A 72,089-nucleotide genomic window follows, 5' to 3' on the forward strand; every position below is an offset into this window, starting at 1 on the left:
TCTCTGAAGTGAATCAGGCACGGAGAAGCTGCCACAGGTGAGGCGCAGGTGGAGGGGAGGACACTGGCCAAGTCTGAGAGGATGCACTCCATTTCATTTCTACCACTCCGCTGTGTTAAGGGCTCCGAGTGAGCTTTTAGTTCGCGCTATACGATTGTTGGCCTTGGTTGATTTCTAAATTCTAATATAGAAAACTTAACGTTAACCTCTGACTGTTACAAAGCGCCGACACTGGAGACTCCTTCCACACACAATAAATAAATGTCTCTGTACAGAAAACGTCACCATAACAATTATTTACATACATACATATGCACACATATATTTACACACATACAGTGCATCCGGAAAGTATTCACAGCGTTATTCCAAAATGGATTAAATTCATTATTTTCCTCAAAATTCTACAAACAATACCCCATGATGACAACGTGAAAGAAGTTTGTTTTAAATTTTTGCAAATTTATTAAAAATAAAAAACAAAAAAAGCACATGTACATAAGTATTCACAGCCTTTGCTCAGTTCTTTGTTGAAGCACCTTTGGCAGGAATTACAGCCTCAAGTCTTTTTGAGAATGATGCTGCAAGCTTGGCACACCTATTTTTGGGCAGTTTCCCCCATTCTTCTTTGCAGGACCTCTCAGGCTCCATCAGGTTGGATGGGGAGCGTCGGTGCACAGCCATTTTCAGATCTCTCCAGAGATGTTCAATCGGGTTCAAGTCTGGGCTCTGGCTGGGCCACTCAAGGACATTCACAGAGTTGTCCTGTAGCCACTCCTTCGTTATCTTGGCTGTGTGCTTAGGGTCGTTGTCCTGTTGGAAGATGAACCTTCGCCCCAGTCTGAGGTCCAGAGCGCTCTGGAGCAGGTTTTCATCAAGGATGTCTCTGTACATTGCTGCATTCATCTTTCCCTCGATCCTGACTAGTCTCCCAGTTCCTGCCGCTGAAAAACATCCCCACAGCATGATGCTGCCACCACCATGCTTCACGGTAGGGATGGTATTGGCCAGGTGATGACTGGTGCCTGGTTTCCTCCAGACAAGTTTTTGGTGATTGTTGTGGCCAAAAATGCTTGGTTTGATTTTCAAGTTTTTCCTGTTTTTTGTTGTTGTTGTTGAGGAAACTACGTGAATTCGCGAAATTGCCTGAAATCGTTTTGCACGTTCTTGCGCAATTGTGTTTGTTGGTAAATGAGACCTTTTAACTGTACTCATGTTTTACGCACATAAATCGAAGAGGCTGAATGCGCATTGTGATGAGGTCACATGACACGTCTTGGCCCAGATCTGCGGAAAAGCTCCTCCGAATGTCGAGGAGTTTGCTTGATTTTGCCTTAATTTCAACGATGGAAATTCTGGAGGGAATGACTTTTTTCCTTCATTCTGATGTTTGATGTGCACTATTGTCAGAGCTGCTGTTTTAGAAAACTAATCAACACCTCTTTTGATTCTGCCCAATCACAGTTGAGTATAACTGCTATTAACCATTAACTGTTTGAAGTCAAAGTCAGATTCAGGCTGTGCAAAAATAAATAAATAAATAAACCAGCACATTAAATTACATCTTTTGTGTTTAAACTTGAATCTTTCTAGAAAGATCTCACTACACTCAATGTGGAAAAATAAGTCTTGGGTTAATAAGAATTTTTTTTTGTTGTTTTATTCCATTGCCTGTGAATGAGTGCTTTAAAAAAAACAAAAACAAAAAAATCTATTTGTATGAGTATTTGTGTGGGAGCAGTTTACTCTGCATGGCCCAATGTGAAAAATTACTTTGTGGCTGAGGAGAGATGCTGTGTGAGAGGAAAAAAAAATAGGGTGAGAGAGAGAAGGAGAGTAAAAGAGAGGGAGGGAGAGAGAGAGAAGAAGAGAGAGGGAGGAGAGAAGAGGAGAGAGAGCGAGAGGGAGAGAGAGAGAGGGAGGGAGAGAAGGAGAGGGAGGGGAGAGAGAGAGAGAGAAGGTGAGAGAGAGGGGGAGAGAGAGGGGGAGAGAGGGGGGGGGAGGGAGAGAGAGAAGAAGAGAGAGGGAGGAGAGAGAGAGAGAGAGAGAGAGAGAGAGAGAGAAGGAGATGGGGAGAGAGAGGGAGAGAGAAGAAGAGAGAGAAGGTGAGAGAGAGAGAGAGAGAGAGAGAGGGAGAGAGAGGGGGAGAGAGAGAAGAAGAGAGAGAAGGTGAGAGAGGGAGAGAGACGGGGAGAGAGAGAGAAGGAGAGAGCACTGTTCTTGGTGCTCACTGTCAGCATCGATCACGTTCTAATTTAGTTTAGCTGCTGCCAAAACTCTCAAGTCGCTACTGACAGAAGCCAATTACTCTTCCCTTCTCTCTACCTGCTACAAACGCAATTAAGCATGGAAGCGATAAAACACACACACACACACACACACACACACACACACCCCTTAGCCTTGGACAAGTAAGTAACCTGTGAGCATTAGAATATTTCAATATACTTCCTTTAACACAGCGCTCAAAAACTGTGGTCTATTCACTCTTCACTTCCTGTGTGTTATACAGGATGTCTCAAATTGACCGCTCTTTCCTAGCAACATATTACAGGTATTTTTGAGTGTTGGTTGCTAGCGATGAACACCTCATGCTGAGTTGAATGTTATGGCGTATAAACAGTACGTATAATGGAGCATGCAGGGAAGTATCAGGGAACGTGGTCATTAAATATGAGCACAAGGTGCCGTGTATTTTAGCGTGACTAGCGAGGCGGAAGGAAGTGCGCATGTCTCAGTGCAGTTATAGCTAGTCTTGCCCGGGTCCCTGCTTGCACTCCGCATGCTAAGTACATTGTCCTCAAACATTAATAAGCATACCTGATAATCTCTCCGTCTCTTTCCCTCTGTCGAGCTGCACATGCTACAATTGATGCCAGTGATCCTGACCTCTTCTGCTCTCCGGACCTGTCCGATCCATCCTGAGGCCCTGCTTCTGCTTGGAGTTCTCATCAACTGCTCATCACTCACTGCGGCCGAGGTCGACCCTACACGGTGCAGCCTAAAGCTCACGGAGATTACTGAGGATGGTACCACTTAAAAGTGATGAAGGTAGCTTTGGACCACAATTCATACGAACAGTTATTCTATGATCTCTTTAGGACAGCGGATCCATTCAACAAAATAGACTTCATGTGAAAACTGTAAAGCATTTCCTGGTTGTAGAATCGCACGTTTTGACAACGTATTACTTAGATATAGAAGATATTTATTTATAATCGCACTATCCGGTGTCACCCGGACGAGGACGGGTTCCCTCTGGAGTCCGGTTCCTCTCGAGGTTTCTTCCTCATGACGTCTCGGGGAGTTTTTCCTCGCCACCGCCGCCTCCGGCTCGCTCATTAGGGATAAAGTCATACATTTAAAATGTCCAATGTTAAAAGCGCTATAGAAGTAAAATCGAATAGTTCCTCCTCTTGATATTTTCACAGAACACACAGTTTGCAGTCTGCTTTGCTTTGCAGACCAGATATCCAGATCGATGCCTTTTTGTGCCGTCTGTTCATATGAGACACAATTTACACTACACTTAGGTCACGTAGCGGATGTTGGCATCAAAGCATTTACAAAAAAAAAAAACGAGAATCTGGGCATCTTTGTTAACCTTTGTAACTGTTTGTAAAGTTAAGTTGTACAGGTTGTTACAAATATGTTCGATCATCCATCCATCCATCCATCCATCCATCTTCTATACCGCTTATCCTCTTCAGGATCACGGGGAACCTGGAGCCTATCACAGGGAGCATCGAGCACAAGGCGGAAACCGGAGCACACGGGGAGTATGTTCGATCACTGATAGATAAATTTGCCTGTATTGATGCTATTTATTTATCTAATATTTCTCATGATGAGTCTACAATAAAACAAATACTAAGCATGGTGGCATAGTGGTTAGCACGTCTACCACGTTTACCTCACACCTCCAGAGTTAGGGGTTTGATTCCTGTCTCCGCCCTGTGTGTGCGGAGTTTCCTCCGGTCTGTCCCCCTACTTGTTTTTTTTGTTTGTTTTTTAAAAAACATACTTCATTTATTGAGTATTTTTAAAACCAGTCACTTTCAGATAAAGGGCTGATAAGTAATCAAATGAGTTTACAATCTCTTAATGCATCATCGATGAGCTTGGATTGGATCTATCTATTGGATTGGATCTATCTATAAAAATGTCCTGAGATGTCGCCTGTACAGACTGAGTTTCTACATTTTTAGAAATCTTTATTTACCATGTCAACGGAAATATTTTGGAGGTGGATACAAAGAAACCCCAATGTAACTTCAAGCCAGGGATTGATGAAATGTTCATGAACATTTTCGAGAGATACAGTGTGAATTAATCTTCCTCCAGCCTTCATTACTATTAATTTCTTACCAGAACTCGATTGTTGGCTGGATTATTATTTATTGATCATGTAACGGTTGGCTGGGAGACTACTTCTCAACCCGAAAGTGACTCGCTACACCAGAGCCATATCAACCTGCAGTTCTTGCCTGGTGTCCCACGGAAGCTAAGCAGCGTTGAGTCTGGTTGGGAGACCTCATGGGGAAAGCTGGAACTGATATTAGTGAGGCCAGCAGGAGGTGCTCACCCTGTGGTCCGTGTGGGGCCTGAAGCCCCTGTATAGTGACGGGGACACTATACTGTAAAAACAGCAGATGAGACGATAAACAGAAGTCCTGACTCTCTCTGGTCATTAAAAATCCAAGGACACTTATTGTAAAAGAGTAGGGGTATAACCCTGGTGTCGTGGCTAAATTCCCCCATTGGCCCTAATCTCATCCTGAGGTCATCATGGAGAGACCACACCCACCATGAGAAAGGGTGATCAATCAGAAAGTGGTGCAGTATTAATCTAATGCATTACTGTAAGGGTGGCCAGTGGAGCAAAACCAAACCAACAGAGTCCCCTTTAATTTGGTCACCTATGTATATAAGGGAGACGGACCTGATAAAGCACACGGTAAGTAGGACATAATAAAACTGAAGGCGTGCTCTTATAGGAAAATAACCTTTTTGATTAAGGAGCAACATCGGGAACATCATACAGCTTTACCCCTGAAAGACTGATCACCTAAGACAAGCCTGTACTGTATTAGCAATGATGGCTCCGGGCACAATACATAATGCATTAATGCTATAATAATGTACTTAGTTTTGGGGCAGCGGCTAATATCCTAGCTTGGTATTGGACAATCTGCCAGGTGAAATTACAAATCAAGTCAATAAGATGTTTGGGGGGTTTTTTTGGTCTCAGAAATGAATCTCTGTCTCATCTCTCCGCCTCCCCTCCTCCTCCTCAATGGCACACACCATATGAACCATTCCCAAAGTGCTGAGATGAACAACGGAGATAAATAAGTAAAAAAACAAAAAAAACAAAAAAAAAACAGTGATCTCATATAGCATTACCCTTGACAGAACGCTCTAGGCCTGTGGAGCTACAGCAAGGGCTGTTACATTTTACATCATATTTTATTAGAATGCTTAGTCCGGGCTGTCAGACAAACACATGGGCAGATAATCCTCGCCACCAAGTGAATAGAATCACAACCGCTCACTTTCACTAACCGCGTTATCCTGGTCAGGGTGGAGGTGGATCCAGGGAACAAGGGGTGTTAGGAGGGATCACACCCTGGATGGATATATATATATAAACTCCACATAGACAGTCACCCAATATAATAGGCCTAATAATATTTTGTATAAACTACAGAAAGAAAATGTTAATACTGTCAAAATAGGGTAGTCTAGAAGTGTGTGTAGAATTGTTTTAGTTCAATTTATGGGTTCAATTGTTCCAATGATCTCAAGATTTTAACTGTATCATATGTACATTTTACTAGCTCAGAGATGTGTTTGCATTTTCAATAAATAGTTTGAAACACTGCAGTTGTAACACTTTATTTCAACAATTCATAGCTAATGCTAACTAGCCAAATACCATACATGTAAATGTAATTACAGATAAACTACACAAAGTGCAATATATATAACAAGAACTATAATAACAAAGATGTAATAGAATATATTACATAAAAGCCACAATTGATGTGTGTGTGTGGGGTGGGGTGGGGGGGCGGGGTTGCTATGATGGACATACCCTTTTGTGACCATTCTGAGACGCTTTCGATCCGCAGCAGTAGTGTAATCAGTGTCTGTGAAGTGACGGCTACAAACAAACGAGCTACCTCTAAGGACCGTACGTGTCGAATAGCATGCACGCGTGCACTACTTTCTCTCATGGTCGTCGCCGTGAAATGCACGAAAACTCAAATATGGTTGTCGCTGCGTATTATTTGAGCAGTGACGGATGCTACACCTCGATGTTGCTTCAGCCATTGTTGTTTTGTGCATCCTGGTGCCATCTCTTCCCCAGGTAAGCGACACACACACACACGCACCCGGCTGTCCGCATGATGTAAAAGAAAACGTCATTCATCAGACAAGGCCACCTTCTTCCAGGTTGACCCTGAAGTGTGAGCGCTACAACAAAGCTAGTGCCAGGTTAACTCTCGTCACCTTATTGTGAAAAATAAGAGAAAAATTGTGTCGTCCCCCCCCCCCCAACTTCACATATGTGCAGACATCATTTTCTAAATTGCCTAAATATCTGTTAGCGCAGTACTACCTACATCATGACAATATCTATTTAGAAAAATCCTAATCTTGAACATGATGTTGCCTTTTATGACTCACAGCTTGGAAAAGTGTTTTGTTGTTTTCCCTAGCTGTATTTGTAATTTCAACACTTAAAATAACAACATGGAGGGCTCCCTAAATGTACTGTACGCTGGATATTTGTCTGCTAAACGACTTGGTATTATAACTGTACAGTAGATAACACTGTCCTTTAGCATGCTTTGAGTGATGATCGTAATAGTGCTAACGTTTGCTAGTAGTGAAACTGTGGTTAATACTTGTTTAGCTAACTTAGCGAACACAAAGCTACAGTATTTACACCAGAATTTTCCTGGTGCTCACGATGGCCTGTCCGGACCTGGTTGTTGGTGCCAGATGGGCTGGTTTGAATATTTTAGAAACCTTTTACACCCATGGTGAGCAGAAAAGTATCCCAGACTGCACAGTGTTGAGGTGGATGATCGACAGCAGCAGGAGGTTTCCACTCCTGTCAGCCAAGACAAGTGCAGATACACACGGTACGCACTGCCACTTCTACTGATTTTTCTTTTTCTGTCCTTTTCTCTTATTCACGCCACACAGTACTGTATGTCCCTGTTCATTTTATTATCGTTTCCACAGTTTTACTGCACTGCCACTTTAATTCCACTCAAGGCTGCTGTTTATATCCTGTGTTTACACCCCACTGCGCTACCACGTCGCGCTCTTATACCGTATTACACCCCACCGCGCTACCACATCACACTCTTAAACTGTATTTCATACACACACACAAATTGTTTTCTTGTGATCTCGACATAAAAGTTCTCACGATGTAATTTTATTGTGAGAAAATCTGCCGCTTTGTGAATGGGACCGGTGTTTCATGCACGTTGGCATCTTCTCCATCATAAATGTAATAATTCCCCGCTGTAGAGACAGACTTTATCTCGGCATTAAGAGAGAGGGGTGTGTGTCCCCCTTCTCGAGTGTCGGACACTTATGTAGAAGTCGTCAATCCTGCAGGGATGAGGTATTTTTGTACGCTACACCAGAAGTTAGCATCACCCTGGTTCCCTCAACAAAAATCCAACAGGATTTTCTCATTGGCTTTTGGATTACTGCAGAAAATAAACTCTGTGACCAACAAAAGTTTAAGATTCGTACATGTTTCGCTCATTAAGATAAGACTTTGAAGCCTATACACTCGCCAGAAGTAAAAAGCTAATGTTAGGCTTTAAACGAACTACACCCCGGTCGCATGACTTCAACGTCACCACCGCTACGCTTCCAACAAATATTTATTTAAAATACAATACAATTTGGGAAATACTATAAATCGATCAATCTACAAGTTGGAAAGCTCGAGTGGCAAGAGTGTAAGAGTATAAACACAACGATGATGTAGTAGAGGAGATTTCCTGTTCGGCGTGATGACGTTTAATTCCCCCGACAACCTCTGTAGTCCCATTTAGCCACTTGATAGCAACCGTCATTTTCAAGACACGTAAAAGCTTTTTCCAATTTCGTGAGTGTGGTATTACTGATGTATTTTATGGCGTAGTATAAAACGTGAACATATATTGAGCTCGTGTTAACCACAGACCTTATTTCAGGCATTTTACCAAAACAAGACTCATCGACCTCGGGACGATGGGTGTCCAGTACACAGGGAAATTAAGTCGAGATCACGAGAAAACAACAGAAAAAAAAAGTAAACACGCATGGCCGTTTAGGGCTTCCGTACCTTTTAGATAAATTCTGCTAAATGAACACATTTGAAAGGAGCTGTAGATGTTATTGGTCACTAAACCCATTCTTTTGGTCCAGCCGATGTGACATTGGAAATGTAATGTGGCCCATTATCCGAAATGAGTTTGACACCTCTGGCTTAGACATATTCAGGGCTTGAGAACCTCAAAGGCTCAATCGTAGAAAACGTAAGTGTAAAATGTAGCTGAATTGACTGGGGAAATCACCAAAAAAAAAAAAGGAATGGTATCATGAGGTAATTAGAGGGAGGTTAACGAGCCTGACTTGTCTATTGAGATGTAAATCAGACTAACACCACAGACATCTAAATTCTGTACTGGTTCAGAATATTACATTTTGGCAGAGGGTTTTTTTTTCCTCCTGCCTTTCATTCCATCAGCAGAATTTTTTTTAAAGCGAATGGTTTCTCTAGGTGTGAATGTGTGTGTATGATTCATATCTATATTTATGTCCAGTCACCCCAGAGACAGTCATGAAACTCCTCCACTAGATTGCCATTTTATGCTATTTCTAGTCCTTTGCATTTCACACCACATAACACGAGACATCGCAGCGCTGACATTACAACAGCTAATGGACTTCAAGCAGTAAGACAAACACATCTCTCTGATTCCTCCCTTTCACTGCGAGCGCCACTGACTCTGAAGCGACTCATCGTTAATTATAAGGTCTGGGGAGGCCGATCTTGGTGAGCGTGAACAAATCTTCAGCGCTAGTGAGCATGATCAGGGTTACAACACCACAGCTCGGTCTGCATCTCAACAACTGGCTGTTTTTAGCCCTTCCTCGACAGTCGCTGTCTCTCTCTCTCGTATGGAAACTCCTGTTCAGAGCGTGATGGCTCTATTCTGGGAAGAGTGGGGGTGTGTTTCTGGTTTCCAGGAAGGGAACCGGAGCCGGGTCAGCGTGTGGGAGAGATGAATACAGCCCTGGAGAGAAGAGAAGACAGGAAGACAAACCTGCTGGTATTCATGACACTTGCCGCTGTGTAGAGAGGGTTAGCGGTTTGGTATTGAACTCGAAGCAGAGGCTTTTTGTCTTCCTGATCGGTTTTTTCCTAACTGTATCCTCTCGCTGTGGATTTTAAAATCGAGACATATTAATAATGAAACATCTGTTTACCGGCAACTGCGCCGAGATGACACATGGGGATACTACACATTCTTTTAAGCTGATTTCCTACATTAATGGACCTGGTGAACAATTTGAACCGCCCCTTTAACTCATAAAGTGTGTATCCTGTGTGCTGACACCTGCAGTTTTTATTTGTGATGATATAAATATTCCAGGAGCTTAATCAGTGCGTCACCTGTCCATGACATGGTGGAACGGAGCTTTATACACGGTCTTCAGTCAGGTTATGATTAAAAACCGTAAAAGCTTATTTTTACACACCTCAAGAAAAAAAAAAAAAAAAGAGCTTCCCGCAGGTTACGATGATGATTACGGATGCCTTCACACTCACTGTCATTTTTTCCTTCCATCGACCAGCACGTTTTACACGCATGTAGAATCCTACAGCGGGTGGAACATGTCCGAAAAAAAGCAGAACTTTCAAAGAGAGTCCAGAGTGACATCGAGTGCCTTTTTCCCTTTCGACCAATCAGATTGCAAGTTGAAGGGGGCCGGGAAAGAAAACTAACATGGAGGACAAAGTATCAGTAAAAAAAATAATCAAAATAACTTAAAAAAAAAAAAAAAGTCTTGTTAATAAGTAAATATAAGGAGATTTACAACATCTAATGGAAATTTCCAATTCCATCTCCAGAGTAACGAAGTACTCCGCAGTGCTGCTGAATTCTGACTTCCGAATGGTCAAAAGCAGCTAATTAGACGGTTCTAATAAGGATAACAATACATGATAATGAGTCTTTATTTACTGCATATACATATGCACAGTGAAATTCTTTTCTTCGCATACCCCAGCATGTCCGGGTCAGTCATGATACAGCGCCCCCTGGAGCAGAGAGGGTTAAGGGCCCAAAAGTGGCAGCTTGGCAGTGCTGGGGCTTGAAACCCCGACCTTCCGATCAGTAACCCAGAGCCTTAACCATCAAACCACGACTGCCATGACATACCATTCATTAAAAATTACAGAAAATAAAACTTCAGAAAATGCTTCGGAGTAGTAACACTAACTCCGCGTTGTCATACGCCTACGTCACTCATTTTATTAGAGCACCATGTACCGAACTGGAGACTCCTTCCATAACTGCTGAATAACACAGAAAACCTCACCATATCGACACCCAATTCTTAAAACCTGTTTATTTGGAGCGTTTACGTACCATGTTTGTTACTATAGAAACGATAACGTATTAGAACAAGCGTGTTAAACCTGTAAACCTGTGATTTGCAGCTGTGCTACTGTCAGAGCTGCTGGTATAGAAAATTTATCAACACTTTCTGACCAATCAGAATGGAGACTTCAACAGCATGCGTTTTAATGCCAGACCTCCAGCTTCCTTTAAAAAAAACACACACACACACACACAATGTTTCTTCATGGTGCTGACCCACCAGCCAGTCAAATCACTCCTACATCCCAGGTGGTAGGCAAGACGTAAAAGGTTCGATGGGGCACCTTGGAGGAAGGAGGACAGAAATAAACGCGACACAGGCAGCGCCTCAACCACAGACTGACTAGACTAATGAGGCGAGGCTGAAGTCGGGGGAAAATGTTCCCAGGGGTGTGTACACGCTCGCGCACACAGCTCTCTTCATCCGTGCCCCAGTTCCTGTGCTGAGTGTCATTAAAATCCCTGAGCTGGCCGACCTCAATTAGGTCACGGCAAAATACAGAATTTGGAGCGGAGTCTGTGCAAAGTCTGAGATCCAGAAAAAACCCCCAACCCCATCTCAACCTGAGAACCATCACGTGTGCTACTGAACCCCAGGTAATAAGCACAAGAGCTGTTTATTCTTAATTGTTTATATGTTTGGTTTCTCTTCTATACACACTGTTTTATACATCAAATAAAAGAAACCAGTTGGCAGCGTTGATTCAACATGACATCAAGTAAACGGATTAATGCGACATGAGAACAGCAAGGCCTCGCTTTTATCGCAGCTCATCAAACATAGACTTTACAGAGTACAGAGCGACCTTTCCACAACCCCGGCAGCTCTGGTGTCTGGTTCACCGCCCCCACACCAAAACCAACCCGACCCCCGCTTCCTCCAAATGCCACAGGTACCCGTCACTTCCTGTCTTGGAGAAGGTCAAGGCATTAACAGCATATTTAATCTCAGACGCGTCTCTCCCCTTTTACTTACACAGCCTGACACGCCTCTTCATACTTCTGCATTGAAGTGCATTTGCAAGGCAAAACAGAGAGGGGGGTTTATGGGTAAATGTAGCATGCAGAGCTGCACTGACGTGCCAACAGCGCGTCATGTTTATCATCGGTGCTTTGAGTTAACCAACCTTCAGGCGAACACTGATTGGTCCTAGTAAAATTTACTCACTGGAGCACAAGGATAATGGGTTTATAACACCACATTGGGTTTAAAATGAGTGACGCTGGTTATAATGATCTCCAATCAGCTCTTAAACTCTTTGTTTTTCTCTTCAGGGCTCAGTCGTGTCATGTTGAAACACATGGAAGATGTTAGAGATCAAAACGGAAGACCTTCTGCCATTACATTTGGTCACGAGGACAAACGCAATACCGTTTCGTCAATGACGTCAGAGTGTCCACACGGTACAAAACAATGCCACTAGAGTTGCTCTTAATCTGCATAAATATCTGACACTATATTAATAGCATCTGAAGTAGGTAGGCGCACACACACTTGCACGAACATCACGTTCGTTTTCCTACAAGCAGTCCCTCAAGGATTTCGTGAGCACAGAAACGAACGCAAAATCCGAGGAGGTTTTCCGCAGGTTTGGGTCGAGACGCGTCACGTGACGTCATCACGACGCGCGTTCAGCCAAAGCAGTCTTCGATTCACATGCGTAGCTAAGAGGTCTCGTTTACCAACAAACATTACCGCGAAAGACCGTGCGAGTGCAATTTCGCCAATGCGAGTTGTTTTCCCACCCACAAAGAATAAAAAAAAATTGCTAATTGCTAATTTAGAAGAGCAAAATCAATAATTATCAAGAAATGAGAAATACAAGAAGGTAGAAAGCGTTCGAGCGTAAATATACTAATCTATTAAGTAGAGAATGAAACGCGATGGGCGTTGCTTTTATAGGAGATTAATCAATGATGTATCGTACTTTTAATCCATTCATAGTTACTGTTGTGGAACGTCCATAAAACAAGTTTCTGTTATACTAGCTATAAACAGCTGCTCCATCACCAACGTCATTCTATTTTTCCTCTCTCTTAAAAACCAAAAAAAAAAAAATGACCGTTGTCATGATACTAAAGAGAGACAAAGTTCCAACATTGTGAAGACTTTCCTATGTTGGAAAACCACCTCTGATGTTAATGTGCTGACACTGGAGACTCCTTCCATAAACGTTACGTAAACATCTCTAAACAGAAAGCGTCACCGTATCATTGGCTACGATTTTTTTTTTTTTGTTAAATCATTCTATCAGTCTGAGAAATATGGGAGGTATATGCTATTTAAGTCACTCTGTAAGTTGTTACCATGGAAACAATAGCACATATTTGAGAACTTAGCAGCATGTGCAGTGATGTACAATTATTCAAAACAATGCACAAATCTCATGCTATGAGATTCCGGATGTGACATCTGAGGGAAAATGAAGTCCCCTGAAGGCCATTCTGCTAACTGCTTTAATGTGGCTCACTACCTGTCTGACCTGCTGGGAAAAACAGGATTGATGAATAGTGCGAGGGCACAGCTCCTCCTGAATCCAGCCTGGTGACTAATCAATAGAGTGGCAGTGATGCCTGGCCCAGAGGCTCACGCATCAATCAGCATCAAGCGCCTCGTATTCGGCCTTCGTCTCGCTGACAGCATCCTCGATGCCGGTCTGCGTATGAGCCATAGCTGTCTATTACTCTTGGCAGATGGACCACGCGTACCAAGCGCACTGCCTGGCACGAATAACAGGCACTAAGGGAGCTTTAATGTGGGTAGTGGAGAGAGTAGAAAGAAAAAAGCATGTTATCTCTGCTTCACTGCATAGATGGGAGGAAGTGACAGGCCAATTCAGGCTGATCAAAGTCACAGAGACCAAGTTAGCAAAACAGAGGAAGTGCATGTCCTCGCTGTCGGTGTAATCGGAGCGGTTTGTCCTGGGTTGTCGACGCTCCCTCCCCTCGCTTCACTTTAAAACCCACATGCCCCTCTTAGACAGATGCCGCACTCTATAATCTAAAAGTGGCACTGGATTAATCAACACCTTGCTCTCGTGAGCCCTCAGACACCACGAAACGAAAGAACATCCTGCTGTCCACAAAGACCGCAGCTCAACAGCACCTCACGGTGGCCAAAGCATTTTAGGAGTGTGCACCTGTTACGGGAACACATGCAGAGCTTAAAGAATGGTCCTCAGGGTGAGGACAGGAACACAGTGTCCCTGAAGGGAAATTAGTCATGTACGGAAAAGATCAGCGCGGACTCGGATCAGTGATGCCTAATGAATGTGTCTCCTGGGATGGTTAATGGCTGTTTATAGACTGGACGCTATTCCTAATAACCCATGTCCCCTAAACCCTCCAGAACCTCCGAGATAGAGAACAATATAGCTGGAGAAGCAAAATTGGTATGGCAAACTTGGAGGGAGGGGGGGGGGGAACAAAAAAAAAAAAAAAACAACTCAGACTGTGGTGTTAGTAAAGTGTGTAAACCATGACGAGCCTCCAGCGTAGCTTCAAAGCTTCTTTCTATAGATTCTACCCATCTTAGGAACCGTATTGTAGTGATGAACATTGTTCCTCCAAATGATACTCCATCAGTTGGTGCTTTAATAACAGCAGTAAAGAACGCCAACATATTGCTCCAACCGGTGTTCGACTGGGTTGAGATTTGATAAGCGTGAAAGCCATAGCATATTAACATCGGACCATTCTGAGAGTCCTTGTGGCCTGTGGATGACGACGTCTGAACCCAGACACATTAAAAGACACCGGCCGTGCTGGGATGGCCACAGTGATCGGGAAGCCATTTTGAAACTAGCTTTTCAAGCTACTCATACTGTGAAGAGGTCAAGCTATGTTTATAAAATAATAATAATAATAATAATAATAATAATAATCAAAAAGTAGTTAGCTACACTGAAGCAACTTAATTGGGTGACATTTTTGGTACGTCATGATTGTGAACCAGCTTATGAATAACTGTGTATAATTCTGCATAAACAGATTAAACAATTTAACAGAACAATCACGCTCATTTTCTAAACGTGTCTTTCGCATTAGAAGAATTTTAATCTTTGGTTTGCAAAGATTACATATAACAAGGTGTAAGATTTATTTGATTCCTTAAGGCAGCGTTTTCGTGTTTGCACGCCTTTTTTTTTTTTTTTTTTTTTTTTTTTTAAACTTACCGCATGGAATTGAATGACTTCGAGGCGAATCCTGCCGAAAGGTACGATTGTAGGCTACAGGTATCTATGATCCATCCATGCGGGACCATAGAGACAGCCAGATGGCACAAAATTCATGGATAGGGTTTTTTTTTTTTTAAATAGTGATTTGGATTTGCTTTGTACATTCTGTTGAAAAAATAAAGCCAAAGCTGAAAGTGTTTTTGGGGAGTGCACCATGTTTTCATTCATCATTATCTTCACAAAAACAGTGATTGAACCTCATACTTTTCTCTTTATACACAGAGACGTTTACATGGACGGGTGGCCATACAGAGAGAACATCCTGTAATAACTTCCTTTTGTCTCTATACATATGATGGATGAACATAATCACCTGATTTTGTACATGTGAGAAATGACATTTGCAGGAAGCTCCCACTTTTTGCTTATGTATACAGTAATGAAAAATGTTTACAAAATGAGCCTACCATACATAAGTCTATTTAATGAAAGCAAAAGATCCATGTTTAATAATCTTAATTAAAAGTAAAAAAAATATGGAGATTCAATTTAGATTTATAGCCTACATATTCTCATTCATAGCTTGGTTCCTACAATCCCTACTCGTTTGGAAAAAGTACCTCGTTACTTGGAAAGCTAGACTATTTTTTAAAGTAACAAAGCTGTCACACTACTGAAAGTGTAGTTAAGTTAGTAATGTAGCTACTTGTAATTAGCTACGCACAAACACTGGATGTCTGCTGTATTTACATGCAAAACAATCATTCAAAGAATGTTAGAAGTGACCATGTCTCTTATGTTCTCACACACTGAATGTGCTGCGCACGCTCTCTCTCTGCACAGGAAACAATGATTAAAATTCACTTCCCAAGCCTCTCCTACACCTAGTCATTTCTGTTTCCTGTACATAGCCTACCCGACTAACATGTGACTGAAGACTGCACGACTCGGACCAGAAGACCCAGTTGAACATTGAATTAATACTATCTCAATTTGTCCTTGTGTGGAAGTGGTAGCTTGGTGGTCAAGATGCTGATAGGAAGGTCGTGAGTTTAAACCCAAGATGCAACTGCCGGGCCCTTGACCCTCAAATGCTCAGTTGTGTATACAAGAAAGAGACAGATAATTCTAAGTCACTCTGGATAAGTGTGTCTGCCAAACGCCATAAACACCCATGTAAGCGTGCTGAGGGGGAATTTGGCTACTAAAGCTAACATTTACATTTCAACACAATTCTGCTCAAATGAACAAAATGACGAAGCTCGGTTCATTTGGCAGCACGAGATTCAAATTCAAAGACCCAAGTAAAATGATCTGATCTTCTCATCACTAACAGACACCCACCCATTAATGATTATGCAACGTTGGGGGGGGGGGGTCAGGGTGTTGAGTCAGGCAGAACCCTCGTAGGTGTTCAAGATGTCAGAACATCCGAGCTTTTACAAAGGAAAAGGCCATAAAAAGAATTGTACTTTGAATCACTGAAGATATTTCCGTGTTCCCAAAGCTTTGATCTTTGCTTCACAACTTTTTTTGTTTAGGAAAAACCTATAGTGGGCACCTTGCATACCGTTTTACACCAATAACTTACCTGGGGGATTTTTGGTACTGTTTTCTTATTCCAGATGTACTGTTGCAATTGCGCATGGTTTGTGAAATGGTATCAATGGGTCACTGTTTGTAAAGTAATTTTCTCTACAGTTAAAAAAATATATTTCCCCCCACATTAATAATTTATAGAAATACCCTGAATAACAGCATTTCTCCTGGACCTTACGCAAAGTCAGAAAACATGCCAAAAGTGTAAGCAAAATAACTTTAATACATTTTCTTTAAACACAAATTAATATACAAAGTGCACAAGCCTGGTTTCTCATACCTTTCAAACATCTCCACAGTGAACTCACAGTGTATCAGAGTACAGCAAGAGTGATCAGAATAAAAGAGTTACCCAGGCATGAAGACTGGGAGCCTTTCGGCCTCGTGTCCTTCTGACCGCCGCTGCTCAGAAAGTTCAGCTGAAAGCCATCAGCGATGGAGCAGCAGACCTGCAAAAGTCTCTCGAACACAGATGCACAGCAGAACACAAACACAATATAGAGCATACACACACACCTTTGTGGAGCAGGTTTACCTGTGTGCTCGTGTGTCTGAGCAGGCGTGGGCGGGGCTTACACTCTGGGGACAGCGGCACATGACGCAGAGCCACGAGCCTCCTGCTGCGCATGCGTGTCGCTGTGAGACAAGGAGAGCCAAGAGATGAACCCTTGTTTGGATATAATGCGTCAGCAAAAACAGACTTTTTGATTTTAAAAACCTTCAACATGGTTCTCAAAATGTTAGCAAAACACAGTAGTGGGTAACACGAACTTGAGTTACAATATCAACCCTCACTTTAATTTTAATCAGGTTCAGCCGGTAAGTTTCCGGACTTCTTGGTTTTTTTCCCCCGACCCAAGATGGCGGCCGTCAAAATGGCGTCGACTCAGATCTCATTCTGAAAGAACACGCTCTCGAAGTCCCGGTGCTGAAAGTCCAGAGTGTCCTCATTAGTATACCGAGAGTTGTAGAAATACGTTTGTTCGTGTTGAGGAGGTAAACAGTTACTCTGTTTAGGAGACAGCGCGGTAATGTTCAGGTCGCTGTAGACTTGCTCCATGAGGTACTGCGTGGTGTTTCTCGGCGCCATCGCTCCCGACGGGAGCACGTCTGAATGTTTCTGCTTCTCCTTCACCGACGCCAGGCTGTGAGAACGACGTCCAGGCTTCCTCGACGACTTCCGTACAGCGGCTTCCACAACACCCGTCTTCCTTCTAAACCCGTTGGAGCGGCTCTCGCACTGCTTTCTCCCTTCTGTTCCCATGATGTCAATACACATACCGACGCGCGTACTAAAACAAGTACGTTATTTATAATAAGGAAATAACTTAAACAAAAGATAGTTTAGTTTTGCGGAATCAAAAACTAAACCGCTGACGAAAGCGAGAGATGTTCGCTTGTGCGTTTTCTCGACGTTTCTGTTGCGCTACACTTGCTGCATCACGCATATAACGTTGAAATCAGGAGGAAGTGACGACAGATCATCATCCAATCAGACGCCGCTTCTTCTTCTGTGGATTTATTGGCGGCGTTTGACGTGCATGTACTGCCACCTATGGTCCGGCCGTGTCGTAGTCTCCGAGTTAAAAACAACAGTATTGGCCTATAAAAATCTCATACAAATATACAATGTGGAGTGTATTATTCACAAAATATATATTTTTTAATTATTAACAAAGCAAATAAACATTTAATTTAGGTTGGAAAACTCCAACCTAATTACTCCAATTACTTAATTGGGCAACAATTTTGGTACGTCATGATTGTGAACCAACTTATGAACAACTGTGTATAATTCTGCATAAAGAAATGAAACAATTTAACAGAACAATCACGCTCATTTTCTATACACGTCTTTCAACTTGTGCTTGAACGTCATATTAGAGGTATTTTAATCTTTGGTTTGCAAAGATTACATATAACAAGGTGTAAGATTTATTAGTTGATTCCTTAAGGCAGCATTTTCGTGTTTGCACGCCTTTTTTTTTGTAACTTACCACGTGGCGTTGGAATTGAATGACTTCGAGGCGAATCTTGCCGAAAGGTACGATTGTAGGCTACAGGTATCTCTATGATCCATCCATGCAGGACCATAGAGACAGCCAGATGGCACAAAATTCATGGATAGGTTTTTTTTTAAATAGTGATTTGGATTAGCTTTGTACATTCTGTTGAAAAAATAAAGCCAAAGCTGAAAGTGTTCTTGGGGAGTGCACCATGTTTTCATTCATCAGTATCTTCACAAAAACGCAGGGATTGAACCTCATACTTTTCTCTTTATACACAGAGACGTTTACATGGACAGGTGGCCATACAGAGCGAACATCCTGTAATAACTTCCTTTTGTCTCTATACATATGATGGATGAACATAATCACCTGATTTTGTAAATGTGAGAAATGACATTTGCAGGAAGCTCCCACTTTTTGCTTATGTATACAGTAATGAAAAATGTTTACAAAATGAGCCTACAATAAATAATAAGTCTATTTAATGAAAGCAAAAGGTCCATGTTTAATAATCTTAATAAAAAAAGGTCATACATATAGCTATCCTATATTTTGTTGTAATGTGACCAGTGACAATCTCAAGATTTACTGGGTTTTATATGATTTATTTTTAATAATTACATATACACACTTATTATTGTTGCATGTGAGTATCTTATTATTTCACCTACAATATTTTACTCACATTTTAGAAATGTTTAAAGGATTTTTATACAGAGTACCCCTGTTGGGAAAACACTGCCTTAAGGCACATGAACTTCAACAAAAAAAGGCCACAGGTAATTGGTTTCCTCGTTATCAGAATCAGTCACCATCTCCCACTCCATCGTGGATAATGAGGAATAATCAATACTTCCGATAATACATGCAATGATAACTTATTTATTGTTTCCAAAAAAGTGTTAAGTCACGAACTTTTTCCACTTGCTGCTCCCTTAACAGAGATGTTTACAATACAATCAGACTGTTGAATTCAGAACATACAGAGACTTATTGAATTATTTTATTTGAAAGTAAGTGTAAACAGTGTAGTGTTGCATATTAACAACAAAGTACAAGCTACATTCTCTGTGTGAGAAAATAAACTCTAACCTTAATTTATTACGGTATTATCATTTACCCGCCCCATACATCACGTAAACTGCGGTTGGTCACTTTACGTGTCCATCAGCCGGTCACGTCCTGTCCATCAGTGCATCAGAGTAAAGTAAGAGTGATCAGAATAAAAGAGTTACCCCAGGCCTGAAGACTGGGAGCCTTTCGGCCTCGTGTCCTTCTGACCGCCGCTGCTCAGAAAGTTCAGCTGAAAGCCATCAGCGATGGAGCAGCAGACCTGCAAAAGTCTCTCGAACACAGATGCACAGCAGAACACAAACACAATATAGAGCATACACACACACCTTTGTGGAGCAGGTTTACCTGTGTGCACATGTGTCTGAGCAGGCGTGGGCGGGGCTTACACTCTGGTGCCGCAGAGCCACGAGCCTCCTGCTGCGCATGCGTGTCGCTGTGAGACAAGGAGAGCCAAGAGATGAACCCTTGTTTGGATATAATGCGTCAGCAAAAACAGACTTTTTGATTTTAAAAACCTTCAACATGGTTCTCAAAATGTTAGCAAAACACAGTAGTGGGTAACACGAACTTGAGTTACAATATCAACCCTCACTTTAATTTTAATCAGGTTCAGCCGGTAAGTTTCCGGACTTCTTGGTTTTTTTTTCCCCGACCCAAGATGGCGGCCGTCAAAATGGCGTCGACTCAGATCTCATTCTGAAAGAACACGCTCTCGAAGTCCCGGTGCTGAAAGTCCAGAGTGTCCTCATTAGTATACCGAGAGTTGTAGGAATAAGTTTGTTCGTGTTGAGGAGGTAAACAGTTACTCTGTTTAGGAGACAGCGCGGTAATTTTCAGGTCGCTGTAGACTTGCTCCATGAGGTACTGCGTGGTATTTCCAGGCGCCATCGCTCCCGACGGGAGCACGTCTGAATGTTTCTGCTTCTCCTTCACCGACGCCAGGCTGTGAGAACGACGTCCAGGCTTCCTCGACGACTTCCGTACAGCGTCTTCCACAACACCCGTCTTCCTTCTCCTTCTCCACCCGTTCGAGCGGCTCTCGCGCTGCTTTCTCCCTTCTGTTTCCATGGCGTCAATACACATACCGACGCGCGTACTAAAACAAGTACGTTATTTATAATAAGGAAATAACTTAAACAAAAGATAGTTTAGTTTTGCGGAATCAAAAACTAAACCGCTAACGAAAGCGAGAGATGTTCGCTTGTGCGTTTTCTCGACGTTTCTGTTTCGCTACACTTGCTGCATCACGCATATAACGTTGAAATCAGGCGGAAGTGACGACAGGTCATCATCCAATCAGACGCCGCTTCTTCTTACTCCAGTTCTAATTTTCTAAGTTCTAAAGTTCCAGTTCAGCAACGACAGGACAACATCACCCGCCTGTGACAGTAATGCCTCGCTTCCAGAACAACTTCTATGCTCGGTTTGAAGGCACAGAATGACGTGGCAGTGAGGAAGACCACATTCTACAGAGGAACTATTGAGAGCATCTTGAGCAGCTGCATCACTGTCTGGTTCTGAAATTGCACCTCACTGGTTTCGCAAGACCCTGCAGCGGATAGTGAAGACAGCCGAGATGATTATCGGGGTCTCTCTCTCCCCATCACAGACATTTACACCACACGCTGCATCCGCAAAGTCACCAGCATTGTGGATGACCCCACACACCCCTCACACACACTCTTCACCCTCCTGCCGTCTGGAAAAAGGTACCGAAGCATTTGGGCCCTCACAACCAGACTGTGTAACAGCTTCTTCCCCCAAGCTATCAGACTCCTCAATATTCAGAGACTGGACTGATATACGCACACACACACACACACACACACACACACACACACACACACACACCATGAACTGAACACCATCCAACTCCCATTGAAATATTTGCACATTCCTGCATTGACTCTGTTGCATTTTTTGCTGCTACTGTATTATAAAAATATAGTATCCAATTTATTGTCACTATATACACTTTATATACACTTTACCTGGCTGCTACCACTATAACTGCTATGTTCATATTTGGTATAAGCTAATTTGCTGAATACTCAGTCTTAGCATGTTATGTTTACATTTACACCATTTTTAAATTATATTGTTACTAATTGGCACCTATCTTCTGCACTACCTGTTATATCGGACACTTCCACACTAGAACCGTGTACTGTTCGGCGCTACACTGTCACTTACTGTGCATATTGTCCTGTTTAATAGTACTGTACTGTCCTGTGTTGTTAGCACACATTTGCACGTGCACTTTATGTAGAATGTTTGCAGATCTTATTTAGTTCTGTGTCTCACGTGGTTAGTGTGTTTTATGTAGCACCATGGTCTTAGAGGAACGTTGTTTCGTTTCACTGTGTACTGTACCAGCTGTATATACAGTTGGTACAGTACACAGTGAAACGAAATGACATGACATGACTGAAATGACAATAAAACCACTTGAACTTGAACTAATAGCCCATGAACATGAAAGCAGCATTATTACCACAAGATCTGTCTATCGAACTAAATAAAAACTAAATTCCCATTAATAATAAATACATTGACCATTTCATGCATGGTGTCAACCCTCATGGACAGTCAATTTAAGGATATTTTCTTTTTATGTTTTAGGAAAATATAAGATGTAAGTCACTTTCAAATCACTTGAGAGCATTACTGTAAGTTATGTAGCTCTCCAGACTGTTTTGTCATCCTCAATATTTTTTTCTACATAAAATAAAAATAATAATAAGGAACATGTTAAAAACAAGATAATTTTTTTTTTTTGGTTTTCATTATACTAATGTTTTGGGGAAGGTGTTTTTTTAATACCTCCTTGTGCTGTGCGTGCAACAGTCCTAAACTGTGTAAATTTTGAAATGATATTTTCTTATATATATATATAAATTCTGTGTATGTGATTCTGCCCTGCGATGGATGGGCACCCTGCCCTGTGCCCGATGCTCCGTGGGTTAGTGTCCAGGTTCCCTGCGACAGTGTATGATAAGCGGTACAGAAGATTGATGGATGGATATATGTTTTTCTGTCTCCAACATCACATATTTTAAACTGAATATAAAAAATTGGATCTATCTATCTACCTATCTATCTATTAGGATCAATAAAGTTGCTATCTATCTATCCATCTATCTATCCATCTATAATTTTAAATGTAAAAATCATGAACTGTTGTTAAAAAAGCAAAATGTCAGTAACTATTTTTTGTAAATATATATATATTTTACCCACAATTCTGTGTAACCGGAAGCGGTACGTCTCCTTTGGGGGGCGCTTGAAGCCAAGTGAGCTCGCGCGTTTTGAAAAGGCGGGAGGGAGTGTCCGCCATTTTGTTCGAAGTCCCCTTCGTGTCGGGCACTAGACCACTTCGCGCCGGCAGGAAACAACTTTTTGGGCATGGATCACGCATTTTATGTCGTGCAGTCGCCACCGGAAGATCCCACGATAAGCCCAGATTTCACGTATAAGAGTAAGTAGAAGGAAAATCGGCATATTCTTAGACGTGTTCAACGTTTTGCATTTTTCCCTTTTATTATTGCGCGCGCGCGCTCGACGGCGGCCATGTTGACTAGCCAGCGAGTAGACTCCGGAGCAGCCTCGCGCACTAGCTTCATGGCGTCTGCGTAGCGGCGCGGTCTGGTGCACTTACACCCAGCAATTCATGGTTTATTTCATGTTTCTAATCAACCTATGCGAATATAAATACCCCCGAAAGGAGAGGGTAGAACCGGCTGTAACCTCTTTAAGTCACCTATGTTTTTTAAAAACTATACGTTAACGCCTGTGTAGTGATACAGACACTAATCACCGGGGCGTTGCTAAACAACACACTGTTATTGATCTTATTCAAACCCTGACAGGAATTACTCCAGTAAAATATTCCATAAGTGTAGACGGTAATAAAAAATAATAATAATAACAACGACATGTTATATTAAGGCTACGGCATAAAAAATGTACAATAAGTAATTAAACTGTACATTTGGGTATTAAATATGTTTACAGCTAAGAGTTGTTTGTTTGTTTATTACAATAATCAATTTTCTTCCATTTAGTGTATCTTATACTTAAAATAATATTATTAATAATAATAATTATATAGGCACTTTTCATCTCAAAGTGCTTTATGGAAAAGGTTTTTTTTAAAAAAATTAGATTAAATAAAATTATAATAAAAAGATCGGTGAAAGAACTCCAAATAAAGTTTAAAAGCAGATTTTCCATATATTATAAACATAAACATTCGTAATAAATAATAATCTTATTTTACACAGCACTTTTCATATCGAGTCCCGAATGTCAAAGTGCTTTATGTACGTAAAAAAAAAGTAACACGAATAAAAGAATTTACAATTTTTTTTATTATTATTTGTAAATTAATATTTTATCAATGTTTATGATTGATAAAACAACCAGAATATCATTTCATTTTATTTTATACCTTTTGTGGCTGTAATTAGTGATTTAATTGAAAAAAAGAGACAAAATGATCTCGTTAACTCTAAAGTTACAGACACCTGATAGAATAAATTTTTTTTATTACTGTTATTATTATTTCAATGTACTTTATAAATGTAGTTCATGGTTTGAAGTGAAACCAGTTGAATATTATTAGTCACAGTAATACTCCTAATACTGCGAAATACTCTAAAGGTTGGAAATGACATCGAAAGTACATTAAACTCCTCTGAAAAATAAGTGTTGATTTCAGGATGAGGTGTTTTTAAGATATTTACCGTGTATATTTGTTTGTAACAAAACAACTGTGTGAAAGTTATAACTGTGATAATAACACAGAAGTGTAGTTTCGGGTTGCCAGATCTGTATAAACTCAGTACTGTGCATTAACAATGTAAGTTTGCTTTAAAATTCTCTCCCTAAAACTAACATATATAAACTAATAAAATATACATGCAAGCTGTTTCAAAACACACACGTTCCCAAAAAGTTCATTTGTCCCACCAAAATAGTCTTGTATTAGAGGTCAGAGCTCTTAATCGTCAATCAGTAAACAGATCAAGATAATCCTGTTTTTACTGTTTGAATAGTGGGTCAAAAAAAAAAAAGCTAAACAAATTGAATTAAAGTTAATCTCGTGTATGCCAAGTGTTCAAGTGGTCAGCGATTGAAAAAATTGTCACTAATCGTTGATGAACGATGATGTCTGTCATTTTAGGTGGGAAAAACGTGTAGAAAGTTACAGAAATAAGCAAATTTTACCTCAGAATTGACATTTTACTTATCCTAAAAGTGATGGAAAAATAATCTGAATCATTTATTCATTGTTGTGGGTTATAAATATTAGCCAAAAAAAAGAAAGGGGGGAAAAAAAAGAGCAAGGACGGCAGGATGTTTAAACAAGTTCCTCATGAACTATGATATGATCATGTGTTAGAAAGAAAGAAAAAACAGGATGTTATAAAAGCGTGTTGTACATTTGAAGCGTTTATAGTTTGTTACAGAATCTAAAATGGCAATTCTAAAATGGCAAATTATTAACGAAAAAAGCATAAATACTTCCACGTCTTCTTTCGATAACGAGGGATTATGGCAACCAGCCTGGGGGAGCAACATGATCATCTGACCTTGGACTTCTGCCTTTTTGTTTTTTATATATATATATATATATATATATATATATATATATATATATATATATATATATATATATATATATATATATAATTTTTTTTAAACAGTTACAGATTGACAAAAGTTTATAAAAGTGTTTTTTTTTTTTTTAAAAAAAGGGGAAAATGGAGGAAACCAGTTGCCATGACAACCTTAATATAAAATGGTCTTGCATGTGAGGGTGTCATCAAGTAAGCGCTTTTTAAAGCGGATGTGTTTATGATTATTAAAAGACCTTTATTTTGTTTCCCCGCAAGTGTCCGAAGCCGAGCTGGTGAAGTTTGTGAGGTTACGCGCCGCCAACGATGCCCTCTTCACTGGAAAGAGGAACACGTCGGTCATCGCTTGGAGGTAATAATAATAGTGTAGTTATAACCCATCATTTTTCTCACACGCACACATATCTAACTCGGGTGAGTAATAACAGAGGTATGGCTGTATTATAAGCTGTGTGTGTGTGCTTGTGTTACAGGGCTATCTTAAAGGAGATGGGGATCCACAGGAAGATGTCGACCAGTCAGGCGAGAAAGAAGTGGGAAAATCTCAAAAAGAAATACAAGGTACGGTTTTACAATACCGCTCTAATCCAGTTTTATCCTAACCCAAGAAGTAATGGCGCTCTGTTGCTTCATATCATACACTGGATTTGTTTTTATAGCATTATAAAATTTTGGATGAGCTCGAACTGTGTTGCTTCCGGGAAAATGAATCCGATATCGAGCATTATCAGGGTTCGAATGTAGGAGTCGGATCAGATTGGATATATTTAGGCACAAAATTGCCGTAAAGCTTCTGATCAACACCAGTTACTAACCCCACGTTCACGATATAGACTTAAAACTATAACCCACGTTACGGCGTATAAACACGTCATCGACGATATCGTCAATATCACGGGATGGCAAATTCTTATCGTATGATGGGGATGATGTCACATGTGGCACTAGTTCTGTCTCTTGCGTCGTTTGTAGTTTGAGTCGTTTGTAGTGTAGACTGCTGCTGTTGTCTCTTGTGGGCGTGGGCATGGGCGTGGCCTGTCCAACGTATTTAGTTCCCATGTCTACTCGAATTAGTCTAGCGTTAATCAGTAAAGCAAGCGAACTTTACTAGCTACGCACACTTACCAGAGGCATCAACGATCTCTGCTAAAAGCGTTATTGTTCTTCGTGATGTTTCAGTACATATTTAATGAGAGATGAATCTACCGTTAGTGTTCGAAGTCATGAGCGGGGAGTAAAACGTTTGCCTTTGACCGCAGTGTGAAAACCTTTCCTAAGTGGATGCAATTTTTGCAGAAATTAGCGCAAAAAAAAAGAAAAGAAATTCCACAATATTCGGAGGAGCTTGCAATTTTGTGAAATCACCGTGGATTTTCCTGCGGATTCTGCCCGAGACGCGTCATAGTGAGTGAGAGAGAGCGAGCAAGCAAGCGCGTGCTGTTTAATGTGTTCCAGACGTGTTTTCTTCAGCGCAGAAATGCCATTTTTACTTTTATATCCTTATCTGTAAATGTTATAAATTCACGGCAGTGTTTCCATTTTACATAAAGACTCGTCCTGACGGCAAGCGAGTCTCCGTTACACTTCACTGAACGAGCGCGAGTCCACGCGTCAATCACTCGGAGAGGAAGCGCAATAACTCTGACTAAAACATTCATTTTGATCAAATATGTTGTTCAATGCGATATTTATAAACTAAAGTAATTGTGTTTTTATAAGAGCAGTAACTGTAATGGGGTTATAACGTCATTGTATTAAATGTAAGAAGAGTAAAGTAACGTTACTGTGTTCAGATGAGTGAATATGTGTGTTACTGCAGAACATTCAGCCTCTTACCAGTTAACACTTAGTTTCTGCTTTTGTATAATCGACATGTATCCAAAATAATCGTTAGCCGCAGCCCTAGTTATATTCCATCTTCGTTAACGTACCAGTAATCGTAGACGTAAGTAATAAAGGTAACTGTAGTGTTAATAACTGGATAAATGGACGTGGTTTCTTTGGTGAACGTGTTAGTTAGTTTAGGTCTAAAGTCCTATAATGTAATTCTACCGATTACGTTATTACATGCGCTGATGTCGTCCCTCTCCCAGGAAATGAAGAACCCTCCACCAGGCATCACGGTGAACCCGACCAACTGGCAGTGGTTCTCCCTGATGGAGGACGCCATGGAGGGCAGGCTGAACGACAGCGAGTCCATGGTGTCCACCATGTCGCTGGGCGAGGACAGCGACTACCGCCCCGACAAACCCAGGAGACGAGGCCGTGATTCGTTCCGCAGCGACATCGAGCTCCTGGTCGACGGAGAAGACACCGGGCTCTCGGGCGACACGGGGCGAGACCTGGGCAGCGACCGGGACGACATGGAGCACGAGAGGGCGATGCTCGATAGCGACCGGTCGGCTCTTGAAAGCGAGAGGATGGTGCTGGAGCGAGAGAAGATGGTCCTGGACAGGGAGAGAGCCGGGCTGGAGAGGGAGCTCGCCGCGCTGGACCGAGACAAAGCGTCTCTGGAGAGGGAGAAAGCCGCCGTGGAGCGGGACAGAGCCTCTGTGGAGCACGAGCGCGCTCAGCTGGAGAAGAAGAGGGCTGAGATGGACAGAGAGAGAGCAAAGATGGAGAGAGACAGAGCGGCACTGGAGAGACAGCGAGCAGGCATCGGAGGAGACGTAATCGACAATCAGGAGGGATCCGAGAAAGCAGCGGCAGCGGCGGAGGAGGAAATAGAGCTAGCGTCCATACAGAGGAGACAGAAATTCCTCGATTTATTTGAGAAGCTGATCGAGAACTTCTGAACGGAAGAATTCCTCTCATGGAGGAATTGGCTTCTTGTTTATTCTGAGTGTCATTTTTATTTTTATCGGGAAGATGCTGTATGATTCACCATGCTTGAAGTTTTTTTTTGTTTGTTTTTGTGGTATCCTACTGATGTGAACGGCCGAGACGCGCGCGTTCAGGGTCTGAGCTAGAGTTCTCCTCAGCTAGGCTGTCAATGAAAAACGTTAAGCCACCTCTGTTTTGGAGAGGTCATCCAAACAACTTTTATTCACTTGTGGTATTTCCATACAAAGCACACATGAATCAGGTTTAGCATCTCTCGCCCTCACACAGTACAACAGCTCTGACTGGGTCACTTGAAGGCTCTATACCCCCCTCCCCCGTGTGGACAAAACAAAACAAATTGTTTTTTGATTAATTATATACCAAATATTTGCAGTTCATGTGGAGAAAAAAAATATCATGATTTACGTTTTTATATTACAATACAGACTTTACAACAGGAAATGTTTATGTTTATGCTTCTTTTATTGCATTAGATAATAAATTTTACCTTTTCAAAATTCAGTGAGCACCAGCTGTGACTGATTTTACGCTAACCAGAGTAAAAAAAAAATTGTATGAATATTAACAATATATAATATTATTATTATTATTATTATTATTAATTATTATTTCATTTTTTCCCCTTTTTTACAAAACACATTTAATTTGTCTGCTTATCATTACCAGTCCAAAATGGAAAACAAGTAAAATACATTAAAGGTTTGATTTATTTTTAAATAAGGAGTTTGCATATGCACTGTTTAATTTTATTATTTTTCTCCCTTCCCAAATTTTTGATTATTTTTTTTCTTCCAGATTTCATGAATCTGACTGTTCTTAAATATTCACCTACACATCATATTAATTTGTCATATTTAACATTTAAACATGTTAAATGATGTGTGTTTATTGCACGTGTGTGTGTGTGTGTGTGTGTGTGTGTGTGTGTGTGTGTGTGTGTGTGTGTGTGTGTGTGTGTGCACAGAAAACCTCTTGTACAAGACAGGCATTCATACACGTGTTTACTCCAGCCCAAAGTTTAAAAAAAAAAAAAAAAAAGTTGGAAACGTGTGTGTGTGTGTGTGTGTGTGTGTGTTTTAAATAAGGGCACCAACAGGAATACGTGGCAAACACACATAAGCCTGTGGAGTTCTGCTCAGGTTGACGGGGTTGCCATCCAGGCGAATGTCCTCCAGCGCCCTCCGAATGTAGCTCAAGTCGTTCCGTTTGCAGAACGTGTCTTCATGTATCATCTGGATGTTGTTGTTCTGAGGAACAGATAAAATATTAATATCCGGGGGTTTTTTCCATCTTTTGCCGCAACGTACTTTCACATCTACGGCTTATGTCTCATAAAACGCTTACACCGCAGCGCAGTTTCAGATGGCGTTGACGAATCTTCTCTAACAGCAGCTACACATCTCAGCTTTATATTAATCCACGCGTGCAGTTATCCGTATGGTGAATTTTTCCTCTAAATAAGACGAGTTCATTTAACATTTTTGGAAGGAGTCTCCAGTGTCAGAGGAGTATGCCGGAGTTTGGCGGCCGCTAAGGGAACGACAGCAGCCGTTTACAGCTGCTACACGACGTTAGCTGTAACTATAAATGGATAAAAAATTACCAACGTGTCCTTTAATCTAAATGTAATTGCTGTGGTACAAGAGGAATAAAACCATTCCGGCCATGTTGTTATTAGGATAATACCCACTTCGGGGTGGACCGGTAGCCCCGCTTCATGTCACCTCACCCATTTGCTGATTATTTTCCTATAACAGCACGACCCCCATTACTTAAACAATTAAACAATGTGAATGCTTTACTTTTCACATCCATTTAGAAACCTTCACAAGATTCCGGCCGTATCCCAGGAGGCCACATTTTACTGTAGCGCATCGTTAAACTTGCAACTTGCATATTATATTTTATGAAATAACCGTCGTGCATCTTGAACCGTCTTGATTCTTGATTTAAAAGACACTTCAAACAGCTCAAACTTTTTTGCTTTTTAACTGTAAAATAAATTCCACATAAATATATATTTCGACTTTTCCAACATCGAGCTCAGTACGTAAACGTGTACGGAAATATCCTGGCTATTTTACGTGTCAGAACCATAGAGCTTCGTTCCTGAACTAATAAATTAAAACTAAATAAACGATTGAAATGATATTAATATAATATTAATAATTTTCTTTAGTGTGGATTGTGTAGTGTCTGCCAGTGAACTCTGAGGATTCAAATCAAGTGTGCGACTTTTAAAGAAGACTTGGATGTAACAAAAATCGAAATCAGATTTAAATCCAAGCGTAAATCTATGTTTACCCCTTATGTAGATGTAGACAATACGATATGGCAAAAAAAAAAAATAGTCCACTTAGTCTGATTTTAAAGATAATAGGAAGTACGACAATCACACCTGGCTTAAAAATGTTTTAAACGAACACTTTCGCATGGAGTGTCCACATGGGGGCAGTAGTGAGGTGGGAGTGCAGGTACCTGTAGGTGCAGAGAGCGGAGACTATCAGGCAGAGGAACAGGGATGTGATCGATGCCGTTGTCCGTCAGGTAGAGGTAAAGTAGTCCTGTCATGTCCTACCATGCAGAAACAGCATGTTTACAAACAGATCATCCCACACATTCATCTATCCTGTGCTTTCCCATCCAATACCAAGACTAGTATCACGGTACAGTGCCAATATTTTGATGAGTTTTTCTTGTGCTATCGTTAATATCAAGGTTTATATGTGAAGTAATTCGTGTGAGAAATTTGGTTCAAGAATTACGCCATATACAGTACATCACATAAGGAATGAAACGTCCTGGAAATGCTAGTTTCTGAAATGTTAGTTAGTTCCTGTTATAAACAGTTGTTTCCTCATGAGACTCTCTTTTTTCTTTCTTAAAGTTAATACGAATTAAAAAAAAAAAAAAAATCTTATTAACTTGTCATCCATCCATCCGTTTTCCATTCCGCTTATCCTACACAAGGTCACAGGGAGCCTGGAGCCCATCCCAGGGAACTTGGGGAACAAGGCACACTGTAAAACCGGATAAGTTCGTTTAACTCCAAAAATTTGAGGAAACTAATTACCTCAAATTTTTTAAGTTGATAAATCAATTTCTTTAAGCCAAATACACTTAAATATAACAAAAATGTAACTCAAACTTTGTCAATTAAAATACATTTTTGTTATATTTAAGTGTATTTGGCTTAAAGAAATTGATTGATCGACTTGAGGTAATTAGTTTCCTCAAATTTTTGGAGTTAAATGAACTTATCCGGTTTTACAGTGTAGGAAACACCCTGGATGGGGTGCACAAGGCACAATCTCACACACTATGGACAATTTGGAAATGTCAATGCCTTCTACACATGTTTTTGGACTGGGGAGGAAACCGGAGTGCCCAGAGGAAAGCCCTGGATCACGGAGAGAACATGCAAACCTTGCCAATGCAGAGCGGAGACGGGATTTGAATCTGTAACCCCGGAGGCGCAAGGCAAGCGTGCTAACCACTAAGCCCCCCATTGTGCCCCCCATACAAATCATCTTACTAAGAAGCGACAAAGAGTAAATGTCTCTCTCCTGAAGACTTTCCCACACTGGAAAACGTACAAGCTGGGGCTCATACCGGAGACTGGAGTCTGACGAATATACATTTCATTTAAATACAATTATTATTCGTCTTAGTTTATATGGATGGTTTGTCATACAAGTCTCTGTGTTACTATAAGTTGTTTCTATAGAAACAATAACTTGTTAGACTAGTAAGCAATACCTAAGAAACGATCAAAAGTAAGCATTACTTGAACCTGCACCCATAACCTCCTCGTACAGTATCATGATTTTTTTTTCCCCCTTCCCTCTTACCTTGAAGGCTTCGTTCTGGATACCGGTTCTGCCCAGGCGGTTGTGACTGGCATCAACAAGGGTCATGGTGACTGGCAGCGCTGGGAGTTGAGCCACACTGTTTTCACGTATTACCAGTTCCTCTAAAGCGGGTAGGCCAAAGAAAGCGCCGTCTTCGATAATCGAGATGGCGTTACTTGTCAGATCGATCCGCTTCAGTTTGTCTTTATGATGCAAAGCAAAAAAACACAACATTTAGAGAGAAGTCAAGAGAGAATTCAACGAATAGTGAAGCATATTTCATATAAAGCTGTATAAATCAGAGGATTGTGGACTATTATTACTATATTGTGGACTCATACAGTCATATTGTCATATTGCCCAGCTCTACTCAATAGTGCTGCAATAAATTATATTTAGTTTGCGATAACATTTCCCATAATTGCAAAAAAAAAAAAAATGTAATAAAAATATTCGAGTAAACATACTCATGTTAGCAAAGTCTGATTTGTTGATCTTAGTGATCCTGTTGAAGCGGGCATAGAAGTGAGTGGTATCTTTGGAAAGAGGAGGCACGTTCACCAACTTCACATCTTCACAGTACACAGATCCTACCAGGCAGGTACACAGCAGGCAGGTGGGCAGACCTGGCCACCAAACCAGTAGATGGTGTCCACAAAAAACAAAACAAAAAAAGAAACAAAGACATAAATACGAATCAAAAAATGCAACCGAAGAAACAATTAACCTATAGAAGTGTTTCCCGAGTTGGTCCTCGGTAACCCTGGATTGTCCATGTTTTTGCTGTCTTCAATACAAGTGCAATATACCTTAACCAAACAATCAAGAACACTGAAGCCCTGGTAAGCATTGCAGTGTTGGGAGCTGGGGAAAAGTAAACAGCAGCCCAAGTGGGGATCTCAGAGGACGAATTTCAAAAAGAATTTGCCCTAAACTAGCACTCTGACATATAAAATGTAACAATGCTAACAAGAAATAAAAGCTAGTTTGGGCCACATGTTGTAATTTGCATGATGTGTTCTGGCCCCTATATTTTAAACATTTAAACACATGAGTTATGCATACATTCATTCACAGAGGTGTTTACAAGAAAAACAACAAACAGTGATGCGCATATATAATACCTGGATTACTAATCCGTAGTTGTTTTACAGAGTTATGACTTTTTTAATATGGGCTAACCTCACAAATAACAGGTCTGAGATTATGGACTGTTTCAAAGAGGTGTTCCAATTAATACATGTAAACAGTGTAGAATTTCAATCAGAGGACATAATGTGTTATAATGAAAGTGTACAAACCTTACCAATCGTAGTGTGCATATCTCTTAGTGGAATATTCTTTTATTTTTGATCAATTCTGTATGGTTGTTGCAATTCACAATATTCATGTCGGTTGACCTTAAATGCACAATAAACAGGTAGGACACTAACCTTCATGGACTTCAATTTCATTGACATCAACATCAGGGTCAGGTAGCCCTGAACCCATTGTACTCCCAGCCCCCTCCTGGGGTAGGGTCTGGGTGGTGGGAAACAGCTCCTCCTCTTGTTACACACAACGTTATGATGTTAGGAGAAGGATTAGCACAGAGTTTGACAAAGAGATAAAGTGAGCAGTGAAGTTCATGAATGGAACACAAATAACACACATTTAACCCATCACAGCCAGTTAAATGAAGCACAAAGGATTGTGAGAAGAGGAAAATATAATGTATCAGTAGATATGCTGTATAGTAAATGTGTTAGCGTTACTTAATGAAACAAGGATATTATTTTAATGGTTAAAATGATCCATTGTATGCCTGTTGGGCTGCCTATGACTCCATGGCTCTTTTTCAGGCTGTTGTGCTACCAAGTTGCAAATATTAACAGCATGATCTCTACGGGGCAAGTGAAGTACTAACCTTCCAGTAGAGTAGGGATGATTGTTACAAATTCCTCAGGAACCTCAGATTCCTCAGGAGGCCCTGAAGTCACATGCTCCTCAGGGAGTAGAGGTGGCTCTAGTACCCCTGATTCCCCAGAAACGGGCTCCTTAAAAGCTTCTTCGGGGCCAGTGCTAACTGTAACGTAGATCTCCTCCTCTTGGTAAAGACAAGGCGATGCAGTAAGAGATCAATTAAAGCCCCATAACACAAGAAGAGGCCTGACAGTATGTTAATCACTTGAGCAGTAACAATTAATAAGAAGTTAAATATCAGAATAGAAACCATTCACCTGGCCAGCTAGACAACTAGGCAACAAATAGTGTAAAAACCCATCACATTCTACACTATGGAGTACACAGTTTTTAGGTGTACAGAATGCAGTTTCCACTACAGTCAATAGTACTGACCTCCTCCAGGAAGCAATGTTATTTCTCCAGATGGAACCCCAGAGGGTCCAGAGCCAAAGTCCCCAGAATCTCCAGAAATATGTTCCTCAGAATCTCCAGAAATAAGATCCCCAGAGGGTCCAGAGCTAAAGTCCCCAGAATCTCCAGAAATATGTTCCTCAGAATCTCCAGGAATAAGGTCCCCAGAGGGTCCAGAGCTAAAGTCCCCAGAATCTCCAGAAATATGTTCCTCAGGATCTCCAGAAATAAGGTCCCCAGAGGGTCCAGAGCCAAAGTCCCCAGAATCTCCAGAAAAAAGGTTCCCAGAGGCTCCAGAAACAAAGTCTCCAGATACTCTGGAAACAAAGTCTCCAGATACTCCGGAAACAAAGTCTCCAGATACTCCGGAAACAAAGTCTCCAGATACTCTGGAAACAACGTCTCCAGATACTCCGGATACAAAGTCTCCAGATACTCCGGAAACAAAGTCTCCGGACATTCCAAAAACAAAGTCTCCAGAGACCCCAGAAACAAAGTCTCCAGATGCACCAGAGACAAAGTCCCCAGATACTCCAGAGACAGAACCACTAGATACTCCAGAAACAAGGTCTCCAGATACTCCAGAGACAGAACCACTAGATACTCCAGAAACAAAGTCATCAGATACTCCTGAAACAAGGTCTCCAGATACTCCTAAAACAAGATCTCCAGAGACTGCTGAACCAAGGTCTACAGAGCCTTCAGAACTAATATTTCCAGAGCTTACATCTGCAGAGCCTCCAGAACCCAAGCCCCCAGAACCTCCAGATCCCAGAGGCTCCCCAGAATGGTATTCTCTAGCATCAGGAATCTTTCCAGAAATCCCTGATGCTCCACTATCCCCAGAACCTCCAGAACGCAGACGCAGACGCAGCTCTTCCTCTTGTTAGAGACAAGATTAGGTGTTAAGAGACTGATTAGAACTGCATGATGACAATGATTAAGTTTAGACAGTTAGAGATGATGGGAGCAATGGTTTAGGTGATGCATTGTAAGAAATTGGGGTTAAGGAATTATATATATATATATATATAAAAAAAACATTTAACTAATCAAAATGCTAGTTAAATGGATATTAAGCAATTTTTATGATGGTGAGTACTGGTAAGACAGTGTTGTGTGTGTGTGTGTGTGTGTGTGTGTGTGTGGGTGAATGGGTTGGTGTAATACAGACCTCCCGGAGTGTCTGGTCCGAACAAAACCCCTGGTACTCCAGAGCCTGATGGGATGAGCGAAGGCGTTATAGGTAATTCTTCCTCGTGCCCACTTTCTTTTTCTGGTTCCCATTTTGGTTCCTCTTCCTCTCCCTCTAGTGAGGCTTCAGTTTCGGGATCATTGTCCTCATCTGGGGCCACAGTGCTAATCTCTATCTGCAAGAAAAGAAAGGTAAATCCATCCATCTATCCACCCATTTTCCATACCGCTTATCTTAGGGTCGCGGGGGGGCCTGGAGCCTATCCCAGGAAACTCGGGGCACAAGGCAGGGGACACCCTGGACGGGGTGCACAAGGCACAATCTCTTTGATTCGGTTCTCCAACCCATCACAGGGCACAATCACACGCACATTCACACACCCATTGACACATTACGGACAAGTTGGAAATGCCAGTCATCCTTCAGCGCATGTCTTTGGACTGGGCAAGGAAACCGGAGTGCCTGGTTGCTCATGATTATTTCTCCCTGTTGAGTCCACATGTCAAGCTGTCTGAAAACTAGCAGGGCAATGGGTACATTTTGCTAGCACGTTGTAAATTTTTTTTTCCTTCAGGCATAAGTATACACATCTTTGGCTCTGAGTGGCTAACGAGCCATGTCTGTCTATGCTACCTGGAAGAATACCTCCTGTGTATCCATTATTGGCATTGAACATATCAGAGAAGCAATCGCCAGTTCTGACATCTCTTAGCTTACTGTGCAGTGATTCCGATGTCGATACAACACTTCAGGCTGGCATATTTAGACGCTGATTCTGAGTTGAATCTATCCCAACTGCTACACTCAGTATACTGCCCAAGCACCCAATGCAAGTGCACTGATGCCATTCTGATGAGATATCACATATGGCTTTAAAATGCTTCAGCCATTTTGCTGCATCCATTGGAAAGATCGTTCCAATCCGCATCTATTGATCCCTCTCTAAGGGACCTGATTGAAACCTCAGTCCTAGCAGTTTGAGACCTAGTCCAGGTTGTAGGGTGGGGCTCTGCCAATCTGGTTTATGGATAGCACAGTCTGGGGACTTCTACATCAACCCTGTGTATAGTATATACACCCAAATGAAATTGCATCATAGCCAATCCCATTGCCGCTCAATAAATGTGTTGAGATTAGGTTTTGCGTCATCATTTGGTCAAAATTAAAGGCAAAGGACATTTCACCTTGGCGAACATCTTCTGTCATCGCACCCTATAGCAATGCAGTTCCCAAGCTATGATTCATTTATTTTACAAATTATGACAACAGATTTTTTACAAAATCTTTTTTTGTTGTTGAAGACTTTACACTTTAACACGCCACATTTAAATTAAGAATCTACGTGCTATTTGAAGCTTTTTCCACTGTATTGACACAGTACACTAGTGTAGGAATGGAGCATCTGTCTTCCTCCGTTAGTTCCTTGACAACCTTGAGTGACTCAGTGGAACAACAGAGATCAAGAAACTGTGCATAAATATGCCAAAACATGAAGTGCTAATTATAAATCTGGAAATTAAATAAGTCATCTAGACTTGGGGTCACAGAAATTTCATAACGTCCATAAGGGCTCATTTGCCCAAAATGTTTGGGAACCTATGCTATAGCAAGTGATTTGAATGTCATCAAACTTAACTAAGGAAAATTTCTTTAGTCTAAATATCACTAAAATCTCTGTTCGTACAGTACAATCTCATACGTCATTTATTAAATGGTCATATTTGACACTGAGTATTGTTTACATTATGAAAACCATGGCCAATATAACCAGTGTTGTATAGTATTCAAGTAGAATGTCATATCACAGCCAAGCCACAAGCCAATGCTCCCTGTTTTTCACGAGCTACCCAGGGATGCCGGAGACCCGGAGAATCACCCACTTCATGGAGCTGTTAACCCGGGAGAGCTCTACTCTGGGCCACGGCTGAATGGGAGCAGAAAAGCAGCACCATCACGTCCTTGGAACAGTTGACAGATTGATTTCGGATGGTTTTCGATCACTCTCCGGATAACAAGGAGACAGGGGAGGAACTGCTAACCATAAAGCAAGGTGCACGCTGTGTTGCAGATTATGCCCTAGAGTTTCGCACTATTGGTGCCAGGAGTGGATGGAACGAGCCAGCTCTCAAGACTATGTTTCGCCAGGGATTGAACCCGGATGTAATGACAGAGCTGGCCTGTCGTGACGACCAACTCACCCTCGACTCACTCATTAACTTGGCTATCCGCCTAGAGCACCTGCTACAGAGCCGCCACACAGTACGCAGTGATGCTGCAATTGCGGTGCAAGGCATCCCCGCTGAACTCATGCAGCTGGGGCGTGCGCGGCTCAATGCGGAGGAGAGAGAGAGACGGCGTCGCGAGTTTCGTTGCTTCTACTGTGGTGAGGAGAGACACCTCATCAGACAGTGCCCCCTCAAGCAACACCGCGACCTAGGAGATAGCGAGACGACTAAACCACATCAGACAGGGGTGAGTTCGGGTCCCTCAACCCCGATCGTATCTCAACCTACATTTGTGCGACCTGTCGTAGTGGAACACTCAGGGTTGTCTTGTACTTTAGAAGCACTGATTGACTCAGGAGAGGCAGGGAACTTCATCAATCAGAACACAGTACAGCAGTACAACATACCCGTTCATCCACTAATCCAGCCACGTAAGATCCAGGCCATTGATGGGGCCCCTATTGGGAAGGGGGTTGTCTCCCATTGTACAGATCCACTCACCCTCCAGACCAGCACACTCCATCAGGAGAGCGTAGTGTTTTAAATCACAGTGTCCGCCAGACATCCGGTGATTCTAGGCCTCCCCTGGCTGCAACAACACAACCCAGGTATTTCATGGACAAACAAGGAGATCACACACTTGTCCACCCACTGCGTAGCACATTGCCTACAGACACCAGTGATCTTACTAGCAGCCACCTCCATCGAAAGCCCAAATAAAACCGCTACAGTCCACATTCCACCCGAATATCATGACCTCAGCGAGGCATTAAGCAAGGAAAAGGCTAGCGGATTACCACCTCATTGGCCTTACGACTGTGCCATAGATCTGCTTCCGGGAACTATGCCACCCCGAGGAAGGGTGTATGCATTTTCACAGACTGAGCAGAGAGGTATGGAGGAGTATATCCAGGAGGCACTACAGCAGGGTTACATAAGACCTTCTACATCCCTTGCGTCAGCAGGATTTTTCTCTGTGGACAAAAAGGGAGGAGGGCTCAGGCCATGCATCGACTATAGGGGTCTTAATCAGTGTTGTATTAAGTATCGCTACCCTCTTCCGTTAGTTCCGGTCGCCCTCAAACAACTCCGAGCTGCCACCATCTTCACTAAACTGGACCTCTGCAGTGCATACAATTTGGTCCGGATCAGAGAAGGAGATGAGTGGAAGACGGGGTTCAGTCCCACCTCAGGCCACTATGAATATCTGGTAATGCCGTATGGGCTTTCTAATGCCCCCTCTGTCTTTCAATGCCTAATAAATGACATCCTAAGGGACATGCTGGGACGTACCATTATCACGTACATCGACGACATCCTGATCTATTTCAGTTCACAGAAGGAACATGTCCACTATGTCTGACAAGTACTACAAAGGTTACTCAAGCACCAACTTTACGTCAAGGCTGAAAAGTGTGAATTCCTCAAGGACACCATCTCATTTCTGGGGTACATCATCAGTCCTGAGGGGTTCACCATGTACCAAGGTAAAGTGCAGGCAGTGGTAAATTGGCCCACTCCATTAACTGTGAAGGAGCTACAGAGATTCCTGGGGACCTCAATTCATGTCCAGGGTATGATCCAGCTTCATGGAGAAGATGGGGATCGTTATCAACCTCACATCTGGCTACCACCCACAAGCCAATGGCCAAGTGGAATGAGTGAACCAGGAGATTGGCTGGTTCCTTAGGATATTCTGTGCCTCAAGCCCCGAGGACTGGAGCAGATTCCTCCCCTGGGCCGATTACGCACAGAATTCTCTGCGTCACTCAGCCACAGGGCTCATACCGTTCCAATGTGTGCTAGGCTACCAGCCTCTACTGTTCCCCTGGAATGCGAACCCCACCGAATCACCAGCAGTTAACCAGTGGTTCCAGAGTAGTGAGCAGATTTGGGCCAGCGCACACCAGCGCCTTGTACAAGCGGCACGCACCTACAAGCTCAAGGCTGAGCATCACCGCAGCGAGCACCCACAGTACCAGCCTGGCGATAGGGTCTGGTTGTCCACCAAAGACTTAAGACAGCCACATGGCTGCAAGAAACTTACCCCACGGTACACAGGGCCATTCAAGCTCGTCAAGCAGATCAATGAGGTCATCTACGGTTTGGAACTACCTCGACACAGTCGCATAGCTCCCTCCTTTCACGTGTCATGACTCAAGCCCATCATCACGGGATCTCTAGCCACGGATGTGCCTTTCGAAACCCCTCCTGTCCCACTTGAGATCGATGAGCAACCCACCTACCTCATCAAAAATATCCTAAATTTGCGGCGTAGGAGGGGTAAGCTGGAGTATCTGGTTCATTGGGAGGGATAGGGGCCAGAGGAACAGTGCTGGGTGCCGGCGCAAGACATCCTAGACCCGCAGCTATGTAAAGACTTTAACGCAACACACCCTGAACATCCAGGACCCCGACCCCGGGATAGACCCAGAAAGGACTCTGCTCCCGGAGTGAGCCCTTCGGGAGAGGGCTCTGTCATATCACAGCCAAGCCACAACTCAGTTTCCCAGGAGGCACCGCTGACTACAAACATGGCCGCTAAGAACTACACTTCCCACACACGCATGCGCTCGGAGTTCTAATCGCACACACCTGCATCCAATCACACACACACTCTCACCACAGCACTTAAGAGATTTTGGAAGCAAACAGACCTCGCGAAGTAATACGTTCAGTAGACTTGCTCTCTGCCGTTTTGCCAAACCGTATTCTTGTAAGTTTTGCTTAAATGTTTTGACCAGTGTTTATGTCCCTGACCTCGATTTCTGCCTAGCCTCATTTTGTTTGTTTGCCTGATCGCCTGACCCTTGCCTGTTTTCACGACTATGAACTTTCTCTCACCTATTGGATTATTTTGCCTTGATTCTGTCACCCGCAACTGCTTCCGTCTCCACCCACGGTACGTGACATAGAAACCATTAATTAAAGTACTTTATTTTATGGATACTTGTTAATTGGTATTGTATATTTTCAAAATAGAAATACTTCATTCGAATAATAAGATTACTTTAATCGAGTATAACCGTTTCTATGCTTTAACTTTGACTTACAAAGAGCCGAGTCAGAGAACCAAATCAAAGAGTCGACTTGCTTGCAAACGACACATCACTCTTTAATGCTTTGACTGACTGTATTAAAAAACGTACATAAAATGGTTACAACTATTAATTGGTCTTTTTTTTTAAAAGAAAAGAAAAGAAAAAGAACTGTAATGTAAAAATTTACATTCCGTTGAGGAAACTGCCAGTCTATATTTGAAAAATTAACCGTTAACTAGCTAGTTTTCCAACAACAGTTAGCTAATGTCTGCTAACTAGCTGCTTGATGCCAACCAACACTGAATATTGCTTTGAAATAAAGCAATAATGGCAGTTTACTCATAAACATTAGTCTCTTGTAATTAGAAAAAGTAAAGAAAAATGATTCAAACACGCATGAATATACTACTAAATTAAGCAGCTGCTAGTGGCTTTACCTCTGAAGTAGATTAGCTTAATTAGCATGATTATTAGCATTATGTCATTTTCTCTCATTTTGATGCCTAGGTATGTTATATCAGATACTTTAAACCTTCTGCTTAAGTCATTTTCTTGTTGATTTCTTTAACTTTTCTTGGGACTGTCTTTCATTTACTCATGTATACTAAAATTTTTATGCTAGCAGTTCTTGAAATGAGGGCCATGGCCAATATGTCTCAGAATGGTGTCTGTATCTCAATTAAGTCAGTTTTAAGTTTGCTAGGTTATTAAATCTGGTCTAAAATAAAATTTAAAAAAAAGTGGCATGTGTTTAAAATAAATCGTAGACAGTATTATTATACGCTACAGGAGGAAGGAGTCTCCAGTGTCAGTGCTTTGTAACAGTCAGTTTTCTACCACAGGAAAGTCTTCAGGACAGGGGAGTTTACACTTTCCAGTTTCTCTACTACTTGACAAACTACACTTTCTTTTTGTCTTTATTAACTTCAAGAGAGAAACAGGTGAGGAAACGACTGTTTTTAGCTGCTGTAACATAAGTAAGAACAGGAACTAACTTGTTTTGTGGACGTTCCACAACATTAAACATAACTATAATCTAGACATGGATAAAAGCTATAATCTGTCATTGTTTAATAAGCAAATATTGTACTTGTTTTCAAAGCGGAATAAAACACTTTAATAAACACTTAATCACTGTTGGGGTGGTAACTGAACCTTCGCTTTATATCACTCCATAGTTTTGCTAATGATATGTCAATTTCTCAGCAGTTTAGCTTCCGTATATCTTACTGATCCCATCTTGAGCACTTTGTTCAGCTGAGGCAGGTTTATTGTCAGTACCATGGGTTAATTGTACCTCATCCATCGCGAGACACCTTTATGTCTCCTCTAGTATTTCAGAGGTTATTAGGATCGCAGGTTCTTTGAATGTTTTTTTTTTAATGATTTAATTCCAGGTTAAAATCCTACTTCAAATGGGCTTATCTGTGATTGTGATAAACATATCGAGATTTTAACACGTTTAGATTGTTTTACTAATTTGATCTTCTCTTTAAAATTTATATTTTCTGTGATTTTTATGTCTAGTTTTAATTAAACATTTAGATTAAATTTTTTTTTAGCTGTCTGTTTATTTATTTATTTATTAATTTTCCTCTGTCCTCGTCTTATTTAAAAAATAAAATAAAATAAATAAAATAAAACGATAATAACAATAATAATAACAATTATATATATATATATATATATATATATATATATATATATATATATATATATAAAGCACTTTGACATTTTGAGTATAATTATTGTATATGTATATATTGTATTGGACCTCAATTCCACATGGACGTTCTCACTGTGGTTGCTGGGACTACGGTTGCAGCGATGGCCTTCGGACTGCAATTACCACATGCAGTTTTGCACTCAGGTCTCCTTTAGTGATCAGTGGACTAGTTCAACAAACAGACTTCATATACAAACCATAATGAACTTTCTTTTACTTTCACACTATCCGTTGTTATCCAGATGAGGACGGGTTCCCTTCTGAGTCTGGTTCCTCTCAAGGTGTCTTCCTCATATTTTTCCTCGACACCGTAGCCACCTTTTTGCTCAATAGGGATAAATTCACACACTTAAAATCTGTATCCTGTGTTTATATATTTCTGTAAAGCTGCTTTGAGACAATGTCCATTGTTAAACGCGCTATACAAATAAAATTGAATTGAGTTCAATTCAATTAAATTAAAGAGACTGTATTTCCATGAAAGAGAGAGTGCTATATAAATGATTGTATATGTATAAAGAGATTTCCATGGAAGGTATGGACTTTGTTTGTTTGAGTTCCTTCCTGCTAGGTTTGCTCAGGAATCCCTAAGACATCAAGACTCCTTAAACATCTGAAAAGGCTGCCTGTCTCAACAAGTAAGAAGAACTCAACAAGAGACACATTCACACTCCTAATGGTCACTGAAACTGCACAGGGAGGACCATTATCTCAGCTATCAGACCAGCCATACTTTTAAAGTGGCACACCGTCTCACACCCAGTAATGTTAATGAGCTTTAGATGTGAGGCTTAACGGCTGGACTGGTCACGCTCTTGGCTCGTACTACACGTAAATGATTAAAAAAAAAGTTCACTAAATAAAATGTATGTATACAGAAATCAGAAGAATGCATACATGATCTAGGAAATGGGATCCAGTTCAGGGTTCTAAGCCTCCGTTCTGTCTGCAGTTACACCACACACCAGAATGTGGCGCCATGAAACCACCTTCTGCAGCGTACGTCCATCTCACACATGCTCGAAAAGCCGATTCTATCATCGACATGTGAATGGTCCTTGTGGAACCAAGACATACATGGAGGCAGAAAAATCCTTATTCCATGAAGCACAGTGCTTCGTTTGCACAGAGTAATAAGAAACAGTTCGGGCATTTCTCAACGATAAAATGGTGAAGCCATCACAAAATACTAAAACTACCATGGTCGTTCTGCGTGATTAGCATGGCTTATAAGAAGATCATAACTAGAGCCTACATAAATTCCACTGCTAAAGGTTTAGCGAGTGTTTAATATGTATACTGTAACTGGAGTTTCAGTGTAATGACACCGAAAGCTTTCGAGAGACAACAAGGCCTGACTCTGTGTTAGCTTTAAATCTACCCCACCTCCTGACCACAGCCCCCCACCTCCTCCTCCCAGTGCAAACACACATGTCTGTGGGGAGACGAGAAGCAACCCCCCCCCCCCCCAAAAAAACCCCACAAACAAACAAACAAACAAACAAACAAACAAAACGTAGACTAAAATAAGCCAGAGAACCAACACATTACAGCCAAAATATACACAGATGCTAAATCATTATATATAATATAGTCTAATATAAATCCTCATACGCAGCTAGGAAGTGAAATAATCCGAGTTCACAGAACACAAGACTGTTAAGAGCAAAACAATGCAGTATGAGTCACACATTTCTCAGTGTTTAAAAAAAAACCACACAAAAAACATATTAATTCCACAAGCTAGCAATAAAACTAGCCAACTTTATTATGTCTACTTAGGGGCAGGATTGAGCCCCCAACCCCGGAGGTGCGAGACAAACATGTCAAAGGTTTTCGAATCCTGTTGGTTCTTTAAGTTCTTAAATACATTGAGTTAGATAACTGATGGAACGATTGTTTCATTCTTCTCTTTATTTAGTCATCAATAGCAGGTAAACTCTGGTCAAACAATACAGCAAATAGTACAAATAGTTACAAATAGTAATGAATGAAAAAGTCTGACCAGTATTATTTTGCGCAAAACATATTTAGTTCGGAATTATTTCTGACCCTCTACCTTGAGAGCTATGATGAAATTCTACCTTTATTATTGCAACCAAAGGCCACAGAGTCATGTCAGAGTCTAGCGTATATACACTCACTGTCCAGTTTAACTGGACTTGAAACTTGTACACCTGCTTATCCAATCAGAACAAAGTAAAAAATAAAATCATGCAGATACGGGTCAAGCGTTTCAGTTAAGGTAGAATCTGTAGTTAATGAGAATCTGAGAATCTGAGGCTATCATGGGCAAAAGACGACTGAGAGTGTAATATGTCATTAATACAACAGTTCTATAAACGAGAAAGTAGGAAGTGGAATTACGTGGCGAACACAGACGAGTGGAGTGATACACACAGTGAAACATCTCAGTGAGGTTATAGAAAACATAAGCACTCTTGGAAAGCCGCTCGACCAATCGAATTACTGGACCAGAATTAACTGTTGTATAACAATTTATATAGTGCATCTTAGTATTTATTTATTTTTAATGTTCTGTTGATTATTTTTAAGTAAGTTTGACCTAGACCACTCTGGGACTGGTAGAAAGCAATATCAATCTCTAGTCTTTCAGGTTATCATCCTTACAGTTTCTGTAAGCACTTAAATCTTCAGTTTGTACCATTTGTAAGTAACTCTGGATAGACCAAGGAGAGGATGTGGCAAAGTATACATGCACTTCTATGTGTTTTGTAGCTGCATGTTTTACTCTGGAGCAGAAACCCTCCATTTATTGCTAAGAAAAACATGTTACACACAAAACCTGCCAAGGTTTCAAAAGAGTTACCAATGAGATAAAGCAGAGCCACATATGAGCAAATGAATGCATGTAATGTGATGCTAGCCTCCTAACCTCTCTCCCTCCTTCTCTCTCTCTCTCTCTCTCTCTCTCTCTCTCTCTCTCTCTTTACTGCATTTTCATCAGGGCAGGAAACTGAAACAAGGATATCTCATGTCATAACAATTCAAAGTGTGTTGAAATGGATCTTCAACCCATACTACTATCTACTATACTATTCTACTATATCACTCACATCCTGATCAGGCTAGGGCTCCTCCCATCTTTGAGATTTTTAAATCCTGTCCTCCAGGCAAAATTCTCTCAATTCATTTTTTATTCATAGTTGCCTGGCAGACTAGAATTCAGTTTTATTCGTATAGCGCTTTTGACAAGGGACATTGTCTCAAAGCAGCTTTACAGAAATATATAAACACAGGATACAGATTTTAATTTATCCCTATTGAAGTGGTGAGGAAAAACTCCCTAAGATGATACGAGGAAGAAACCTTGAGAGGAACCGGACTCAGAAGGGAACCCGTCCTCATCTGGGTAACAACGGATAGTGTGAAAGTAAAAGAAAGTTCATCATGGTTTTTATATGAAGTCTGTTTGTTGAACTAGTCCACTGTTCACTAAATGAGACCTGAGTGTAAAACTGCATGTGGTCATTTCAGTCCCAAGGCCATCGCTGCAACCGTAGTCCCAGCAACCACAGCAAGAACGTCCATGTAGAATTTACGTCCAAAACCATTTCCATGGTACTTCAAGCGGCACCGTCCTCAGCAATCTCCAGGCTGTAGCCTCCAGATGATGAGAGCTCCATCCAGAGATAGGGCAGGTTTAACAATGTGAAAAAGAAACAAAACCCTTCTTCCTATTAAGGTGTAACTATTGGACCATTTGCATCACTGCATCGATTTAAAATGAATCAAGGCAACAATTGAGAATCGATTATCACCAGCTATAGTTGTTTATTATTGGAAATAGACAGACAGCTGATGAATAAACTATAATAGTTTTTAAACTGATAATTAGGCTGTTAATAGGCTATCAAGATGATTTTCCTCTTGATTAAGTCTAGATTAACTTGGGCTGAAATGGGTGTGTTAGAGCATGAAAAACACCCATAAAAAAATGCCATAAATTTAAAAATGTGTAGGGCAGGATTATATTCAGTGGGGTATTCCAGATCGAGGATTGAGAAGCATTTGTAAAACCTTGACAGATTTTTATCACTAAAAGTACATTAAAGGGGACCTATTATGCCATCGGCAGTGTGTGTACACAACCACCCTATAATGGTAAAAATCCACTTTTTTATATTCCCCATAAATCATAAACAGTGTCTCAAAATGAATCGTTCGCGTTTTCTGTTCTAATGTGACGTCAAATTGGAGCAGGCCCCGCCCACGACTGGTGATGAACTCTGCCCTATTAGCATAGCTCCTCCCCCGAGTGAGCTGCACACAGTCCGCCATGTTCACCGCGCTGGAGCAGCTACAGTGATAAGAAGAAAGTCTCAGCTTCATAAGCTTTGTAAGTGTTCTGTTGTTGGCTGTAAGAATGAAAATAAGAGTCTTCATGTACTCCCGGCATCAGAGCCATTGAACATGCAGTGGAAAAGTTTTATTCACCTAACTACCCCAAACTTCTAATCTTTTACATATAACTTGAGTTGGAGCCCATGATGAAATCATTTTGGACTATTGCATACTAAATATCTGCCAGATTGAACATGTACGAGACACCTCCATGCATAAATACTTGCACTGACATCCAAAAGTTACCAAACATGATTCATCACGCTTGGATCGGAATCGTTCGAAGAATTTGCATGCATCCAAACTGAAGACGTGCAAGAAAAAACAAAACAGATGGATATGTCGAGTTTTCCATACCGCTCTGCCAAAAGAATATTAAGTGAGCCGACAGAAAACTGGGTAGACTATAAATATTTGAAATTCCCCACTTTTCACAGAAAGCTTTCCAGTGGAGCTCAGCTACATTAAATCAGCTTTTATACTAGAGTAATGGAACAAACCTAGAATATCTGTGCACTTGATATTTAGATGATACCAAAAGGAAGACTTTCACTTGCATTACAAGGGTAGAGTATGTGTAAAAGTATGTACACAACAGAAAACGGAGTAAAAACTTCGCATCAGGAGTGCTTCTGTTCTTCACAAATTGTTCCACGGTGCATTGAAATGAAGCACACTACTGTCACTTGATTCTATAATATCCACTAAGGAGAATTGATACAGCATCAAGTAACCACTCATTCTTTACAAATGTAGGAATACGGTCGTCAGTAGAGCTCAAGACTCTGTGAAATTGATCTAAAATAGCAATCAGATCAATGGCATTAGACTGAAGACCTGAACCCAGTCCAGAACCTGCATGCCTGAATATTTTGGCCAGTCTCATCATATAAGAATCTGTTCTTACTTGACTAGTCAGGGGTTCAAGCCCCAGCACTGCCAAGCTGCCACTGTTGGGTCCTTGAGCTTTAATAGACCTTAAACCTCTCTGCTCCAGGGGTGTTGTAACATGGATGACGCTGTACTCTAACCCCAGCTCGTTATATATAAGCTGGGATATTCGAAAAAAGAAATTCACTGTGCTGTAATGTATGCTTGACAAAGGCTTCTTCTTACGAATGGAAGAAAAACACTGTCTTTAATGCTGTTATAGGAAAATAACGAACACGTTACTGTGATCATATTGAAGTTATTTCCCTCTAACAGCACACCCCGAAGTGTTACTCCTCTTACACCACAGCGGTTCGCCAAGGTTACCCATTTTTATTCATTGAAGAATGATTCGTCATACTATTTATGCATTTATAGTTATATTTATTGTTGCGGAACATCCGTGAAACAAGTTATTTCCTCTTATCGCTTATGTTATAGCAGCTATAAACAGTTGTTCCTTCCCGTCTTGAATAAACTCTTCACTGTAAAAATTTCCCCATATGAACAATTGCACACCTTAATCCATCTGTCCCAGTATTTTCCCATCACTGTAAAACCGGATATGTTCATTTAACTCCAAAAATATGTTCATTTAATCTCCAAAAAAAGTGACTAATAAATTAGTCGCTCACTTGGAAGTCATTTTTTTTTTTACCTACAACCCATAGCACATTCACTTTCCCACCTCAGGTTCATCCGTGGTCAGGTCATCGTAATATTCGAGGTCCTCGTCGAAGTTGTCTGGCTCCACTTGTCGGGTGTATCTTGGGGGAGAAGCCAGAACGACATTCAGGACCAGGAGTCCCAAAACTAACCTGCATGGCGTCATCATTATCGTCCACCTGTCCGAATGAAATATAAGAATGAATAAGAGCATACCTACATCTTTCTTTTGCTTGGGCAGTTTTTTAGTACACAATTATAAGATTAAAACTGGTGGAGATTCAATTCAATTTGATTTGTATAGCGCTTTTAACAATGGACATCGTCTCAAAGCAGCTTTACAGAAACGTATACATTTTGGGTTTCACTTTATTATCTCGGAAAGGCAATGCCAAAACCTCTTTCATAGGAGCAGTGATTAAAGTCACCGTTTGGTGGTTCATGTTTACCCACTTGTTCCCTTTTCAGAGCAAACTGTTGCATGCTAGGTTCAAGGTTTCTAGTCATTATCAAAGAAATAACATACAACAATCCCATCCTGCCCTCCTCACCTACCCTCCCATCCGACTCTATTGCACTAATGTCAGTTACTGCCGAGATCGTTACGCATTCATTGCACAGTTATTGCAAAATAACACAGTTATTGCACAAATTCCCTAGTTATTGCATGTAGAATCTTGCCGAAGTAGCGTATGAACCTGCACAGCACTCCGTGACCTGAGTCTTACCAGACGTCAGCCGAGGCTAAGGCTGCTTTGTTTGGCCATTTTAACGTTATAAAAGCCCTGGACACATGCCTACATACCTTTCTTATTAGTTTCAGTGTAATTACTGAGTAATTTAGAGTAGTTGCAGAATGAGATGCTGTAACATGAATAATAGATGGAACCCAAATCAAAATCATGGACTTGTTCTAACCAAACATAAGCCTGTTTTGTATAACGTTGTCAGTTTCATTTCCTTGCTGATAATCGTTTTAGTAAATACGATGCGTGTAAGAAATACACACGCTACACAACATGATCCGCCGTTATAGGAAAATAATCAGCAATTCACTAAAACACTAACCATGTTTTCTTTATTAATAAAAGACATGTTATACGTGGTATCATTTCTAGTTACATTTAACACTGTGGAATAACGGCAAAATAGTTCCTGTTATTACTTACGTCATTGCAGGTATAAACACCGCCACCAGCCTCTCTCTCTCTCTCGAAGTTAATAAGGTCAGTGTCTGAAAACTTAACGTTACAGCTTTACCTCTGACTGTTACAAAGGACTGACACGGGAGAGTCCTTCCATGAATGTTAAATAAGCGTCTCCTTACACACACACACACAAAATGTAAGTTATTATGTTACTATATAAATGATAATATTTTACATTTTACCAGCGCACCTCTTGACCAGTCATCAGATCTGACATATAATATGTTATAGTTATTTATGGTAATGGTCTGCACTTATATAGCGCTTTTTTAACCTTAGCAGTTCTACAAAGCGCTTCTCACTGGTTCTCATTCACCCATGCACACACACACTCCCTCACACACCAACGTTAGCAGAGCTGCCATGCAAGGTGCTAGCTTGCCATCGGGGGCACCTTGGGGTTCAGTGTCTTGCCCAAGGACACTTCGGTATGTGGAGTCATGTGGGCTGGGAATCGAACCTCCAACCCTACGATTAGTGGACAACCCGCTCTACCACCTGATCCACAGCCCCGCCCATATTTACATTCTATTGGTCTGATAAATTCTGAGATGAAATGCACAAGATGTTTTCAGGCTTTGGGCCTGTAGACCACACATTTCTCAGTGGTCATTAACAAAGTGCTCACAGCCAGAAGAATCTGACTCTTCTACAACATAAATCTGCACCACACTCACCATTCAAACCAGCGACCAAACTGAATAAGCATGCTGACATGTTACACAATGTAGACAAGTACGTTGATAGAAGGTCATTTTCCATCTCTGATGTACTCATTAAAACTGTGCAAGGCTTTTTTTTTTTGTGGTGTAGGCTTAAGTGCAATTTTCAGACAGTGAGCTATTTTTTTCTTGTTTTGTACTTATTCATTCCATTGTTGTGGTTAGAAATGAATAAGCGAAATAGGACATGTGTCATTTGAAATCCACTGACATTGGCAGAATTTTTCCATCCAAAATTGCACTTGTGTAGGCCTTAATGTCCTGTCCCATTTCTGGCTTTGTAGATCCTTACCATATATGTCAAGCTTCTTCTATATAAACATACCTTTGAGTGTTACAGAGACCTCACACACCTTAGACGTCTTCCATAAACGTTAAATACGTGTCTCTTTTCACAAAACCTCACCATATCAACAATATATATATATATATATATATATATATATATATATATATATACACACACACATATATTTTGCTGTTAAATAAAGAAATGTCTGTCATGCAATGATCTATGTAAGTTGTTACTATAGAATCAATGATATATTAGACAATATAATATAATATAATATAATATGCTATTAGATAATGTAATATAATAGTATATAATAATATATACAAGCTAGTGAATATAAACCTGTGCTCTGCAGCTGCACTAATTTCAGAGCTGCTGTTATAGAAAAATAACCAACACCTTCTGACCAATCAGAAACCAGAATTCAACAGCGCTGTGGCATAAATTTACATATTTGAGTGTTCACTATTCCTCTGCTATATCGGTAACACACTGACATTATTTGGATTTTACGTAATAGACTTAACAAACAAAATCATAATAAATAAATAAAACTGAAAAGTCGTGAGTGCATATGTAGTTCTTTGCTATGAAACTCCTAAATATGATCTGGTCTAGACAATTAACTTCGGACATTGCATAAATAGCTGATTAAGGTCCAATCAAAGCGTCACATGATGTCCAATCATGTCCAGTCAAACCTTTTCATGATGCCATGGTGAATACGTATGCATACGCGAGACTCAAGGCACTGTAATCAACGAATGAAAGCGAGAAATAGAATAAACTGCTTTATGTAGTCATAGACCTTCAACTAGTTTATAAAACGTGGCATGTCTGTGCTACACCTAGTCCGTCGTCTTTTTCAGCGTAGGATCGTGGATGAGGCCTGGTTCTGAGAGACCGATAAACTGAGAGCAGCTCCATCTAAACCGTGAAGAACTTAAGTGATAAAGAAGAGCCATGGGAGGAGAGACGTGAGCACAGGATGAGGTGACGTGGATGATGTGGATGAAGTTCTGGTCCTCAAGGTGAGACGGAGAAAGTTTGGTAAAAGGGGAATGTGTGTATGTATGAGAGAGAGAGAGAGAGAGAGAGAGCGAGAGAGAGAGTAAAAAAGCTTTGACAGAGCTTCTTTATAAGCATACATCCCAATCTGTCTCCGCACTCATACTCGAAATTCCACCAGGGGTTGTGGACAGGATGGCAGCTGAGCGCCGAGAGGAGGGGAAAAAAATCCCATGGACTCATTGACTCATGACTGTAACACTGTAATAGATATACATACAGATCTTTGAGTCAAGTTGGCGCGTTGACTTGCTATTTTTACACTTTCTGTATTCGTGATTATATATAAATCTGTTCCTTGTGGTTTTTAATTCATGACAGCACCCACTGGAAAAGATGATTTTTTTTTTTTTTAATAGAAACGATAGGGGATTCGTTTAGGACGTGGCAGAAAGCGCAGAATCTTCTGGTCTGCAGTGAAAGTGAGGCTTTTCTGTGTCCTGTTTCTGACAGCATCAAACTCAGCAGGGACGCACTGAAAGAAGGACTGTGCTTCACACACAGCTGGGCTTTTATACATTCCCATGAGTGTGTTTAGTGTGCGTAGTGTGTGTGTATGCGTGTGTTTTCCTTGGCTCTAGGACGAGCTCTAGATATTCATTGATTTTACACTTTCCTCTGCCAATCATTGAACGACACAAGCCCCCCCATCATCAACGGCATGATTGTCAGATAATCTGATTTTCAGATTCAAACACAAATATCGTGTGGCGTATATATATATATGTATACATATATATATGTATACATATATATATATATATATATATATATATATATATATATATATATATATATGTATATATATATATATGAAAAGAATATATATGCGGACATTTTTGCATGTATTCAGCAATCCTGCCCTTCGGTTTCACATTTTCTCCATGACCCCACATGTTAAACACAAACGCAAGCCCTTCCATGAGGGGACATTTCAATATTCTGTCGGTTTAAGCTTCAGAGCGACTAATCACAGACACAAAATACTCACAGTTGAAATTCTGATATAAAATAACGTTACGAGAACATTAAAACAGCATCAGGAACAACAGCAGCAACATTAAACTTTAATCCAAGGCCTAATACGGAGCTATAATTTCCTTCAGGTGTATATTAGGAGCTGCAGTACCTGCATTATTAAGTCTAATAGTGACGAGTGATGAAGTTTCTTCTTTTTATTACATAGCACTAGATTAAATGAGTATGACAGAACGCTTACCTCTGTCTCCTGCTTTCCCGGATGGTCCTGCACTTCAGTTCGGACATGCACAGGGCTGGTGGGCCTGCCCAAAGTAACGGGTCTCTCACGGCGGCTTTGAGAAGGGGTATGGGTGTGTATTCGTGTGTGTTTGTATATTGTCGTGTATGGGGATGTCTGTGTGTGTGTGTGTGTGTGTGTGCGTGTGCGCGTGGGGGTGTGTGTGCACTCCTAGCCCCCGGGTGCTCTACCTGCAGTGTGTGTGCGAAGGTAGGCACTGAGGCCGAGCTGAGGGGAGAGATCGGTTTTGGTCACATCTGCAGGAGTAGCAGTACCCAGCCCACACCACGGCACACTTAACGCACACACACACACACACACACACACACACACACACATATACACATGCACACACACACACACATACACATGAAGGAAGAACCTGCTGCGGAAACAAAATACACAGAAAGACAGCCCCCCAGAGTGTTTCTGGATAAGAGAATAAGAGTTAAGTGTGAGATATTTATCTTCACTTCTTTGACTGGGGTGAAAGTAAAGCATGCGCCGCTTTCATGTGCGGATCTACTGGGCCCCAGTACACAATGGGCCCTCTGTCAGGCTCCTCTGTTAGTCCTGGACCAGGAGGAAGTTTCCGCCTGGAGAAAGGCCTTTCCTTCACACTCTCCATTCAGCCAGTCACTAACGCTGAGCCAGATACACATTGCATCTTGCTGCCAAGAGATGCAACACTCCACAGAAACAAAAGTGAGCTCGCTGCCAGGAAGGCTCCTTACAAGCTCTCATGTGTCAGCTTTGTTTCATTTACAGGCCAGAAACACAAAGTTCTACTTTCATCCCACAAAATCTCAACTTGCATGCCACATCTGTAGCTTTCTCCGTTAACCCTATCCCTGCTTCTAAATAGGTTTTTCACAGATAATAAAGTCGCACTTTATATGCCTCCTAAGTGCTGTATCTATTTTAGAGGGAATTAAATTGATTGAATTGAATCGAGGGGAACCCCGCACATCTGGGGTTCGAATTTTGTCTCCGCACCATGGGCGCAGGTTTTGTATGTTCTCCCCAAGCTTTGGGGGTTTCCTCAAGGTACTCCGGTTTCCTCTGCCAGTCCGAAGACATGCATGGTAGGCTGATTGGCATGTCCAAAGTGTCCGTAGTGTATGAATGGGTGTGTGAGTGTATATGTGATTGTGCCCTGCGATGGATTGGCACCCTGTCCAGGGTGTACGCCGCCTTGTGCCTGATGCTCCCTGGGATAGGCTCCAGGTTCCCCCATGATCCTGAAAAGGATAAAGCGGTATAGAAGATGGATGGATGGATGAACCTTGCACATCTGGGGTTCGAATCTCGTCTCTGCACCATGTGCGCAGGATTTGTATGTTCTCCCCGTGCTTTGGGGGTTTCCTCGGGGTACTCTGGTTTCCTCCACCAGTCCCAAGACATGTGCTATAGGCTGACTGGCATCTCTAAATTGCCAGTAGTGTGTGAATGTGTGTATGATTGTGCCCTGTGATGTGTTCGCACCCCATCCAGGCTGTCCCCTGCCTTGTGCCACGAGTTCCCTGGGATAGTCTCCAGGCTCCCCCATGACCCTTTGCAAGATGATCGGTATGGAAAATGGACGGATGGAGGGATTGAATTCAAATGGAGCTTCATTCATATCGTTTGATATACTTTTTTTGACATACCTTTTTTTTTCGAGGCATAAAAATCACCTTGAAACGGTTAAGATCCCATGTAACATAGGTTAAATAGCACCATTAGTCTTTTTGTAAAATCTCATGGAATAGATTTCCTTACAACTGAAATGGCAGCCTGCATATTTACTATGTCTCTTTTTTTATTATTATGACTATTTTTAGAAGTCTTAAATATCTGGTCAATTAACTATTAAAAACATTTAACTATTACTATTAAAACTATTAAACTATTAAACTAACTATTAAAACTATTAAAAACAGACGTTATCGGAATACTTTTAATCTGGCTGGACCCACAGTTTTACCCTAAGGTGCTAAACATGCATTAAGTTAAATGCAAAAATAAAACAAAATGCTAAATTTTAAGCCAAGAAGAGTAGAAAAACCTTCCAGAAAAAGGGCTTATGTGTATCTTAGTTAAAACTAAAGTTTTTCTTTCTTCCTTTTTTTTTTTTTTTTTTTTTTTTTTTTAAATGTATGAATCAATAAATGTTTCCCAAAACCAGTCTTGTTTTTTCCTGACCAAGCACATTGTGAGTTTGAGATGAATCAGATCCGGACTATTGCTGACACATAAAGCGGACTCTGTTGCAAGTGCAGAATTTGGCACTCTTGCAGAAATTATGGGTGCGTGCAGTGTTTAGTCAGTCTGCTTGAGAGTGTCTGAGTGAAGGGATTTTGTTCCACTCTAGTACGGTTTGTTTGTTGTGAGAAAGCGCTAAATTGACCTGTGTGCAGGAAGTGAATCAGACAAGATGTGTGTTTTTGATGGCAGAATTTTTTTTGTGTAGAACTGGGCTGCCAAATTGTGCCATGAGGCATAAACTGAGACGAAGCACTGTAGTGCTGCAGAAGTGTCATGTGTTCTGGAGATTTTGACTGACCAAAAAGAAAAAAAATTCTTGGCTGTTTCACAAAATGTGTTAAATTAAGTATTTGCAAAATTACAAAAACCAAACCAAATACACTGTAAAAACAAACAAACAAAAAAAGTTGGCTTAACTTTACATTTCAAGGCAACTTGCTGCACAGCTTTTTTGAGTTTACTCAACTCAAGGTTAAAAATTGGGTTAAGTGAACTCCATCCATCCATCCATTTTCTATACTGCTTATCCTTTTCTTCAGGGTCACGGGGAACCTGTAGCCTATGGGTTAAGTGAACTACTTTGGTTAAAAGTTGAACTGAATAGAGGTTTCTGATAAAACATGGTAACAAGATTTGCGTGTTACAAATAACTTCATCATCGGAGGACACAGCGAGCGAGAGAGCAGTGCGATGTGGAGGTCTGTGGCTTTTACTTTGGGACCTAAAGACGCAGCTCCAACAGTTGCCTCCCCTGTCTGTAAACCCTTGGAACTCTCACACTGGTGAACAAAGCGGCACCCCTTTTTCTTTCTAACCCTTACCCTAAGGAGTATCACTCCTTATGTCTTCCCCTCTTTGGATGTCTTCCTTCATTGGATCCGGGCGCTATCATGGCATTTAATTCTCATCTGACCGATTGATTTTTCAAAATGGACTGCAATACTATGGGTATTGGACTGTTGGACCACAAGCCAGACGAGAGGTGAGATTTATGTTATCAAAAAGTGGTTACCAAAGAACACACAGACCTGGATAACATGGCAGAGCTTTCCAGCCTTCTCAGACGGGTGTTCCTGCTATCTAGAGAAGAGCTTCCTCTGGAATTTTTTGGGGGTTGGGGGAATCCAGCCAAGACCAAGACAGGCAGTCTTGAAACACAACCAGCTTGAGGCCCAAGACAAAGCCTCTCCTGACCATCTTGAGTTCCTTTAAAAGGCCTCCTCCTGTCCTTCTTGAAGCCATTGATGATGCCTTTTCTGACCAGCTCAGTGTCTTCTACAAGGCATCCCCTGGCCAGCTTGAGGCCAATTGCCCTCAACCAAATTGTCTTGCCAAATTACCATGCCAAAAACCTTGGACCAACACCACTATAAATACTGGACCAAACAGGTCTACAGAGGACACTATCACCACGACCCTTCACACTTCTCTAACCCAGTGTTTCTCAAACCTGTCCTGGATGACCCCTAGCACTGCACAATTTGTATGTTTCCTTCATCTAACACACTGGATTCAACTCATCAGCTCATTAGTACAGACTGTATGGCCTGAATTGGGTGTGCCAGATAAGGGAGACATACAAAATGTGCAGTGCTAGGGGTCCTCCAAGACAGGTTTGAGAACCCCTCCTCTAACCCACCTCGATCACCAAAAATCGCTTGTCAGAATGCTGTTCAATGTCTACGGCACAGCATTCAACACAATAATCTTAAGCAAGCTGGTTTCCAAGCTCCAAGACCTAGGTCTCAACCAGCATCTTTGCTGCTTGAATTTGGACTTCCTGTCTGACTGCCCCCAGTCTGGCAGACTCACAACAATCATCCATTCTAACATTCAACACTGGTGACCCTCAGGGCTGTGTGTTAAGCCCAGTACTGTACTCTCTTTTCACACACGACTGCATTCCTGCCCACGACACAAACACAATTATAAAACATGCAGACGATATGACCGTGATAGGGCTGATCTTTGACAACAGTGAACCAGTTTAGAGGGAGGAGCTGCAGTGCCTAACTATATGGTGCTCAGAAAACAGCCTGGCTCTCAACACCAACAAGACCAAGGAGCTCATCATTGACAGAGGACCTGTCATGGAGCAAAGAAGCAGCTCTACTTTCTGAAGTCAATCAAGAAACTTAATCTCAGTGAGGACCTACTTGTCACCTTCTACCACAGCAGTATCGAGAGCATACTTACTGATTGCATCTCCACATGGTACACCCAACACAGAGAGAAACACCTTGCAATGAGTTCTCAACACCACCCAGAAAATCATCAGGGCCCAGCTGCCGATTCTTGAGGAAAGCTACAGAACCCTCTCCCCCTTTTACACAATGATAATGAAGGTGTCTTATCTTATCTTATCTTATCTTATCTTATCTACTTAAGACCTTGTGCTTGATTTAGTTATAGCTATAATTATATATCTAAAAATGTTTACAAGTTAAATAAAAGCACTGTTATATTTACTAAAGCTGTTCCCGTACAAAAGGCTAAATTACCATCGATCCATCCATCCATCTTCTATACCGCTTATTCTTTTCAGGGTTGCTGGGTAACCTGGAGCCTATCGCATCGAACATGGGGCACAAGGCGGGGTAGACCCTGGACAGGGTGCAAATCCATCGCAGGGCACAATCACATACACATTCACACACCCATTCATACACTACGGACACTTTGGACACTTTGGACATGCCAATCAGCCTACCATGCATGTCTTTGGACTGGGGGAGGAAACCGGAGTACCCGGAGGAAACCTCCGCAGCACGGGGAGAACATGCAAACTCCAGGCTAAATTACGGAATCATTAAATAAGTTTAAAGACACCAGACATAAGCATTTCAGATCATTTTTAGAATTCTTTCTACGTAATACGCTTCTATAGTTAATAAATAATGGTTATTTGCTGATAGATAATCGCTAATGATGATTCGTCACATTGCAGTTTCGCTGATTTTATTGTAAATGTAACAAGTAAATATTCACCAAGACATTAGTGAATAAAATGCTATGATCACAATATTAATTTAAAAACACAACAGTTTGTTTATTTAGCACCGTTAGCGATCCGTTTCGTCTACAGCATTTCCAAATCCAAAAAGATTTTTATTTCTGTGATTAGTACAATTGTATTTGAATTGAATATCCTTTAGAATTAATGGGTTATACAATTTCAGTTAAATGTCACCCAAGAGAACCTCAACCCTCACAACAATAATAAAAAAAAAGAAAGAAATAATGCAAATGAGTAAAAAGACATTGAGCATTTCCTTAACAGGTTAACTGCCGATGTATACTAACCTACTAAAATGTCAGTTCTTAAACTACTCTAGTTGTCACAGAAGTTTTGTGACTGTCCATTAACTCTATCATGATTATAATTCTACTATATAATAAAACATAAAAATAAACCACTGTGTAATACAGTCTCATTATATTGGGGGAAAGACATACTACCTAGAAATCAAATGACATTTGTTGTCCCGAGGAAATAAATATCCAGTTCATTATCCTCAGACACAGATGTAGACCAACAACGTTCCTGACAATGCAGTTCCCCATATTTGCTCAGCTGAGATCTAGAACAAGTAAAGAATATCACAGTGAAGTCACTTCAGAAGAAAGAAAATCATGTCTAAACCTCTTCTGTCTGTCTATGTATCAAAGATCAGGATAGAATATAATTCTGCACTGTTTTACAATAGAATTTCTTGTCAATCCACCATAAATTGGCGTCTAGCCCTACATTTATATGACTACAGCACTGAGACGACGGAAGCAGATAATCAGATCTCTGGGAATGGGGGGCACGATTTCGTTCCCATCGAGACGGAGGTAGCGAAGTTGAGGGACTCTTTCATCAAAGTAGTCAGCAAAGACGGGGCAGATGTCAGAGGTGTTCACACCTGCAGTGAATACAGATACATAATACATGTTATACGACAGTGCTGTTCAATTCAATTCAATTTAGTTTCGATTGGTCAGAGGGTCTTTATGAATTTTCTATGACAGCAGCATACTCCCATCAGTAACATTTTTAAAATGCGTAAACAACTTGTTGGAAATAAATAAATAAATAAATAAATAAACAAACAAATATATATCAAACAAGGGTAGTTGTTGACGTACTCTTAATTTTATTGTGGTCCAGGTGTAGATGCTCCAGGCCAGCAGAAATTAGTGGTACCTCTGTAAGCTGGTTGTAAGAAAGCTGTAAGTCCAGGATGCTGGAGAGGTTGAACACGTTCTTTGGGATCCCTCCGTTGACTAGTTTGTTGTGATTAAGCCTTAAGAAGGCCAACTTGGGGAGTCCGTTGAAATATTCTGCAGGGATCTTCTGAATATTATTGCCATCCAAGTAGAGTTGTATAGTGGAGGGGGGAAGACCTTTAGGCATGCTGTTCAGCTGGTTCTTTGCAAAGTTGATCTGAACCAAACCACTGAGGTCTTTAAAGTTGTCCTGAGTAACTGCGTCATCCTGTAGTTTGTTACCCTGTAGGTTCAGTAACATGAGATGTTTCTTCCCAGAAAAGACACCTGGTGGGATTTTAGAGATCTGGTTTCTGGAGAGATGTAGCTGCTCCAGATTTGGTGGAAGAGGGGAAGGAATGGAGGTCAGCAGGTTTTCCTCCATGTAGAGATGCAGAAGATTGGACATGGCTTTAAGGGCGTTCTCCTCCACACCCTCGTTTGAGATCTTGTTCTGATTAAGGTTGATCCACTTCAGCTGTGTGGTGTTACGGAAGGCATCTGCTGAAAGTATATCGATGAGGTTGTTCTGTAGGTACAGATAGCTGGTGAAAGGGGGGATCTTGGGGATTCTTTTCAGCCCTCTGTTGTTGCAGTAGACTGCATTGGGGAAACTGGGAGGACAGTAACACTCTTTGGGGCATGCATGAAGTTGGGACAGAATGTGTTCGTATGACATTTCCTGAGAGTCCACCGAGACAGCTAGTAGCAGAATTGCAAACACAGCGAGGAATGACTCCATGTTGAACCTCGGCCTGTTCAAACAAAGATATACAACTCATTTCAACATAATAGTTAAGGTATCTAAGGACCTTTTTGTCAAGCATGCATGACTGTTCTTGAACTCAATAAAGGCTGAATGTCCATTGATTTTTGTTTTTTTTTAAAGAAAGAAGCAGACAACTTGCTTGTTTCAAGAAAACGTTAAATATTTCTTGAATTATATACTGTTGCTTCTTAGGTTTTTTTTTTTATGTGCACAGAGTATCTGCCCTATAGGTTCATATATACAAAAGCCACCTGACCACATTGTGTGCAGATGTTTAGTTTCATCACCTCACAGCTTCAGTAGTTCTGCAGGGGTCAGTGTTTGGGTCATTATTATTCTTCCCATACACTAAATTCCTAGACTCAAGGATGAGATCATATAGCTCCTCTTATTACTACTATGTGGATTAAACAAAATCTCTCAGAAGATATTGCAGACTGTCTTTCTGACATCTATTCCTGGACAAAAACCCTTCCTCTGAAACTAAACCTTGGAAAAACAAGTGATTTACTTATCATTTAAGTACTTCCATATGCTGGAACTCTCAACCACCATATACACCCTCATAGTTCAGCTGGTCAATCGTGGTGTTGATTCCTGATGACAAGAATGTGTTACATTAATCAGCAGGCCCTGCAGATTTCATCTTCATAACAAGGCTACAGAAACAACTCAAATTATCCTGCAACCTTTAGGTATTTCCAGACATTGACTCTCTACATGCTGGGCTCTCTGCTGATCTCCCTTCATATGTTAGTATTTTTTTCCGGAGCAGTCAGGACACTGCTGCTGTATAATTTCCTGAAGTTGTCTTATGTGCCTCCGTTACTAAAATCACTCCCCTGTTGAAGCGATCATCATATTCAAAACTCGTCCTTGCCTTCCAGGCCGGAAAAGGCTCTGCACCACATTATCTACATACTTTGGTTACAAACTACACATCTACACATCTGCTCACCACCTTGGGGTGCATAGCATGTCCTTCTCTGAGATTTATACACACTCATAAGGAAAGATCTCACTGCACATCACAGTGGAATGACCCTAACTCTCCGGTAGCAGCAGTCTTTTTCCACGAAGGTGGATCTTTTCAGAAAGATCTAGGAAACAATGTTGTTGTTGTTGTTTCTTTTTTTGTTGCACTATTAGCCTGCATAGGTCTGAAATAGTCAGTTTGTAGATCGCTCTAATACTTGTATGAATCAGCATTACTCTGTTACATATTTATAGTTCTTTGCTGTAACGGTTTGTGAATTATTTTGAGCAAATGCCAACTGGAAATATGTTATTATCCCCCCTCCAATAATTAGTTTCCAGAAATTACACCATTCTGCTGAATTAAGCAGAATTTATATACAGTGGATATAAACCGTCTAGACACCCCTGTTAAAATGGCAGGTTTTTGTGAAAAACTAAACAAAGATAAATCGTCAGAACCTTTTCTACCCTTATTGTGAAATTGTAACCTATTAATTAAAGTGAAAAACAATAAGAATCATGTTAGTGTGCACACCCTTAAACTAATACTTAGTTGAAGCACCTTTAGATTTGATCACAGCATTCAATCTTTTTGGGTAAGGGTATGTGAGTTTGGCACGTCTTGATTTAAGAGTATTTTGCCATTCTTCTGTGTAAAAGCATTCTAAGTCTGTCAGATTGGCTGGTGGTCTCCTGGGCACAGCCCTCTTCAGGTCACCTCACAGATTTTTGATTGGATTTAGGTCTGGACTCTGGGCAATTCCAAAACCTTGAACTTGTTTTGGTGAAGCCGTCCCTTTGTTGATCTGGAGGTTTGCTTCGAGTCGTTGTAATGCTGAAAGGTGGAATTCCTCTTCATTTGAAGTGTTTTAGGAGAAGCCTTAAGATTTTGCACCAAAATTGACCGGTATTTGGAGCTATTCATTATTCCCTCCACAAAATGCTGCCACCTGCATGTTTCCCCGTGGGGATGGTGTTCTTTTGTTCATTGTGCCAAAGAAATGGTTTGGTATTACAGCCCAAACGTTCAACTTTGGTCTCATCAGACCATAACACATTATTCCACATGGTTTTGGGAGATTGGATGTATTTTTTTTATTTGTTAGATTAAAAAAAAGCTTTCATCTTGCCACCCTACCCCATAGCAAAGATATGAAGAATTCTGGAAATTGTTGTCACATGTATGGAGCAACCAGTACTTACAAGAAATTGCTGCAATTCTTTTGTTGCTGTAGCTCCTCTCGGCAGCCTCCCTGACCAGTTTTCTCTTGAGCTTCTCATCCATTTTAGAGGGACGTTCTGTTATTAGTAGTGTCACTGTCATGCCTTATTTTCTCCACTTGTTGTCTTTACAGCGTTCCATGGTATATCCAGTGCCTTGGAAATTGTCTTGTAACCCTCTCCTGATTGATATTTTTCAACAATGAGATCCCGTACCTGCTTTGTAAGCTCTTTGCGTCCCATGGCTTTTCCAGATGGATTTTACCAAGGAGATGTCAGGAAGATCCTATAGGAACAGCTGTACTTTATTTGGGGTTAATCAGTCACTTTTATTGATGGCAGATGTATAGTATTTAACATGAGTTTGAGTGTGATTGGTTGCTTCTGAACACTGCCACATTCCAAGGGTGTACACACTTATGCAAGCTGGGTATTGGAAGGTTTTTTTGTTTTTCTTTTTTCATTTCTGGGTGTTTGTTACTTGATATGTGTGTGTGTGTGTGTGTGTGTGTGTGTGTGTGTGTATATATATATATATATATATATATATATATATATATATATATACATATATATATATATATATATATATATTATTATATCACTAAAACCTGCCATTTTAACAGGGCTGTGTAGACTTTTTATATCCACTATAAACGTGAAATATCAAGGTGTACATCCTTAGAGAGCTTACACAAGACACACACAAACTTAATTTCATTTTGTGGAGATTTTCACCAATATTCTCCCCAATTTTTATTCTCGGACAATTCCCACCTACCAGCCAGCTCTCCTCTATCAGATGACAAATGACCAGCCAACTGCATCATGTTACATTACAGGTCAGTACTCGGAGGAAACAGCTATCTACCTTCTTCCACATACTTGAGCTCACAGATACACATGGCTGTGATGTCCAGGGCTGTCGCTGTGATTTACAGGGGAAAGAGTAAGCCATCCTTCCCACCCACCCAACAAACAACTATTTTGCTCTCACCCAGGATGGCTATGGCAAACGAACTTGAGATCTCTGGACAATAGGGTGCACACTTTTCTGTTGCACCAGTCAGGAGCCCTTAAGCCTCTTTTTTAGTCCCTTGAGTGGACTAATTTTCGTCAATCCAAGATGCATCATATGGGTCACATTAGACTGCTTGAAGCATGACATCATGTTAATATTCAACTAACAATCTGAAATAATTCTCTCATGCTTCCTTTGCAACCGCTTGTAAGCTTTCACATGAGATTAAGACAAACTTTTAGACAAATTCTTCAATCTTATTGTATATGTTAATGCTGTATAGGTACTTCAGCACAATGAGTACCAACAAAATGATTGAATACATCAAACAGATACAAAGAACAGCTATATTTGAATTTGAATTGTTTTCTTATTAAAGCCATTCCTGTGGAGTAAGGCCAGACAGTTCTTATCACCAGAGGAAGAAGTTACGAGTCATTGGTTGTCCAGTCTAAGCAAATGTCATCTCATCATTGTTGGAATGGGACCAAAAGGTACACGTGTACATCTATTACTTTATTAGTTCATGCCTTGTATATCAAACACAGTGGTGTCACTAGTCAATGTCTAACATCTTTGATCAGACTATCACTAACTGCTCATGTGATAAGAATTATATGTGCACTCATCTGGTTATGTTTAAATTCTTGGAGTCTGCTGTCTTGTTTCCATATTGGAGCTCATCTTCTCAAGTTCAGGCTTTTTCTTTGAGCAAGCCAAGTTCAAAGAGAGGATCTGGATGCCAGGTAATAATGTCTGACCAAGCCAGCTCCAACTGACCTCAATAATGGTAAGGATGGTCCTGTTAAACACAACTGCAAACTGATTTATCACTGTCCTATTATTCTGCAACAGGCTACAAAAAAGCTTTAAAGGAAAAATGACTGTCATACTAAACTTCATCATTAACAGGTTTATTTTGACTTTGGTTAACAGTTTCCTACATTACAGACAATGCTGCTGAACTACCTGCTGATAGTGCCACTAGAGCTCTGAGAGTTATACTGCTGCGTCATCATTGGTCCTTTAGTGTGGCCAACTCTCTCATTTCCTCATCTGTACATTCTGTTCAGATCAGCTTCCAAAGCTTCAATTTTATGCTAAACCACCATCATGCTTGTCATCTTGTAGATTGCCAACTGGCTGAATTGAATTTCTGACGTATCTGCATAACATTCTGTAACTTGGAATCCGATGTCTACCGTCTCCGGTATTGGTTGGATGTCTCAAGGAACATCCCTGGAAAATGGCGACTGAGGAAAGAAGCTCTTGCTCTTTTGTTTTTAGGTGCTAACAGTGAAACCTAAAAATGATTTAGCAGTGAGTCTCTTGTGGAAAATTAGTTTTACTGAACGTTTATAACAAATCCAAGGTGGGAGTCTTTATTAAACACTAACAAATAAAACTGCTGCAGTGACAGGAACAAAACTAACAAAATAACAACTAAGAACTAGAATAAAGCAGGGCAAGGGAAGGTTAGAAAACATCAACAGAAATACCACAGTATAACAGTATACTAAAGACAACGCCCAGAGTCAAAGGGGACAAATGGCAAAACTTACACAATGTCATATCACAGCAAACCAGTGACTACATTTCCCATCCTGCATTGCAGCCTACAAACATGGCCACCATGGACTGCAATTCCCAGAACACTCACATTCATTCTAATCGCACACCTGCATCAAATTCACAGCACTCACAACTACAGTATAAAGAGACTGTTTGAGCACAATGACTTTGCGAAGTATTGAGTGTTTTCACCGTACCAAGCGTTTATACCCTGTTCCTAATTTTGTTTCAGATTCGTTGATCCTGCTTCTTGTTTCTCATTCTCGATTCTTGCCTTGCACAGTTTATGCCTGTTGGCAGATCACCTGACCCATTGCCTGTTTCTTGACCTCGCTATTGTCTCATTTTGGATTTGTCTGCCTGTCTCACTCTGAATAAACTCTTATCTGCATTTGCATCCGTCCTAACCTCCATTACCTGGAGATCGTGACACAGGGCAGAGGCAGGATTCGAACCCCCAACCCAAGAGATGCGAGGCAAATGTGCTTTGTACAAATTCTGACACTAGTATCTGCCTATGTAAGATGTGTGTATTTACACTACTCACCACAGCAACTGGCATGGATAAACTTTGAAACCTAAGTAAACTATGCAGTGCACATTATGTTACATAGCCTCTCCACTTGCAAGATTTTCTTCTCAACCTGCTGCCTCCTCCTTTACTGTCCTCTCTGACTGCTGATGACTTTGCCACCTTCAATAATAGGGAGACTGAAAAAAAATCTGTCAGACCTTCCCTCCTGCACTACACATTCAGGATTCCCCTTCTCTTTCTGTCAATTGTTTCTTCTCTATTGTCAGAAAACATCCTGCAAGTTATCTTGTCCTGTAATCGCACCACCTGCCCACTGGATCCTATCCGTTACACTATGCCCCAGACCATGTCACAAGACCTCCTCCCTTTCGGCTCTACTATCTTTAATGACTCCATAACAACTGGTCATGTGCCGACTGTATCCAAGACAGCAATTGTTATTCCCATCTTGAAGAAACCCACTCTGGGTACATCAAACATCAGCAACTACCAACCAGTATCATTTCCCTCTTTTCTTTCTATCACACTGTCTACCCCAGAATAACCACCCAGACAGAAATCTCACCCAGAACAACCTCCAGTATCCTAACCAGACTGGGCCATCACTGAGAAATTCCATGACGCTAGATCAGTCAATGAACACTTTCAGCAGCATTCAACACAGTTAACCACAAGACTCTTTTGTCCCGCTTCAAGAGTCTTGGAATTTGTAGCATGGCATGTGAATGGTTTGATTCCTACCTAGAGGCATGGCCATATCAAGTGACATGGAGGGGATCCACATCTGCTCCATGCAGACCCTCAATTGGTGTCCCACAAGGCTCCATGCTTGGTCCTCTTCAAGTGAGATCATATCCTCACATGGGTTTTCATACCACTGCTATGCTGATGATGCTCAACTCATTCTCTGCTTTCCTCCCTCAGACACTCATGTTTCTGCACAGATCTCAGCAGGTCTGGGAGACATCTCATTGTGGATCATCGGCTGAAACTTAATCCCAGGAAAACGGAGCTATACATACCTGGACAAACCTCACCATTTGTCACTGGGGTAACCTTGGGGTAACTTTGTTACCACAATCTTCTTTGTTTCAGAGCCTAGGTGGTACTTCCCCTCGATGTCCAAACAGCCACAGGTTTAAAAGGATGACTAAAGGCCTACCTCTTCATGAAGCACTTAAATGACCACTTTGTTTAAAAAAAAAAATCTTGTTTTGTGTGTTTTTTTAATTGCTAGACTTTAAAGTACTTCTGTCACTCTTTAAAGACTTTAAATTCACTCTGGATAAGGGTATCTGCCATAAATATAAAAATTAATGCTGCCTGCTTGTGTTTTGAACTACAATAAGGATTTGACTATGATTTATGGATTACCCTTAATAAACAGTCTGTTGATTTTATCATCCTACTGCATTTTACAGCAACAGTTATTGAGAAGAAATTAAGATGCTATCCAAATTTGGTGGGTATGACATACTGACTTTTTTTTATTGAGGGTGCTACATTAAAAACATTGTAAGGAGAGGATATCAATCAAAGAAAATTCCAGAAGAGTGAACTGAACTAAATTTTAAAGGCAAAGACGGATGAACAGGGTTGAACTCTTGATTCTGACTGGTAATAAGTTGTTGATTAGTTTCTATGGTAACAACTCTTTAGCAGGGACTTGTATTACAGACATAATCATTATTCTAAAGAATTAAGAACAAAGAAAATCTCTAGAAAATAATTGTTGATATGGGATTTTCTGGAAGGAGATTCTGGAAGGTTGGCCAGGGGTAAAGACATGTATTAGAACGGGCGCATGTTTATAAACTGGTGATTTGCAACTGCGCCACTGTTAGAACATTAATCCACATGTTTTGACCAATCAGAATCGAGAATTCGGCAGTGCTGTGTTATGTCTAAAAGACTTTGCTCCAGGTTTATGATGACGTTTTAAAGTATTGCAGATATTTAGTTGAGCAGTGCATGTTGTATTCAGCACATAAATTTGGGAAAACAGTTGGATTTGAGTGCACGGTATAACCCACATCTGTTTAGAGTAACTCTTACAGATCAGATGTCTGCACCACGGGTGACAGCGCCTCACAAACGCTTCACCAGAGATGTGCATAGAATATATGCAAAATACTCCAAAAAAATTTACATACCCGATTCAGATCCCTTTACAGAATAAAATCAGTCAGTTACACGGACCTGGAAAAACATGAAAAGACCAAATGATAAAAACCATAAAGATATAATCGATGGACTAAAAAATGGTTATTAAATAAAAGTATCAACACTAGGATATCAAATAACTGTAATTAAGCATTATATAGGGAAATTTTCTGTTTAAAAAACTATATTTCTCAACTCATTTTAATTAATACATTGTGATTAGGCAAGGTTTGTTTCAGCATTAAAGAAAAAAAATTCTGCCCATGTTCACATTGCCAGAATGTGAATAAGAAATATCCGTGGAAACAAATGTTGGCTTTTGCATAGAGAGTTTTTTTTTTTAAAGGAAAACTCATGCCCCTAAAACCGATCAGATTCATTTCCTGAATGAAATATTGCTTTTCAGCCAGTTATGTTAATAACATGGTTCTGTGCTAGCTCAGCTTTTGGGTTCAGTCCTTTTAGACAGCTGTGGTGAAACCCGACATCTTTTTATTAAAATATCTTCAGTTTCAAACCTGTTCAAAACTGTGCATTGCATTTCTTTTACAAATGAGACATACTGACTTTCTTTTATTATTTCTAACGCATCCCTTTACACCACTTGATTAAAACAACAACAACAACAACACCAACAAAAAAAAAAAACAGTGACCTAAAACTAGAGAAGAGGATACAGATTTCTTGTAGATAACATCACAGAGTAAAAGGAGACTGTCTAAAATTTAACACTAACGTATAGGCAGGTTTTTTAATACTCATTTTGTTCAGAATTCTCCTACAGTTTGAGATATATTCACAAGACATCAGCAGGTGTTTCCAGACATCGTCATCAAGGACAGTTTGAAGCATCCTTGGTACTTCTCCAAAGCCATCAAAACTATTAAACCTAAAATATAACTAAGATGAAACATTACCTGTATTTTTCAGACATAGAGATGAGCTGGACATGGACAGACGGAGGTTTATGGGGACATTTGTTCCCCTGGTTTCCTGTTCCTGAGGACCTTCTCCTTCGTCCTGGTCCAGTCTGGTGTCTGTGATGTTCTCTCTGTGCCGTCTCAGTGTCTTTCTGTCCCTTATTAGATATGAATTGTTTGTAGTGCTATTCCCCCAAGGCTGTACCCATGACAGCTGCTTGATCTAGAAAAAAGGGGGTGTGTAAGCATGTGTATAAGAGTCTGTGTGTAATTTGTCTTCTCTGGGTCATGCACTCGCTATTTTTTGCCAGCGAGCACTTATTATTTAATTTTTTTTTACCTTTCTCCTTCTTGTTTTTTTTTTTTTTCTTTTTTAAGGTAGAAGGTGCAGGAGGAACGGTGCAATAGCGACGATGGGAGGAGGAAAGGGGGTTGGATTGCTTACACCTACAGGTTGCTTACTCTGCTGCATTGCTTTCACATTTTAAATGCTCCATTTCACCAGACCACCCAGAGGGCACATCCATCAGATTGTCTCTGTGTGTGCCCGAGCAGGGTTTCAGAGATTGCACAGACATGTTCGGCTGAAATATGCAGAGTTAAAGGTGAACATGAGCTGGGGGCTTCAACGGCAAGCTGACATTTTTTCACTAGTATTCAAGCCCGCTCACTCGGTTAACAGGTTCAGGGTAGAATATTACGGTAGAATTGTGCGCACCCAAACTAGCTGAGTGTGGTATTAAATAAATGTGAATCGGAAATAAAACATCAAATGAAAATAAACCAAATCTGCACCTGTCATTATATGAAATGTAGATCGTGTTCTGCAACAAACGTTTCATCTTTAAATAAACTAAATAAGGAAGATCAAAAATACCGTGTACTAGAATGAATAAAGGAGACGATAGGGGAGAGTGTGCGCTACAACATCAGATCCACCTCCTTCCTCAAAGACGCCTGTAATTGCTCAGCTATTCGATGACCTGTCCTTTTGACAACCGCTTTACTTTTCAACACAATCTCAGGTTCAATCAATGTTGTAGCACCAGGATACTCAGAGGAAAGTTCTGTGTGCAAAGAGCTCTCACCTGAGATTGACCTTTGGTAAATGCTCGAAGTTAACGCATCTTGAGACAGGCTGAGGAAAGTACTGTTCCTCCAGTTCCTTGTCCTCTGTCACCTGTCAAATCATCAGGACTTCCTTTTGGGATAGGGAATCTACTCTTTAAGCAGGTTAATATGTAATACTTTACTGGGGACCTGGTGTGGCAGTTTTGTAGGTGGTGGGCCCAAGCTTCCGCTTGACTTCAAATGGGCCCTGCCACAGCTCGCTCTCTTGGCTTGGAAGCATCTTCAGCACCTTCGTGCTTCGTACCAGCGGCGTACTTGACTTTAATGAACTTCGTTTTGGAACACTTCTGGATGTCTAGTCACATAATCGGTTATGACGAGCATAAAAGGATTTCCTGTTCGACTCATCCACACCCAGCCTCTCAAATGGTGTACCAATGACATGTAAAGTTTGTAGCGGAGCCCGGTAAGAGCATTTTGTGGGGACTTTCTGACACTCAGGACAGCTTTAACAATATTGAGTCACACGCACCTTTAATCCGGGCCAGTAGAAGAGTCTTAATTAGGGCTAAAGTTTTATGTTTTCCCAGGTGGCCAGCCCAGGTAATCGAATGGCCCAATCTGAGGATTACCTCTCGGACACACCTCTCATACCTCGTGGCACAACAGGCTGCTTTATGGACTCGAACGGGCAACGATGAATTCTTTCTTGGACTAAATACCTTCCGGCAGAATCAGTGTCAACCGTGTCAACTAAAATGGTCCGTACCCTTCTGCTTCGCTTTCTCGAAGTACAGGGTAAGGCTAACGTCCTCATGCTGGCATGCCAGTCACACCTAGGAGTAATTTTGCATAGCCAGTCCATCCACTGGCATGTTTTTGCAAGTTAGGAGGAAACTGGAGAACCTGGAGGGAACCCACACAGACATGGGGAGAACATGCACAGAAGCTGACCCGACAGTAAACGGATCAAACTGAAGACCCTGGAGCTGTGAGGTGGAGATCACCATTCTACCCTGAGCAAAATAAAGTTATCATATATACTACACATGTTTAGTCACCTCATGGTTAAACATACAGGAAATAAAGATGCTCACCAGACTCAGATACCGTTTATATATGAGTGTTTGCAGGTAGAAAACACCACATCTCATAGCCGCAACCGTGGCCAACTTGACGACGTTTTTATCGCAGGCGCAAACACGACATGCTGTGTGTTTTACTTTGGGATAAGGATAAGAACTAGGCTTACACGAAGTCATCCCTGGGAATTCATATATATTCATCTGTTTCCCTTATTAATGTATTATTACAGTTTACTGCCTAAAACTGAAGCAACCTATGGAAATGAATATACAGTAGAGGTTAGTGAACAGTCAAACAGCAAAAGCCTAAAGAATAGATTCATAATACTAGTTAGGATCACTGCTTATGTGAAGTAAGATTAGACTGCAAATCCAGAATATATAGTAGTTATCGCTTTGAGCCTTGGAAATAGCAAAGAACCAGTCTGAATAAACAGAGCCTTCCTACAGTAGTATAAGACAATAGAAATCATTTCTGTTCATTCAGCCAGCACACAGCTCTACATACAAACGGCAAAACATTCAGACTAAACAGACTTAACCAAGAGCTTATCTTATTGCTTCGTCAGCAAGAATAAAATGTGCACTGCAATGTTTATTTTTTCTGTTTTTCTTTCAAGCCTGTGTAATCAATTCCCTTGAAAACACTGGTCTGTTCAAGATGAAAGTCATGACAGCTATTTTCTCGTAGCTCATGCTCCGTACTGACTCAGGACATATTCGGAGCTTGTGTTCAGAACTTTTTCTTTTTCTTCCGAAACATTTTTACAATTAACAACCCTGTAAAACCAACATGGTCTTATACGTACAAATTCTAAACAGCTCATATGGAAAGATATGAAAGTTAATGGTCCTTTTCGTTTGTTTGTTTGTTTGTTTTTGTTTTTTTTACCTTATTACAATTAATATGAAATCCAAATGAACTCTGTTCAGATAAGACCGTGTACTTGTTATTTCGGTGGGAAGCTAATTATTTTGCGGTCATTACGGATACTTGTTTGTATGGTGGTATGGGAAAACCCTTCACGTGGAGAAATTGCACATTTTCAACTATACTATATACCAATTTTTTTTTTTTTTTCCTGAACTACTGTATGTCTCTCTTTGCATGTATCTCAACTAGAAGTAACACTCAATGTCTGGTTTACCCCCAGAAGACATTTACATTACATTACATTTACATTTGTACAATGTAAATGTAAATCTAACGAAAAAGACATTGTGTGTTTCGCTATGACATATAGTGTTACATTCACTGTGTGAGGAAATCACACTTCAGCTAGTGAGCTAGTTAAAATGGCTCACTAAAATGATGCTGAG

The 72,089-nt window shown here is 40.9% G+C and overlaps 3 protein-coding genes and 1 long non-coding RNA gene across 4 annotated transcripts; 1 reads left to right on the forward strand and 3 right to left on the reverse strand.

Moving 5' to 3' along the window:
• Positions 1-14,584: 14,584 nt before the first annotated feature.
• On the reverse strand, positions 14,585-20,888 carry LOC128623423 (uncharacterized). Its single transcript, XR_008388580.1, has 3 exons — positions 20,141-20,888; positions 17,261-19,981; positions 14,585-17,101 (listed from the first exon to the last, which is right to left on the reverse strand). It is a non-coding gene; the product is annotated as an uncharacterized LOC128623423 (long non-coding RNA).
• A 1,981-nt stretch (positions 20,889-22,869) lies between these two features.
• Positions 22,870-28,853, forward strand: si:dkeyp-38g8.5 (uncharacterized protein LOC568385 homolog). The gene is made up of 4 exons (XM_053650595.1): positions 22,870-23,026; positions 25,446-25,539; positions 25,661-25,748; positions 27,281-28,853. The coding sequence occupies exons 1-4, from the start codon at positions 22,954-22,956 to the stop codon at positions 27,980-27,982; spliced, it is 957 nt and encodes a 318-aa protein (XP_053506570.1). The 5' UTR covers positions 22,870-22,953; the 3' UTR covers positions 27,983-28,853.
• Positions 28,844-53,796, reverse strand: epyc (epiphycan). Its single transcript, XM_053650034.1, has 12 exons — positions 52,898-53,796; positions 48,408-48,564; positions 35,412-35,607; positions 34,965-35,119; positions 34,257-34,867; positions 34,102-34,109; positions 33,789-33,968; positions 33,316-33,429; positions 32,350-32,508; positions 31,883-32,085; positions 30,510-30,605; positions 28,844-29,278 (listed from the first exon to the last, which is right to left on the reverse strand). The coding sequence occupies exons 1-12, from the start codon at positions 52,942-52,944 to the stop codon at positions 29,108-29,110; spliced, it is 2,097 nt and encodes a 698-aa protein (XP_053506009.1). The 5' UTR covers positions 52,945-53,796; the 3' UTR covers positions 28,844-29,107.
• Positions 53,797-56,996: 3,200 nt separating this feature from the next.
• On the reverse strand, positions 56,997-68,980 carry kera (keratocan). Its single transcript, XM_053650751.1, has 4 exons — positions 68,611-68,980; positions 67,684-67,729; positions 59,315-60,189; positions 56,997-59,091 (listed from the first exon to the last, which is right to left on the reverse strand). Exons 3-4 carry the CDS (start codon positions 60,174-60,176, stop codon positions 58,934-58,936), a joined length of 1,020 nt encoding a protein of 339 aa, XP_053506726.1. The 5' UTR covers positions 60,177-60,189; positions 67,684-67,729; positions 68,611-68,980; the 3' UTR covers positions 56,997-58,933.
• Between the last annotated feature and the right edge of the window lie 3,109 nt (positions 68,981-72,089).

The sequence above is a fragment of the Ictalurus furcatus genome, chromosome 19, assembly GCF_023375685.1.
Source record: "Ictalurus furcatus strain D&B chromosome 19, Billie_1.0, whole genome shotgun sequence".
Classification (NCBI taxonomy): Eukaryota; Metazoa; Chordata; class Actinopteri; order Siluriformes; family Ictaluridae; genus Ictalurus; species Ictalurus furcatus.

Bases quoted from the DNA above. Each gene is read 5' to 3' on its own strand.
- epyc (XM_053650034.1), bottom strand. From the start codon at position 52,944: ATGTCCGAACTGAAGTGCAGGACCATCCGGGAAAGCAGGAGACAGAG. The intron at 48,565-52,897 runs GTAAGCGTTCTG...TCATTCGGACAG, and splicing joins CGGGAAAGCAGGAGACAGAG to GTGGACGATAATGATGACGC. The intron at 33,430-33,788 runs GTTAGTACTTCA...GTGTGTAACAAG, and splicing joins CATCCCTACTCTACTGGAAG to AGGAGGAGCTGTTTCCCACC.
- kera (XM_053650751.1), bottom strand. From the start codon at position 60,176: ATGGAGTCATTCCTCGCTGTGTTTGCAATTCTGCTACTAGCTGTCTCG. The intron at 59,092-59,314 runs GTACGTCAACAA...TATTCACTGCAG, and splicing joins GGACCACAATAAAATTAAGA to GTGTGAACACCTCTGACATC.
- si:dkeyp-38g8.5 (XM_053650595.1), top strand. From the start codon at position 22,954: ATGGATCACGCATTTTATGTCGTGCAGTCGCCACCGGAAGATCCCACG. The intron at 23,027-25,445 runs GTAAGTAGAAGG...TTTCCCCGCAAG, and splicing joins CCCAGATTTCACGTATAAGA to TGTCCGAAGCCGAGCTGGTG. The intron at 25,749-27,280 runs GTACGGTTTTAC...TCCCTCTCCCAG, and splicing joins ATCTCAAAAAGAAATACAAG to GAAATGAAGAACCCTCCACC.